The sequence below is a fragment of the Euprymna scolopes genome, chromosome 24, assembly GCF_053919585.1.
Source record: "Euprymna scolopes isolate OS-2025 chromosome 24, ASM5391958v1, whole genome shotgun sequence".
Lineage (NCBI taxonomy): Eukaryota > Metazoa > Mollusca > Cephalopoda > Sepiida > Sepiolidae > Euprymna > Euprymna scolopes.
Genome location: NC_136505.1, coordinates 61,225,108 through 61,297,196, shown reverse-complemented (window position 1 = coordinate 61,297,196; position 72,089 = coordinate 61,225,108). Strand labels below are relative to the sequence as shown.

General features: G+C 35.1%; 1 protein-coding gene across 1 annotated transcript; it reads left to right on the top strand.

The window, feature by feature from the left end:
* Positions 1 to 32,947: 32,947 nt before the first annotated feature.
* Positions 32,948 to 34,498, top strand: LOC145246742 (uncharacterized). The gene has a single exon (XM_080108501.1). It carries the CDS (start codon positions 33,763 to 33,765, stop codon positions 34,474 to 34,476), a length of 714 nt encoding a protein of 237 aa, XP_079964627.1. The 5' UTR covers positions 32,948 to 33,762; the 3' UTR covers positions 34,477 to 34,498.
* Positions 34,499 to 72,089: the final 37,591 nt, after the last annotated feature.

Genomic DNA, 72,089 nt, shown 5'->3' with positions numbered 1-72,089 from the left:
AAGAAAAATAGGAAGAAAAACAACTACATGGAAGATTCATTAGGATGACAAAAGATAAAAATAAGGAAAACACATGGGCATGGATGTGAAAAGGACACATAAGCCGAGCAACTGAATCCCTAATAATCGCAGCATAAAATGACTCGATAAGAACCAACCACGTCGAAGCAAAGATCGACAAAACACAAGAAAACAGCAAATGCAGACTAGACGAAGAGGAAAAACGATAAACCATATAATAAGTGAATGCAGCAAACTGACCCAAAAGGAATACAATAAGAGACACGACCAAGTGGGAAAGGCATTGGGAATTATGCAAACACTTGCATCTCGAACGTACAGAAAAGTAGTACAAACATAAGCCGGCAACAATATTTGGAAATGAGAATCAGAAAATCCTATGGGACATGGACATACAAACTGATAAATCCATACAAGCAAGACGACCTGATGTCGAAATAATTAAAAAGAAAGAAAAATCCTGTCAAATAGTAGACTTGGCTGTTCCAGCTGACCTCAGAATGAATATAAAAGAAAAGGAGAAACGGAGCAAATACCCAGAGATAGCCAGAGAGCTGAAAGCAATATGAAAGATGAAAAACAAAATAATAACTATAACAGTCGGAGCACTGGGAACAGTACCGAAAAACTTTGAAAACAGAATGGGGAAAATTGAAATCAGAGGAATGACTGGGAAAATACAACGGACAGCAATAAAGAAAAGAGCTGAAATATTAAGGAAAATCCTTGAATGCGGAAACTAACGCACATGAGCAACAAGCGCGGATCAAACAAACTGCCACAGAAGCAAAACTGGAAAACGGCACATTGAACCAAGAACATTGAACCGCAATCTCCATCCCCATTCTCCTATTAGCACATCGCTGCCTCTCCCTAAAAACGTGAGACCAAACAGCCAAGTAGAGTCAAGAAGGAAAAAAAAGACCGAGGAAAGAGCACTGGCCAGATCTCCGCTGGATAAGTGCGAAGAGAACTACGTCCTTGGGGGAAGCTTATTGCTACTCAATTTTCAGTTAAGACCAATAGCCGCTGACAATGGGAAATCAATTGCAAGCAACTGTTGCGATAATGCAAATTTATTTGCAAATGCTATCGAAAGAGATTGAGAATACTGGAAATCTGGGGAGATTTGCTGTCACTTTACTTCCAGGGAACACCGCGGGCTGTTTTCAAGAGGAGATCTTTGATGGCCTCTGTGAAAGCTCCTCGTGAGCCGCCGCCGCCGCCGCCGCCGACAACAACGACGACGACGACGACGACCGACGACGACGACGACGACGACGACGACGACAACAACAACAACAACAACAATAATAATAATAATAATAATAATAATAATAATAATAATGTGAGAAAGCACTAGCCAGACCTCCGATGGTTGAGTGAAAAAAGAACTAGCACTTTGGAGACGCTTATTGTCACTCAAATTCCAGTGAAGACCAATGGTCGTTGCCAACGAGAAATCAATGGCAAGAAGTTAATGTCAATAAGGCAAATTTTTTGCAAAAGGTTATTGAAAATCTTAAAAGACTTGTTGACACTCAGGCTCTAGAGAACACCACAAGTTGTTCTAAATAAGCAATCTTTGATGATGGGTTGTGAGAATAAGTAAATAATAACAAATATTTTCAGTATTTACTTCGGCAGTGCTCCATACGTAAGCAGAGCTAAGTAGTAAATGTATATATATATATATATATATATATATATGTATGTATATTCAGTGTGTTATGGTATATAATTAATCCTACAATCAGTGTTAGCCTGTGTTAATTAATGGACTTTCTTGTATGTGACCTACTGGTCTCCGTGGGGGAGAACTCTTTTAATATGCAAGTGGCTTGTGTTTTTAATCCTGAATTCGGATATTGATGATCTCGAAGAAAGGCGAAACTGGTGGCGATGACTTCCAGTCTGGGGTTTTTATGGTTTGTGTTGGCTGCTTCATTGTCTGATTGTAGGATTATATATATATATATATATATATATATATATATATATATATATATATATATATATATATTACAATATAAAAATGCGAGCATGACAATAAATATGGTTAAGCCTAAATATGGAAAAGAAAAGGGCAAGATATTCTATTAAACACTATAATAACTTTATAACTCAAGTTATTGCAGCATTAAGAATTGGTTATATAATGTTAAATTGAATTTTCTATTTTCATGCTTAACCATATTTCTTTTCATGCTCGCACTTTTCTATTGCAATCAATGAATTTTTTAGGCTTCCATTAAATTAACTTCTTCTTTGTTTAATTTCAGTCTTAGTTTTTGCCCCCCATATATATAATATACACATATATAATAACAATGTACGGCACTCGTCTGCTTTAAATAAAATCCCCCCAGTTATCTCCCTTTCATGCTTTCATTCTCTCTGTTTCACTTATTACTTCTCTTTTCGCAGAAGCGGTGAATTACTAGCAACACTAATCGCTGAATACAGTGTTAGTATAGAAAGCACTACTTGAAGAAGATGCACTACTCCTTGTATATGTTAGTCATACCGAAGATATATTATTTGGGCCACAAATACTATGTGATTTAGAATATTTAGGGTATAGTTTTAGTGAAAAGTATTCTCATGCTAAGTTGTCTTGACAAACAATGTACAGAAAGACCTTAAACACTACGGGGCAGTGTCTAGTAGACATTCAAGTTCTCTCCAGTATGCATTGAAGTTCTCTTTAGTCGGTATTTAAGTTCTCTCCGGTAAGCAGTCGGGTTCTTTCCGTTTGGCATTCAAATTTTCTCCAGTAGGCATTCAAGATCTAAACACTCAAGTTGTCTCCTAATAAGTATTCAAGTTCTCTCCAGTAAGCATTCAAGTTCTTCAGTTGTGTTTTTGTATGTATCCTTTAACACTCATGCGTATATATCTCTTAGCAGTCGTTTGTGTATTTCTGTGTATTTGTGTGCATATACTTTGGCAATTTTGTCAGCTAATATATGTGCATCACTTAGGAGCCATGTTTTATGTGTCCCTTGGCAGATGTGTGTACGAATTTATGAATATCAGTATCAGAAGCACGCGTGTCCTTTAGCAAACTGTTCTACGTATCATTGTGGGATCGCGCGTCTTCCTCATGAATTGTATTTATATGCGTCTCTTGGGAGTCATGAGTGTTTGTATAACATATGTGCATGCGTGTGTGTATGTGTCCATATACCTGTCTGTGCGTCTTAATTTTAAATTGAAAATAGCGTGTGTGTGTCGCTTTAAGCAAAATATAAACAAAACCATTTCGCTTTTTCTCTCGTTCGTGTGATGAAAACCCATGGCTAACAACCGAAACAGAAAATAAGAGAAAGGGAGATAAGTCAGTCAGTCTTCTAGATTACGCCGACAACTGATAATAAAAATGAGCAAGAGCAAAGAAAAGAAAGAATTGCAACTCAGATACGAGCATTATGTGTTCAACAGGTACGAGGTTTCCCAGATCATTCGCACAATTACAAACATATTCTATTATTCTATATGATTAAATATATTTTGGAATTTTTTGGATTCTTCGAACTACTGTTCTTACCTTGAATGTTATTTTCACAACGTTTCGGTTGATGTACTCTTTGGCGAATACCGTTTTGTGCAAAGAAAATAATCCGTCGTTCGTTTCCTTCCCACTGACGCGTACAAAAAATAACTCCGAGTTAGCAAAGCAATCTTCTCTTCTCTTCCCTTTTCTTCCCTTCTATTCTCCTTCTCCTTCACAATATCACAATTACGTCCCGTCGCTCTCGCCAAAAAAGAAAAAAGAACAAAACAAAAACAAAACAAAAACTAACCCCCCCCAACCCCCCCCCAAAAAAAAAAACAAAACAAAAGCAAAACAAAAAGCAAAACAAAACAAAAATAACAAAACAAAAAACAAAAAAGCAAAACAAAACAAATAAAAAAAACAAACGAAAAAACAAAAGACAAAACAAAAAAAAAACGTCCTTATATGCAGACTTTTAATCGTGATAATACCACAATTTGAATATCTTTCTCTGTGTTTAACAGATTCCGGGTTCGAATGACGGTGGTCCTCGTGCACATCCTATTTTGTTACCTCAGTAGAACTAACGGAGTGTTGTTCAAGTATATCTTGTCGAACAAGATTCAAGTATATCTTGTCGAATTCGGGATTCTTTCTATCGAATGGGAATCTTTCTGCTGAACTTTGGAATCTTTACGGAACTTCGAACTGAAAGAATTTATTTAATCAATGGTGGTAGATGTTCTCGTTCACTCAGCCATGACGGACTTAAATCCTAAATAATTAGCAATTGCATTATGAGTGTCGTCCTCACTGCTGATTTGGATCTTTAACCACTAGAAGAGAGTATATTTATAACTTAATTTTATCAGGTATTGTATACATTATACAACAGATCTTTGATGATGTATTTTATTTTGAAGACAAATTTCAAAATGTATTAGGTAAACAATACAAAAGATAACATGTTATACATGTACTCCTACTTTTCAGAGACGTTTCCTTTGTCGGTCGCTTGGTCTGTCATAAGCAAGATATTAATATTATAAAAAAAAACTACACATTTTTTAATCTTAGTTCTACACAGCCCGTGAGTCAGCGTCAATTTTTTTTTTTTTACACAGTGATCACCATTTATCAAGGCCCGGAAGCCACTCAGGGATAAGGGTTATTGCAAGTACATTACGTTAGTGTGGAGATTTGATGAAGTGTTTACTTAAGGGGGCGGTTCATTAGGAATTTGTTAACATTGGACTTGAAGATATCCAAGTTGTAGTCCGGAGGAAAGCAGGCAGACGGAACAGAGTTCCACAGGCGTGCAGTTCTAAGAAAGAAGCTTTGTTCATGGAATCCGCGTTTTGATTTAGGCACAGATAAAGAGTGGGGGAAATTTTTCACAGTGGATTCAGCTAGACGGGTGTTTTCGTGAAAGATTGTCGAGGGGGGACCAGAGATTGGAGTTCAGACGAGCACCTGCCATGGAAATAACGATAAAACAAGGATAGGCTCGCAACGTCTCTTCTGTGGGAGAGAGGTTGCAGGGTAGAGAAAAGGGCATCCCCCACTAAGCCACGAAGTCTATTTTGTACTCTGTCAAGGCAGGATAGGCTGTTTTTAGCAGCTCCTGCCCAGATATGGCAATGGCAGCAGTATTCCATCCTTGGACGTACTTGACTTTTATATAGATAGAGAATTGCATCAGTAGTGAGATATCTTCTGGAGCGGTAGAAGGATCCCACCATCTTTCCAGCGACCTTGGTAACAGACTTGATGTACGTGTTCCATTTCAGATCAGGAGTAAAGGTCAAATCCAGAAGCTTGTCAAAACACGGGGCCTCACCCAGACGAGAGCCATCCATCACAATTGATGCCAATTATATAGCCGTGGCTTTAATCCCATACTTATTATATGCAGTTGTCTAGAAATTATGTATCGTTATTAGCATGTAAATTAGTCTCTTAATTCTACTTCACACATTAGAAACAGTACTACTTAAGCAAACAGACTAGTATTTTATACTAATTAGTCACGACTTATCAGGAGTCAAATGACACTCGAGGATAACATTGATAGTTTGTCAGACGATTAACATCTTGAGAGGATTGGAAACTATAAATAAAATAGGCAGAGTATTATTATTTATATGGATTACCCAACACGAATTTGGCAACATTAGTCTCCAAAACAACCATGCTTATTCAGTTGAGAAGTGGGGATGTTGTATTGTGTTTTATAAGCTGGACGTTTGTAGGGAAACACTTGTTTAGAGAAGTTTGGTTTTAAGGATATACAGAGAGAAAAGGGTATTATTTACGGTAAGTGTATCTTTAAGTGAAAAAAGAATGTTCTGGCGAGACTTTTACTTTTTACATCAAATGATGTATTTTCAAATAAGTTTTCCTTATAATACCTTAACTTTATATATTATTTTAAAAAGTATTTTTCGCTTTATCTAATCGTTTAAATTACAATCGTTCTAAACAATTATGTATTCTTTTCCGAACGGTTAATACAAGATGGGAAAAAAAAACAAATTCGCACAATTTTCTTATTTCAATTCGAGCCAGGCCGAAAAGCTGTCGAAACAATTCGCGATATCAACGAAGCGTTTAGCCCAGAAACCACTACTGAATGAACAGCACAATGGTGGTTTAAGAAATTTTGTGGCAACGAAGAGACTCTTGAAGATAATGAGCGTAGTGCTCGGCCATCGGATGTTGACAACGATCAATTAAGAGCCTTAATCGAAGTCAATCAACGCACAACTGTTCTGTAACGTGTTTTTAACCAGAAAGGCAATTTGCTGGTAACATAAATAAAAGTTCAAATTCAACGGTCTTTCGCCCCTTTCTCGGACAATATTTTGCCATCAGATGTGGTTGGGTCACAAAAGCAATTTCTGGAGCTATAGAATAATCTAATCATTAACGTCTCCAAACTACTTTACGCATGATGGACCTAGTATTAATTGCGAAATAGACATTTTAGCACCAAAGAAGTGTACCGGTGTATCATAGCTCGGATTCTGTCCACCCTGATATAATTATCTTCTAAACAACTATTAAAAGATAAAAAACTGAGGAAACCTGACATCGTATCATTTATACTAGATCTTAGGTTATGATTCCAAATCCGCCGTCAGTTCGACTTTTATATTAACCGTTTAACTGTGATACCGCGACACTCGTAATAGATATTATATTTATAGTTTACTAGCATGGGTGCCCGGCGTTGCCCGGGTATTTAGAGATGTATGTTGAGCAATAAATTTAATTTTTTAACTTTGACCCCTATTATGACCCTTTAAAATTTATTGTTTTGGGCTCAACACAAGTTAATAAGTTAGTTCCATGTCCAAGCAACCTATATCTAAAAAGTCAAGTGCTTATAAACCCAAAATTGTCGGAGGAGTTTGGTAGAGTTCTCAAAGGTCAAAGCGTTGAACTTTGACCCCTTAATAGCAAGATTTCTGCTCGAAAACCGATCACATCGATTTTCCCAAATCTCAGTACCCTGTATATCAAATTTTGAGTCTGTAGACTAAAAATTGACAGAGTTATTGCGTAGGGAAATGTACACACACAGACACATAGATACACAGATACACAGATACACAGATACACACACAGAGACAGACAGACACTTTCACTTTTATAGATATATAGACTTTCTGTTTCATCACTGAAAAACTCACAGGTTTATACATAAAACCACAACTAAATCTGGACCTAATTGTTATCGTATTTCTATATTATTTTTAATTAATTGTAATCCTTCTAAATTGCATCACTGGGATTTTACTTTGAGGCTATATAGACATATCACTTGAACTTAAATTTTGATTTATGACTTTTTAAATTAAAAAAAAGTCATTGACAGCTCTAAGTATAAAAGTAGTAGAAAATCATATTAACATTATTTTATTTTACTTTATCCTATATATATATATATATATATATATATATATATATATATATATATATATATATATATATAGTCTGATACTGGTTAAACGGCTCCACATGTAAGGTTATCCCCGTCGCAGATCACCACATGTGACCCGTGCTCGTCCTTCGCAGGGAATCCTTTGCAAGGTATGTCAAGTGTAACAGGATCCGTCAATCGATTTGGTTGATATTAATTTCACGATCGGGTTGATATGCCGCTGCTTCGTCGATCTGTCGTGCTGGAAGGAAATCAATCTCATGCATACAAAAGAAAGACAAACTCCAATATCTATTCTACTGGTTAATTAAAGATAAGCTGTACAATATATATACTTATATACAATTGTCCGTATTTTTCCAGACTCCACTGAACCAAAAAATAACAATAGATTGGTTTCTCTCTTTCGAGATGGCGGTGGAAGGATGCAAGAAGAGAGCGGGGTCACGGCCCTTCGATTGTATTTGATTCCCTCAAAATCTCAGCTCAATGTACGGTTATTAGAGTGTAAGAGTGGTGGTTTTGTGTGTGTTTGGAAGAGAGATTTGCGGTAGTTTTATTTGCTTTTGGTAAAACTAAGTATGTTTATTGTCTAGGAGAGGAGTGGATGCGTGGACATACAGAGACCTTACACATTACCTTATGCTAATTGTGCTTATGTTCAACAAATGTTGAAGATGGAGGAAGGGTTGTTAAATGTTAGAAAGAATAAATTATAGATTTAACGTGTTTAACATTTTGGCTGTAACTTTTTTTCTGACTCTGTGACAATTTTAAGTTTTAAGTGTATTTTAGAGTGCTGAGATCATTCGTTGGTTGATCTCCTAGCAAAAAAGTAAACTACGGTTGTTGTTGGTGACCACTGCCGTCCCTACAAAAATGCGGGCACTGGCGGCCGTGGCCGAAATGAAGTATTCTGGCTTTCACTGGCGAGTAGTGATGTTTTGGGTAGATAACATGCAGGTACTTTTTAATGTAAAAATAGCAATTGAGGGAATGCGTATATCAGTATGAATTAATAAAAGTACAAGAAATGGTCCATTAGGATAATGATGGAAAGTATAGACAGAAGTTTTAGAGGTTAGGGATTCTCACTGTATATGACCTGTTTATAGTGATCGAAATCAGTGGTAGGAGTCCTAGTTGTTTTCGTTTATTGTTTGAGTCTTCCTCTTCTTTTCAACTCTTCCACCAATAGTAGTTAATTTAATTCAAGTTTTATGTCTTTTTTTAACGTTTAAAACAAAACTATTTCGATGTTTTTCACTGCACGTCTTTGAATATTGCCATTTTAGAAACGGCGTTTGAAAAATACATCCCAAACTCCCCATGTTAAGAACGGCTTGCGGAATAGGCACCACTAACCTCTTCATCTTAAGACCGGCGTTTGGAATAGACACCTCCAACATTTCCATGTAAAGAATGGTATTCAGCGTAGACAACCCCCTTTTTGTGGGGGGATAATTCCCCCAAATGTAACCGTGATAATCGTTGCCAGCATAGCAACCTGCAAATGCAAAAAAAAAAAAAAATGTGGGGGTGACAGTATCGATAGGAGAAAAATTGATGTGTTTATCACGCATGCATACAAACCCTGCAGCTACTGAATTATAGTACATGATACAGAGTCATGTATTTATAAGTTCTTGTCTCTGCAAATTTTGAATGAGATTTTCGTAATCAGCATTGTGGAGAACCTGTAAAAGGCGTTGTTTTAAGAAAATTGTGGAGTTGGACCTAATGTACAAATTTACCTCCCACCATAAAAATGTTAACGTGTGCGCAATTTCGAGAATCAGTCCATAAAATAACTAAAGCTCAAATACTCAACCAAATTCGGTTCCCTGGTTAATGAAATTTACGTTCAAACTGTAGGGTAGGTGATTGGGCGATAAAATCAAACACGCCTGTAGGTCTGTCAATTGAGGTACGTAAGCACAAATTGGAAAATATGGACATATTAGCAAAGAAAATGCGATAAAAAAATAATCAATGGATGCAAACAGATTACGTATTTTTATATCTTTGTATTATAAGGGTGGTGCAAAAAAGTAGATAATAACTTCAAGAAAATAGTTATCTGCCGAGAGATACGATAAAAATAAGAAAATTCATGGTTGCAAAAAGGTAAATTATTTTTATATCTTTCTTTTCTAAGGGTGGTGCAAAAAGTTAACATACCTGATATAATTATATAAAATTACTTATCTGCAAAGATATGCGAGAAAAAACTAAAAAATCTATAGATGGAAAAGATTACATATATTTATAATTTTTTATTATAAGTGTGTTGCAAAACAGTAAAAATAAAATGTAATTAACTATAAAAACAGTTTTAAAACGTAGATATTTCACACATATATAAAATAAAACAAGAATCAAGTGCGTTTGAAAGCAAAATTACAACGAAATTTTACGAAAATAAACATTTTACTTGCTTTAAATTTATAATTTAAACATATTTTGAAGTCAAACACCATCCTCAGTATTCTGTTTCTTTCTTTTTCTTTTTTTCTTGCCATTTTGTAAAATTGGAGAAATAAAAGTCAGTAATAAAGATCCGCGCATTGTCTCTCGGCGGTTGCATTTTGAAGTGTCAAGAACGGTGCGTTGGCGAGGCAAGATTAACGTAAGGGATGTGAGTTCCGTTATGGAAGTGCAAAACCGTAAAACCCAATGTGATATGTGTACATTTTTGTGTGTACATATTTTTGTGTACATATTTTGTGTATATATTTTTATGTATATATTTTGTGTACATATTTTTATGTACACATTTTTGTGTACATATTTTTGTGTACATATTTTGTATACATATTTTTGTGTACATATTTTTGTGTATATATTTTTGTGTACATATTTGTGTACATATTTTTGTGTACACATTTTTTGTACAGATTTTTGTGTACATATTTTTGCGTACATATTTTGTGTACATATTTGTGTACATATTTTTGTGTACATATTTTTGTGTAAACATTCTTTGTACAGATTTTTGTGTACATATTTGTGTACATATTTTGTGTACATATTTTTGTGTACATATCTTTGTGTACATATTTTTGTGTATATATTGATGTACATATTTTTGTGTACATATTTTTGTGTATATATTTGTGTACATATTTTGTGTACATATTTTTGTGTACATATTTTTGTGTCTATATTAGGGTACATATTTTTGTGTACACATTTTGTGTATATATTTGTGTACATATTTTTGTGTATATATTTTTGTGTATATATTGATGTACATATTTTTGTGTACCTATTTTTGTGTACATATTTTTGTGTACATATTTTTGCCAATGCAAGGCGAGGATGTGATTTATACATTTTCGTTTTATTTTAAAATCAATTCATCATTTTATGATTAGTACCAATAATTGAAAATTTCGTTTGAAGCCAAAACAAACAAGCAAAAACAGTTAATCGTTTTTGGCATCCGAAAATAATCATAATTTTTCTGAATTTGATATTGATTCTGATGCTCCAAGAAGGTTACTTTTCTTCATTCCCGATTCTGATTAACTGTCACAAAACTAGTCTAGACTTTAAGTTTTGATACTGATAATCTACTTTTAATCCTCTTTCATATTGAACTTGCACGTTCTTATTATGGTTTCAAATAATTTTTTTTCTATCGCTTTTACATTATATTATCTGAATGATTCAAGATACTATTCACATCTTAAATGCAATTCACAAAATGTTTCGGTCAGTCTAACCTTTGACATACTTCAAGTGAGTCTTGCACAACCGAAGAATCTGTACGGTATTTCGAACGGAACGTTTTAATCCGGAATGGAACACTACTCTCGTTCCGTCAGCCATGATCGGATAAAAATCCCTTAAGTAATTAGTAGGGCTATAACAACAGAATTGTCTTATAATAGTTTTGACTCTCTAATATATATTTGACACAGTTATACACAGTTAACCAACCGAGAACCACATCACTCTATATAACAGCATATAAGATATCAAAGGATACACACTCGAGAGTCCAAACAATGAAAATATGATGTTGTCCTACCCCTAGGTATTAGTAATTATATTCTTAGTATCGAATGTACTGAAGATTGATTTGTCAATCCGATAGCAATTGTCATTTACTGAATAAAAATTTATTCGCGCGCCATAAGTTTATGATAAGAACACTAGTATATAAATAATACATCTAATAAAATTATCAATTCTCATTTGTCTTTTGAAAGAAATCAATATATGATGTCGGAAAAGAATTATTAATGTAAAAATATTTTCTAAACTCTTCCTCTCATCAGATAAAATCTTTATCTTGCCTTGCTGATTAATACAAATGAAAGTTTAGACGATAATAATAAAATTATCTAAGTATATTTCTACTATTTCTATGGAAAGATTAGATAATAACGAATTGTATTAGATACCAACCAATACATTAATTACCATGTTAGTTCGTTGATGATTATAATTAGCAGCATAACAGTTCATTTATTCATTACTTTCATGTACATTAATCGTATATTCAAATAAGTAATTCACTAATAATTAAATACCGATTGGATATTATGCATTTGGCATAAGTACCATCTAATGATGTTTATTATCTAATACAAAAGAGCAATCTACGGCCCGCAGGCCGGATCCGGCACGCGAGGCATTTTTATCGGCCTGCAAGCCTGATTACCAATGAATACGTTTTGACATGAGAGACGAGGCTTTTAATTAAAAAATCTTGCTGTTATTGTATAGTATTCAAATTCGTATAGTATCCAAATTCAGAAGATCTACCCAACCGAATTTGGATACTAAGACCATAAAAAGGACCAAGTTCAACCACATCCATTTTTGCGTAAATAAATAAAAATAAAAAATAAACATTATACAAAAACCGATTGAGAGCCGATTTGACTGATCAACCAAGGACATATATTAGGTGAGGACAGTTTCAAAAGGACAATGTTCTCTCAGTCGGCTTTCTATTTCATTTCATCAACAACGATCCCCCCCCCATCGCTTACCTTTACCATTTACCCAATATAAGTTGCTGGCACCTCTTAATCACCCATGTTTTCATTTTTTAATAAGACATTTTAAACACATACAACATAATTTCCTCCATTTCGCATTGGTTATTTTTTTCATTTTGAAGTATTTTGACCTTCCTTACGGAAACTAAGTTTTTAGGTGCTTTTTTATTTAATTTTTTTTTTTTTGTTTTTCTGATTCCTCAATGTTTATTTTCAATATAGTTTTAAATGGTTAGGTAAACAGGCGTCTACATATGTAATTTTTCTTGGTTACTTATTAATGGTCTCGATCTGGTCTGCGACTCTTTATTAAAAGGCGATCCGGGCCGGGAGATAAAATAAGTTGCCAGCCCCTGACCTAACCTATAAATATCTGGGGAGGAGTTTGAAGTTTGAGCTGAAGGGCATTTACGCTGACATAACAAACTTGGATTCTAATTAGCCAGTTTCATTTCGTATTATTTTCGTATCGTAACATATATAACTACATATTTCGTTAATTAATGCAGTAGTCCAAATTTAGAAAACCGGGGTCAAAAAGTTAAATTCATCAAAGACATCGAAATATATTTTATTTGTATTTTGAGGCGACATTGTTTTTACATAGAATTGTCAGATCTTTCAGTTGTTGTGAGCAAGAAAATATCCGGGTTCATCCCTAATTTTTGGGCTGTTATAATTTGAAAGATTTTCAGATTGTCTCATTTCGAGCAAAAGTAATCTAGACCATTGTTTCCCAAAGTGGGTTCCACGGATCCGCGAGTGAGGCTTAGGGGATTCGGAAACCCTTTCTTAAAGAGTGCCAAATGCTTTATATGGAAAAAATTTAATGGCTTCAGACATTTAATTATTGCTCTTTTTTACTGGAAGATATATTATACATAACTACAGGTGTAAAGAGTCCCAGGACACCAATATCTGTTATTGGACCCTAATTGATCAATCATTTAATTAATTAATTAGTTAATGGAATCCAATAACATATTATCTACTCCCAATCTATCTTACCAAAGCTCCACTGTACCATGATTTAATTACCATAATTATCTGATAATTTCTTAGACAATTATTTCTCCCCCCATAATATATACAACCTATAAAAAGATCCTATAATGGACCAATTGCTAGAGGTCGCATCCATATCTTGTTATCTAACACATCCACCGCTTTCATAACCCCTACACACTCTATTGTATTCTCTTATTTTGATATTGATCATTAAATCTATATGCACCAGTATATATTTTTCTATTATCAATATACTTTCCTCATATATATATATATATATATATATATATATATATATATATATATATATATATATATATATATATATATATATATAGCTAGTTTTCGTTATACATATTGTTACTTCCCAGTTCATAAAGATTTCATGTTTTCCCAATAATCTATCATCAATTTTTGAGCTCAAAGGACATATTTTTTGTTTATTGTTATACTGTCGGCCTTCTTGTTTTATATTTACTTCCTGTTTCTTTTTTGCGCATGCGCTTAGCGTATATCTGGATCATCTGGGTAAAAGGTAACGACTTCTGCACTCCCAGCCATAGTCTCATTGCAATAATAACACAAAACAAGAACAAGAAACATAAACGTAATGCAGGAAAACCGTCCTAATATTCATCGATTTGCCATTATTCCTTGCTTCGACATATACTTGGGTCACATTCTTTTATTTTTAACTGACGCTTTTTTGCATCGATATAATGGACGTTCTAGGATGAATGACAATAATATCCGACGCGAAACTTATTGCATCGCAGTGCGGCTACAACGAGGGAATAGAATTGGATTTGTATGTCTAATGGATTCGTTAGGAACAAAGCTGCTTAGATCGAAACATGTTTGATAAAGAACTAAACAGCATTCATCGCAATGTATATATTTTATATGAATCAGATAAAATACGGGTAATAATACAACCACAAACCATTCATATTTTTATATAGAAAAACAGTTGAGACACGTTTTGTATTATCTCTATTTTGTTATGTTTTAGAACTTTTTCCCCTACACTTTCGACTATCTTTATTATTGATATTCATTTACTAAATGGACTTTGATAATATAGATTGATGAAAAAAACGTAAATTAAGGTTAGAGCTTTTACTATAATATCACCACTTATCAAGATCCGGAAGTAACTCAAGGAAAAGGATTTTAAGTTGTCTGAAAGGTAAGGTGAAACAACATAAAATAATGATGATTGAGTAGAAATTAGATATTTATAAAGGCGGCTCAACTAGAACTTGTTTACATTAGACTTGCAAACGACCATGTTGTGAAGCAGTTCTAAGGTATTGTATTCCAATAATTCTGGGCAAAAAGCTTTGCTCCTAGAATTTTCATTTCGTTTTAGACACAGATAGAAGATAAAGGGGAATTGCTGATATTGCTTCCGGCCAAGCAAGTGTTTTCCGTGAATGTTTTAGTCGAGCACAAATCATTGAGAAGTAAAACTCAAGGTCACTGGAAAGATGGTGGGGCCCTTCTACCGCTCCAGAAGATATCTCACTACTGATGCAATTCTCTATCTATATAAAAGCCAAGTACGTCCAAGGATGGAATACTGCTGCCATATCTGGACAGGAGCTGCTAAAAATAGCCTATCCTGCCTTGACAGAGTACAAAATAGACTTCGTGGCTTAGTGGGGGATGCCCTTTTCTCTACCTTTCAACCTCTCTCCCACAGAAGAGACGTTGTGAGCCTATCCTTGTTTTATCGTTATTTCCATGGCAGGTGCTCATCTGAACTCTAATCTCTGGTCCCCCCCCTCGCTAATCTTTCACCAAAAACACCCGTCTAGCTGAATCCACTGTGAAAAATTTCCCCCACTCTTTATCTGTGCCTAAATCAAAACGTGGATTCTTAGAACTGCGCGCCTGTGGAACTCTGTTCCGTCTGCCTGCTTCCCACCTGACTACAACTTGGATGTGTTCAAGTCCAACGTTAACAAATTCTTAATGAACCGCCCCCTTAAGTAAACACTTCATCAAATCTCCACACTAACGTAATGTACCTGCAATGACCCTTATCCCTGAGTGGCTTCCGGTCCTTGATAAGTGGTGACCACCGTTGAAAAAAAAAACAAAAAAACTAATGTATTCGCATATTCAAAAGTTTGTCAGAAGTTTTGCAACAAATTCATATGAACGGTTGTAATGTGTAATCCCCGTGTGAATCAGTTCAAGGTGGTTTTTAATGATGTTGCATTTTGTGCATTGCTTTTTGAATTGAAGGATACAGCAAGAAATGTAGAACATAATCCGATTACGGAACTTACGGTTTCGAATCATGCTATTTCACCGAGGAAGCACTTAAAAAACATATTTTGGGCGAAAAGAAAAAGCGCAATGTAGTAACGAGATACTTCAAACAATATTTCTCGAACTTCAAGAGCTTCGTAAATGAGGTAGGTAAAACATGGTTAGTTTTGAGACCGTGTAAAAAGCCATCGTTTAGGTATCATACATAAAAAGCAGGATCCAAGGTGTAAAAATTAGATACCTTAGAAGACTTATTGGCATCTCGTACAGCTACGATGTCACCAACAATGAAGCCCGACGAAAGATCAAAACAAGTGCGTTACTATAAAGACCTACTGACGATGGCGAAAAAGAGGACGTATAGTATGGACACCTAACATGTTCAGAAGATCTTACAAAGACTATCCTGTAAAGAGCAGCCTGGAAGCAAGCATAATAAGAAGTAGGCCGACAACATCTTTGATTGGTCACAGAAAATAGTTACACAGACACTCGTCCACAACCGAAGGAAGTAGAGTCAGCTGGTCAACTGTTAATCCACCATGCACCGCCCCTTCGACTCTGGAGGTTTACCAGACCATTAGTAGTAACAGGTAGAAGTCAAAGAAAATTATTCGGCTTGTGTCAAGATAATTTTTTTGTACTTCAAATTTTTGCGCCCAGAGAGGAAAACAGTGACAGGATGTAGTTTCTTTTCCATGATTATCTCCCTTTCAGACAACGTAAACCCCTTTCCCCATGCTTAAACTAGCTTTTTATTTCGTTTGATGTGTGCATTTATCAAGAAAACCGGAAGTCTAAATGAGCAGACAATACTGAGTCTCACCATACGTCAGTGTTGCTTACTTTCACGATCCTAGCAAAATATGTCAAATCGTTTTACTCCGATTCCGTCGACTGAGTACACATCTGTACTGAGGTAAGACCTTCATCCCCGCAATGGTTCTCATATTAGGCCTACATGGCGATCCGTATGCCTGAAAACAGAACAATAGTAGTTAAATTCTTCATATTTTGCTAGCCTAAATGGTTACGGTATATAATTTTGCGCCTATCGTGCAAAATCTGGATCAGTGATAATTCCCCAAACGTGGAAATGAACAGCAATTATCCTGATTCTAAAACCGGAAAAGATGATACCGACTCACAGAATTATAGAAAAATTTTGCTAATGAAATGTCTTGGCATAAATATTGGTTGGAGGATAACTATGAAGATAACCTGCTTTAGGTGAGGAATGATTACAAAGTAACAATAAGACTGAAAGCAATGTCAGAAAGTGCCCGATCATAGATGGGATCATTTAACGCAACTAAGGCTAACCCTCTTTCCTTTAACAACTATCATGAAAACTTCTAAATCACCGTTTGCCGTAAAAGATAATACCCTACCTGTAGAACTAGAACCTCCTTCACTCGCCCCAATTCACTGCGTAACCGTCTCTCTTGTAACATCACCTGTTAAGCGTCTGAACAGCAAAAGCTCTCCAAACACACCTCCAAGCGACCTGCTTTATATTAATTTCATCCACGTGAATCTCGCGAGATTACATGAGACCGTTTCTGTTAAATATCACAGACGCCATCTTGCTTTTTCTTTTTCCTGTTCAACGCGCATGACAAGCAGACACGTGGACGTTTTACAGGGAGGTCATGTGTATGTCCGGTTCTATTTTCCCCACACTACCTTATATCCTTTCTTACAAACTCCTCGGTTTTACATTTACAGGCAATATGAATTGAAGCTAATATATTGAGGACAGACTGCTGCAAAAAATGTGGGATCTTTCTACCTCCATAGAAAATGACTCAAACCAGAGTCTATTCTATATCTTTACACAACCACAATTCAGGGTCTATAAGTGTAAGCCATGTTTAGTTTCAGAACGATTTCCGATGGTTAGTTGTTCTACACAAGTCCTGGAGGTGACTGGTTCTCAGTAGACAGTTCCCGAGTTAGAATCCACAGAGCAAAAAATTCTTCCCCTGTTGACGAAGAAAACATAAGCCAAGTTTCTACAAATAGGTTTAATATTTATAGAACAATTCTGATTTCTGATTGATTGGTAGCAGAACGTGAATTAATTCGATTCGTTAGTTCCTAACAGCATCGTTTATAAAAAGAACCTCCTCATTGTGCGGGACGATACCCCATTATAAGACAAAAATATTGCAACACAGAGCCCCATAAAATCTCAAACTTAATAAGTCCCTAACTATCAGACAACCTCAGACATCTGTCTCATCACTGGAGTGTTGCATCCCTGTTGCTGTTTTTCAAGTGCTTTAATTGAATGTGCTTTGATTAACTCATGACACCTGTGCACACTAGACGTGTATACTACTGACTAACAAGCAATAAAATATTAGATTTTCACTAACGAGATCCGTAAATATCGGGAAGCATTCTACTCTAATAGCTTCTTACCTTGGACTATTAGATTTTGTACCTACGTTATGTTTTCTGCCCCCTTGACTGTACTAACCCGCAGAAATTTAAATGTAATGTGAACAGACATCTCGTTTCTCAACTCCCCACAATCTATTAGACACGATTCCAAATAGTAGTCTCTTACGTAGCAAGTGACAGTATGCCTTGTTTTAGGTGAAAATAAGAGTAGTAGACCATCTAATAACATAGAAATCTTAATAGTAATCCACTATTAAAAAAAGAACATCCAACAGCCGTCTTTTTTATCCCTGAGACGCTAGTCAGAAACACAGTATTATGAAAGATCTTGGGAACCTGGTCTTGGAGACCGATCGGTAGTCTTTATTTAAACATGTTTTACAAATATGTTTCCAATCCATCAACCTCTGAAAGAGGACTAAGTAGCGTACAATATCCAACACCAATATGGGGCACAGAACGACCCTCGCCTATTGAGGAATTATTAGTATTAAGAACAAAAAGTATGCATATAATCTTGCATACACACATACACACACGCGCACCCCCACACACATATACATATATATATATGTATATATATATATATATATATATATACATATAAAGATTGTTAGATAGTTGATAGATAGATAGATAGATAGATAGATATACCACTTTTGTGGCAATTTTATAAGTTCGAAATCTGAGTAATTATTAATCAAAATTTAACAAATGAAAGCTCGTTGGAAAGGTAATGCCATTACTTGTGTAGTGGGCTATGTGACATTTGCTCTTAAGATTGCACATTAAGGGAATTACCCATAATACATAGATTAATTTTAGCACTTTTTACAACCATAAAATGTGTCAATCATAGTTATTTTTCCCTCGATGTGCATATGAATTACAAAATATTTGATATTTCCCCAAAACGCCTGGCTTTTATAGAACAGAGCATAAACCTTTCTGCTATGCTTTCAAATGATCTGAAATAACGGAACGGGGATACTTGATTCAACATATTTCGTATATGTAATATCTTCCCTTGTTGGTTTTCATGCATAAAGTAAATATCACAGTGTATAAAAATTATTTGATTCTGGAGATATTAATAATCGTACCCTATTTCCAAAAGAAGGGAGATATAATATTTTAAGAATACTTGGAATCAAGTCTCACTTGCTGTTATTTCCGATCATTTGAAACCAAAGCAGCAAGTTTTAATCTCCCCCCCCCGTGTATAAAATTCTGTAAAAAGTTTTGCTGCCCTTGCTTGCTTGCTTAAATCTTGTCATCTTTTAAAACGTGGATGACAAGTGAATATATGTAATATATCTATAATATAAAGCTGAATGTCTGTGTGTGTATATGTGTGTATGTGTATGTGTGTGTGTGTGGTCACGAATAGGCTCCTATAGGGTTGACTATTTAAAAAAAACTGATTACATATAATGATGGAAGATGTATCAAGACACAGGAATGGGTATGTTTGATCTGGCAGAACAGTGGTTCATTAAAATTGTGGGGTGTGCGTTCGCGCCTGGTCCACAAAATATTGAAATAAAAATTTAAAAATTAAAAAAAAAAACGTTTACAAGTGTTTTTGATATAGATGTACATAAGAATACTTTGATAAGTATGTTCTAACTTAAATAGGGATGGTATAATAAAATTGTGGGGTCTGCGTTCGCGCCTGGCCTCAATAGAATGGAAATAGGCACACACTTTAATAAAGACTTTTCACATCTATCTGTGTAAGTATACTTTGATAATTATGTTTCAGTTTGAAGAAATATGGTATAATAAAATTATGAGATGTTCGTTGGCACCTGACCTCCATAGAATATGTCACAAGGTTTTTTAATATAGATCCACAGACTATTGTGATAAGTGTTTCAGTGTGAACAGGTATAGTATAATAAATTATCTTTAAAAATATGACAAGTAGATTTACACACACACACACACAAACATATATATATATATATATATATATATATATATATATATATATATATACATATTCACTTGTCAATCACTTTTTAAAAGAGGACAAAATTTAAGCCAGCAAGCAAGGACAGCAAAACGATTTACAGAATGTTATAATTATATAGATTGTTTAGTCTCGCAGTGTTTGTTCTGTCAAAGAGAATTCACATTTTATGAATAAAATTTTAAAAATAAAATTTGTTTTACTTTGCTGATAGTTATTTAATTATTTATTAATATTTTCAACATTTCCATAAAAATGTATACGCGAAAACAGTTCAGGTGTACAGAAAAAGTGGCATTCAAATTTAATAACTTCAGGCCAGCTTCTTTTAATTAATTTTTCATATGAAAAAGTAGATATCTATCTGCGAAAAAAGTAGATATCTATCTGCGAAGTAGATATCTTCGTTAGAACTGCACGCCCGTCCCGTTGAACTGTCTTCCTTTTGCCCGCTTTCCAGCTGACTACAATGTAGTTGTCTTCAAGTCCAACGCAAACAAGTTATTGATGCACCGTTTCGTTGAAGTTAACAGATTTACCGAATTTCTATTACTAACGATTACTATATAATCCAATTGACTACTGTACACTCTTTAACCCTTATCCTCGCGTGGCCTCTGAACCTTGAGAAGTGGTAATGCCTATGTAAAAAAAGAGCTATATAGTATTGGCAACAGTATTCGAATTATAATCTAGTAAGTTTCTATACTGAACGAGTGTTACTAATCAGAGTTGGTAATTCTTAGCGTGAACGAACCAATCATGAAACAATGACTTATCTTAACAATTTCTGTTTTATTCTTGTAAAAAATGTTTTTAAGTGAAAAAAAATAATCAAGTTTTTTTTCCAACCAAGTTTTTTGGTAAAAAAAAGAAATCGAAGAAAACTAATGAGAAAACCATTGTTTGTTTTTTCCTATTTTGTTTTAAGAAAGGTTTAAAATAAAACAAACATTTAATGTTTTACATTTATTATTATTTTTTTCATTATTTTTTTTAACTTATGTAAAGTAGACATTTTTATTTCTTTATTTTCGTTTCCTGATTTTTTTGTCTGTGGGGTAGGTCTTTGCAAGCGATGTGTTAAAATTAAATTAAATTAAGGCAGCCGGGATATTCCCTTAGGATTAGGTAGTTTTTTTACGGTCGCATCTGACGATGTTAAAGTGGGGCTGAGAAGATAGCGGACGTGGAAGAAACTTTGCCAACCGAACCGGGTAGTATTACGATATATAGTTCCAGGGCTCTAATGTAGGAGACATCTCCCTGAACTACCTGCTCTTTTCTCGCTTAAAGGTCTCTATTCCGAATTCGTAGCAATAGGCCGATATTAGGGAACTTTTTCTACTGAAACGGTCATCAAGAATTTCTTTATGTTGAACATATTTTAAACTCATATAACAATAAAAATAATTGAATTAAAACAAAAATCATTTTACTTATTTTGAATTATTTAATCAAGTAAAAATTTTCATTGATTACAAAATTGAAAAAGTTATTCCAACAAAATACTTAACAATTTAATAAACAAAATATCGTAACAACTGAAAATACTATGAAAAAATAGCATTCTACATTTCAACTGCAATGTTTTTTCTTGATTACTGATTCTAAAAAGTTATTTTTTCATAGTATTTCCAAGTTAAATTCAGTTTTCACGATTTTTTGTGTATTTAAATTTTAATTAATTTGCTATAATAAATTTTTAAATACAGTAATCAGGTAAAAAATATTTTAGTTAATTCGAAATAAGAAAAATATTTTTGTTTTAATTTTTTTTTTATTATATAATAATTTTTATCTGTTTGAAATACGTTAAAAATGAAAACAAAAAAAAACAAACAAAAAAACAACATTGTTAATGACCGTTTTAATAGAAAAAAGTTCCCGGTATCGACCCGCTGCTACGAATTCGGAATAGGGGCATGTTAGCTAGAAAAAAGCGGAATTCAGGGAGACATCTAAGGTTTAAGATGAAGTCAGAAGGATTATTACCAAATCTCTGTTTACACATAAACTCGAAAGCATAACTTTCGAAAAACTCCCGGCTGATTCCGTTGAATTTTTTCTTCAATATTTTTCCCAAAGATCGTCGGCTCCTTTGCCACACATTAATCAACGTCTTACGTCAGATTACTGGCAAACCCAAAGCGCATGACGTCATGTTCCGAGCAAAGCCGAGCGGACGAGTAGTTACATCTGGTTAAAATTTTTCATGCGTACCAAAAAATATATAAAAGAAAAAATTGTTACATAATAAAACTAATAAATATATATTTTATAAAAAAAATATTTTACTATCAGCAAAATTGCACAAATATAAAAATAATATATAACACAAAACAACAAAACAAAAAAGAAACAATGTAAAAACTAAAACAATATAAAACTAAACCAAATCGCTTATAAAGAAAAACAACATCTAAATAAATATGAAATAATTTACTTCTTTAGATATCTCACTCCCAACACGATCCTCTACCTGTATAAGAACCAAATACGTTATAAGATTTAGTTATGTTTCCAGATATGGTAAGGAGTTGCTCGGAACACCTTTTTCTTCTCTTTGCATAATTAAAAATCGGCTTCAAAATCTTGTAGGTCATGTCCTGTTTTCTTCATTACAACATCTTTCACACAAAAGGTACGTTGCGAGTCTACCTCTACTCTATCGTTATTTTCATGGAAAATACTCACTCTGTAAAACATTCACAGAAAACACGCATCTCGCTACAACCACCATAAACAATTACCCCATCTCTCTATCTGCGCTAAAAAACAAAATGCAAATTTTATGAACAAAGTTTCTTTCCCAGAACTGCCCGCATGTGGAACATTATACCGCGGAGCTGCTTTTCAGCTGACCACAATATGATTTTTTTTCAAATCTAATTTAACAAGTTCTTGTTGAGCCGTTTTCTTCATCAAATTCTACCCAATTTCCTCTACAAAACATCATAACGGTGCTGTCTAACCGACCTCCTAAAACTCATCCACCCGCGTACATTTGAGTTACTTTCGGGCATTAATTATTTGTGACTTCCGTGTAAAAAAGCTAAAATATATTTTTGCTTGAAAATGGGTTGCAATACAATAATGACATATTGATGATTTTCGTCCATCGCTTGCGAAGATGACCGTGATCATGTAATTGTTCTGTGGATTCAGAGATAGCTTGTTAGATCGATTCCAGCTCTGACGTATATCCCGTATGTTGGGCACCTGTGGGATAATTTTGTAGCAGAGGTGCTGACTGCTATGTCTTTCCCTCTTCCGTTTTTCGATGCGTACGGATTCAGTAATTGTAGCCTCTTTGTGAGTTGCGGCACACCATGAACATCTGTTTTGGGTTAGTTAGTTTTTTTTTTAACTATTTGCAAGAGATCTTCAGATTATCTTTGAATCGTTTCTGCTGTATTTCTGCGGGTCTTTTTCCTTTGGACAGTTCATTATAAAGGAGCTGTTTTGCGAGCCTTGAATCAGGCATGTGGCATATATTTAGGAAGAGGAGACAATTGTTTTACATTCCTAATAAAGTATAACAAGGAACAAGGCTCTAGAAGTGTAAGCCTTGTTTGGTTTCAGAACAGTTTCAGATGGTTCGTTGTTCTAAACAACTCTTGAGAGGTGACTGGTTTGCAGTAGACAGAACAGTTTCCGATGGTTCGTTATTACACACAAGTCCTGAGAGGTGACTTTTTGCAGCAGACAGTCCCACAGAGCAAAATATTCTTACCGTGCCGAGACGGAAAAAACATGTGAAATTGGTACAGTAAAGGTTTAATATTTATGGAGCAATTCTGTTTTCTGATTGGTTGTTAGCAGAACGTGAATTAATTCGATTCGTCAGTTCCTAGCAGCATCGTTTATAAATAGAATAGCCCGACTGTGTGATGAGATGTGTCTCCTAGCGGCCTCGGCTGCAGGGAGGGCGGGTTGTACATGTCAAGGATTCGTCACTTGACACTCAGCCCAACAGATGTGGGTCCGGGAACCGGCCCAGCACCTGTTGGACTGAGGTACACCGCCTGGGTAATACCTAGGTGGTCCACCCTCCCAGGCCTTGCCACCGGGCTTTCCGGTGGGGCAAGTTTATTGCTTGCTGCCTGAGGCGCCCCAACCGGGGAATGCCGACGGGGTTACTCAGGCAATTTTTAAAATTGCAGGAGTGCCCTTCCTTTAGGGGAGCCTGCGGGGTTCCCACTTTCCAGGCCTTGTGCCAAATATTGCCGATGTGGGCGGTAATTAAATAACTACCCCATTACTCTCTTGGGATGATGGGATGTGTCTCCTAGCGGCCTCGGCCTCAGGGAGACAGGGTAGTACCAGTCAAGGATTCGTCACTTGACACTCAGCCCAACAGGCGAGGGGCCGGGAACCGGCCCAGCACATGTTGGACTGAGGTACACCGCCTGGGTAATACTTAGGAGGTCCACCCTCCCAGGCCTTGCCACCGGGCTTTCCGGTGGGGCAAGTTTATTGCTTGCTGTCTGAGGCGCCCCAACCGGGGAATGCCGACGGGCTTACTCAGGCAATTTTTAAAATTGCAGTAGTTCCCATCCTTTAGGGGAGCCTGCGGGGTTCCCACCTTCCGGCCTTGTGCCAAATAATGCTGAGGTGGGCAGCATTTAAATAACTACCCCATTATCCACCTGGATGATGGGATATGTCTCCTAGCGGCCTCGGCTGCAGGGAGACAGGGTAGTACCAGTCAAAGATTCGTCACTTGACACTCAGCCCAAAAGGTTGAGGGGCCAGGAACCGGCCCAGCACCTGTTGGACTGAGGTACACCGCCTGGGTAATACCTAGGAGGTCTACCCTCCCAGGCCTTGCCACCGGGCTTTCCGGTGGGGCAAGTTTATTGCTTGCTGCCTGAGGCGCCCCGACCGGGGAATGCCGACGGGTTTTTTTCTCAGGCAATTTTTAAAATTGCAGTAGTTCCCATCATTTAGGGGAGCCTGCGGCGTTCCCACTTTCCAGGCCTTGTGCCAAATAATGCTGATGTGGGCAGCATTTAAATAACTACCCCATTATACTTCCAAAATATTGCAACAAAGGCACAAAAGAAACACAGACTTCCTTTTAAACAATAACAATGAAGAGTATTTTATTGGTAGCAGGAACTGGCAAGTTAGGCTGCTAAAAGGGAAGAAGGGAAAGAAAGTTTTTTTAAGGTCGTCGTCGGCCAATCAGTACCGTGTCGTCCCCGGCTGGATTACAGTTGTCTCAAATCGAGACCCTCAATGTTATAGCGAGATTTCCGGTGGACAGGAGACGAAAAAGGATACACGTTGTTACGCTGGCGGTCCAGCTCTGACTGGTGACGTTCCCTCCAGACTTTTAGAGGGCAGATGAATCAATGCGCACTGTTAGCTGATAGGTCAGCCTGTGGCCTGAGAACTCCGAGGGGGGGCATTGGTTCACAAGAGAGAATAGTTCTCTGTGACTGCTATAAATATTATCTGTACAACCTACTGTTGTAACATGGTGACTATTGACGGAATGGTCCGGTATCTTGTCTTGCTACTTGATTTTTTTAACAATCTACAGAGGCAAGCCATTTTGAACTCTTACTTTATGACGTCATATATTTTGAAGCATATACTTTTTTGAAGAAATATCGACAAACCAATGTTAATAAAATTAATAAAAGATAATAATTAGGGCTGTGACAACAGCATACTCTTTTCATTGTTTTAACTCTTGAGTTTATATCCGTTAATATCTTATATGTTTTTATATAGACGGATGTGGTTCTCCGTTTATTAAATGCGTCTAACTTTGTCGGATATATACTAGAGAGTCCAAAAATGAAAAGAATATTCTATTGTCACAATCCTAGTAATGCTATATTTAAGATCGTGTAAGGATGTATTTATGCTTTAGAGCAGGAGAAACATTATGTAGTAAACAACACCAAAATAATAGAATAATAAGAATGAAAAACACATGCATGAATATATATTATAAACTAGTTTCTTATGCGGATAGTAAACACAGATTGCCTGTTCAGAGTTCAGAATCCAAAAATGCTTGTTCAATGTCCCGGGAAAACAAAAGGGATTTATTAAGTCTACCTTTTATCGACAAATTAAATGCTAGAAAATATTCTCAGTTTTTGGAGATGAAGATTGATTATTCTTATTTTTTTGAATCTTTTGACTCATGTTTGTATCTTGAGTGTTATTTTTCAAAACGTTTTGGTGGATGTAACAGACGACCTTCTTCAGGTGTACCGTGCCAACATCGGTAGTCTTCTGTTCGAACTAGGGAAATTGTGCGGAATTTCGAACGGAACCCTTCATCTTATCCACAAGAGTAGCATGCTCTCGTTCCGTCAGCCATTAATGGGAAGAAGTCCCTAGTAATTCACAATTGAGTACTTCTGCATTTACCGACCCGCAATTTCCACAAAGTTTCTCGGCCGCTGAGGGAAGTGGCCGACCGCAAATGCTAAACCATTACAAGAAAATTATGATAAACAGGAAAAATATGGGAATACAATAAATATAATCACAAATATATATCTAATCTAACCCTAACACTAACTCTAAACACTAACCCTAACACGCGCGATAAAAACTATTTTATTTTTTATTTCTTCCAATTTATATATAAAAATAGCTTTTATAGACTCCTATTATATATAAACAGAGAAAGAAAAATGGGAAAGGCTCAAGCAACCATTTCCAGTTATATCGGTCAGCTGCCGAATGAGCCCTAGCCAACTTCGTAACAATCGCAGATCAATAAATGCACAAGTACCGACAATAGTATTTTAAGTGTCGCCTGCATTGCGGACTGAAACTTTTACCTTCAGAAAAGTGCAACTGACAACAGAATTTTATAAAGTATTTTATCCACTACGACACGGGTCATTGCGGAAAGACTCGTGAGTTCTCGAAGGTATGCCTGAAAACGGTCGAAGGTTATATCGATGGGAACATTGTGTAAATAGCACGCAAGATAAGAATAGTAACCCAAAGAATTTAAATAATCGCGTCACAGGTTCGATCCTGCCTGCACACATCAACTTTTTTTTTTGCTCAACACCCCCTCCAAAACCCGGGAAACCCCAGACAGCCACGGGCAATCTTGGGCACTTGTGCACTTGGGCTAGTCTATAATATACATATCACCTGTCTGTTTATATGTATGTATGTATGCATGTTTGTATGTCTGCCTAAAACTTTCGAGAGATACGACTGATTTTCACGAGATCAGTATCATTTTAAAGCTCCACCCTTCGGACGACAAATATCGAAAAATTGGCCATAAACATCAATTCCTCCACCTTCAATTTGGCACTTTTCTACAGGAAGGGGTCGAGTTTTTCGCCAACATTTTCGAAAGCCATCACCTCTTTTCGATTGAATAGCCTTAATTTAAACCTACGTCACTTCCGGTTTGGCGATGGGCGCAACTGCAAAGACGTCATTTTTTTCACGTTGTTTTCCTCCTTCGTGGTACAGGTTCGAGCCTGCCTGCCTACTACCACTTTTTTGCGCTCTTAGTAAGAAATAAATCAGGCAAGAAAAAGTGTAACCAAAACAACAAACTACGTTTTAAAATACAAAAATACATGTTAGTTTATGAGAGTAAATGCTCATTTGATAAGAACAGTTTTCACATTAGAAAGTTAAGCATAAGAAATGTTATGAGTGTTAAAAGTGAATTTCTGTAAACGTTTGTTTTTAGTCACTGTTTGTCTACATGCAACGTTTAGCAGCCTGTGTATGCGTATGTATAAGTATATGCTTTCGATGAAAATCGAGCCCCCTCCCCGTTAACCCTACGCCCGGGAGGACTATTGCCATTCAAATAGGGTTTTAGAGCCATCTATATTTTTTATGTTGGAAGTAAAACAAAAATTGTTTCAATACGTTAAAAAATATACAGGTCGGTACATAATTAAAACACGTTGCTTTATATGTGAGTTATTTGTAGTATTTTGTTTACGATTTATTAATTGATTTTCTTCTGCACTATTATCGTAGGGAAGAAATAAGGTATAGAATATTCTTACGAAATAAGGCATAAGAAAATATGGCATAATCACGTTTGACACACCGGTTCCCGTCAGATCACAGAACTAAAGCAACAATGAGCCTAGCCAGTACCAGTTGGGTGACCATTTGTGGCTTCCAGGTACTGTATGTACTCTCCGCTTATCTCAGCATTGTTTCCAGTTGTCCTGGAATTCTCGTTGCTACTGGACTCAAACAGTGCTGATTCAGGAGAGGTGTGGTTAGAGATTGCGCAACCCTTGCCACACAATTACACGCGCAGATGCCTCTACAGGGTATCCTTTGTCTTTCGAGACTGAACGGATGCATCGAATCGAATCTTACGATAAAAAAAGCATCTTCAATACAGTTCAAACGCGAGGTGGTGTTCAACAAAGTGTATTTTTTATCACTTATCTAATTATACCAATTGTACTGACCGACTTTTTATCGTCATCGCTCCCCGTTTTGGAAATGAATCCCGAATTACTACTTAACCAATGTGTGTTGTTAGTTTTCCATTTCATTTGAAACAATGTTTTCCAATTCTCTTTCGAATGGGACTGATGGTGCGATGTGTAATCATATCCTTTCCGCTCGTAATGGTAAAGTATCATCATTTCTCAGATCAGTTCTTCTTAATTCACCATCTACTAAAACATTCGCATGTAACGAAGAGAAATACATTCATTCAAAATCATTTTCATTTGGGCTTTTCTTTACGTCTATTTTCCGGATTAGACAGCGGAAAATCGTGAATTGAACATGTGTAAATTGTATTTACACTTTAAAATGGTGCAAAGATATGTCCGATTGTTTTATGCGTTGAAATTGACAACAAATGATTGTTTGGGAAACGGTCCTTATTTGTAAAATGCTGACAATATCCTAAGTTTATAAACCAAGCAGTAATAACTCAGAATTATATTGGGGATGGGTAACAGCTGCAAAGTAGTTAACGCTACATACTGTTCTAAGTTCGAATCCAAGTTATTCCACAGAAACAGTTGAACCAGCATCCACACCCAACCTTTTATCTATCCCCCCTCTAGAGCGAAGGTAAATACACAAAAAAAATTCATGGCTGATAGAATGAGAACAATATACCATTCTGGATGACAAATATTTCAGTCCAAAATTTGTATTTAGTCCGCGATTTGGATATGAACACTCTGCATTTTAAAAAGATGATACGATTCGACGTTGTACATGTAAAAATTAACATACGAGTAGTAGTCTGACGAAAAATATCGCTTAGGAACACATGGAAGTAAACATTACTTGGGAAACTACTATTGATTTTTCAACCATAGTAATCCGTTTAGTCAGTACTAGCAGGAGGAGGCACCCGGCTTTGCCCGGTCATAAAATACGATTAAATATAATATTTTAATTTGTCCAGATTGTGCATATATTATTATAGTCATGATTTCAAAAGTAAAAATAAAGTATTTGGGTGCCATCAGCTAGAATCGAAACTGAAAGCAAAACTGTAGGATTTAAACCTGGCGACGTTACCTCTGTACCAGCACACGAATTGATTAAAAATAAACCAACACGAATGTACAAAATATATAACGATTTACAAACTGACAGATAAACATATAGCTTTTTATATATCACTAACGGGGGGTGGGCTCAGCCTGTTTGCACGGTCATGAAATACGCTTAAATGTGATATTTTAATTTGTCCAGATTTCGTAATTTTAAAAGCAAAAAAAGTATTTGGATGCCATCATCTAGAATCGAAACCGAAAAAAAAACTGTAGCATTCAAAGCTAGTGATGTTATCACTGTAGCAACGTGATATGCACATGAACTGGTTAAGAATTTAAAAAATAAATAAAGAGGAATATAAAAAATGTAAAGCGACTTTTTCATTTTTTGACCCCTTAAAAAGTATTTTAACCGGCTAAAGACTCATAAAAGAATGGTCCGTAAAAAAATACAATAATTTGAGGCCCTTAGCGCCGGTCTGCGATTTTTAGATTCGGAGAGATAGAGTTTGAAAATAGTGAGACAGACAAAAACAGACAGACATTATAGCCTTTCATATAATAGATTTTGGAGAAATTCTTTTGAAAAAAGGCGATGTAAAGATGAATTTTTTTTAGCGGAAATTGATTTTATGTTAATATTTTTACATGAGAGAGCAAGAAAAATGTAAATTCATGAACGCAAGTTAAACAATAAGTTTAAAAGTGCAAATAAAAAAGATTTTATCGTTCCATATAAAGTTGAGTTTTTTTGTCGCTCTAACATTGAAGCCTACGTTTTCGATTTAAAAATTATTAAAACGAGTTTCATTATATACTAGCGGTGGTACCCGGCGTTGCCCGGGTGTTTGTAGGTGTGTGTGGTGTTAAATAAAAAAGAACCCGGGGGGGGGGGCGGGGATAGGATCAAACCCGAAGCCCTGAGGCGAAGTTTGAAAATAAAATCGGCCAGCCAGAATGAGTTAGTGAAAAATTTTTGAATTTATTTAAGTAAGAACCAAATTGACAGGTGCGCGCCCGGAAGTCGTCAAGCGTTACGACGACGACGACAACGACGACGACAGAATTCCCAACCTATCTTCCTGGCATACTTCCCTTTGGGTGCAGAGTGCAACCTCCTATGATCAATATCAGCGGTTTTATCCATCACCGTTATGCCGTAACAGAGGTGCTAATTTACCTCTTTACCAGCTCTACGACTCTTCGTCCAATGGGGCCTGACCTTTTCTTTCTATTAATTAGAGCTTTGTCTCATTTTCTACAAATTTTGCCTATTTTAAGACACACAGCAAAGCCCATTTAGTTAAACATCCAGTGTAGCAGCAAGTCCTGGGAACATCAACCTGAAAAAACAGTTGGAAATGATTTATATACCATACATTACGACCATGTAATCCCTACAGCCACCTACCTTTAAAATGCTGCTGTGAAACCTGACATAGTTATATGGAATAAGTCAGAGAGAGTTGCAACCTTGATTGAAGTGAGTGTTCCTAATGATGGCGGTCTTAACAGAGCTGAAAGAGAGAAACAGACCAAATACCAAGGTCTCATGTATGATATGAAAAGAAACCGGAACCTAAAGGGGATATCGATCATACCAGTTATCATAGGTGCCACAGGGCTTATGAAGAAGAATCTGAAGTCCTACCTATCTAATATTCCTGGTGAACTAAGTGCAAGAGAGATCCAGACAAGGGAACGGCGAGAATACAAAAAAGACCTATTGGTTGGTTTCAATAAAAAGCGGGGCAATGTTGGCAGCTGGTTTGGCTGCCCCTTACCCAGCATTACAATCTTCAAAGGAAGAAAATAAAAAAAAATCTTACAAAGAGAGTGCATTGCTTCGTTACAATTTGATTAGATATTGTAAATAAGAGTAAGTGTTTACATGATTAAGTTTATGCATTTGTTTTGGTGAAACGGTTAATGTGTGTAAATTAGTGTCAGTGGGCGTATGCTTATTACTCTGTGGATGCATGCGCGGAAAAAGATATACGAAGCTCGGCGGAGTGGCAAGGAGACTGGGCAAAATAATTGTTAGGTGTGTCATCATTTTGGCTCAACTGGTTATTTACGAAAAATCTGGTCTTTTTATGCATTCAGAGTGAATCAAAAATGGCAATTTTTACAAACTTTAAGAAAGGCATCTGATTGGCTTAGAAGGTTTTTGTTTCTAATTAATTCAGGCATGCGTATGAGCAGAGATCATCATCATCATCATCATCATCATCATCATCATCATCATCATCATGAAATCCGTCAATCTTGACGATGACTAGTGGGGGCCTCAGTGCGTTATCCCACTCCATCACCACAGGACTTTCCACCTTGGCTCCAAACTTGCTTGCGCAGTTTAGATGCAGTATCTGTTGCGTATCAAATAGACACCCTCTGAACTTCCAATGTTCATGTCCAGTGAAGCAAACCCACTACGACTGGGAGCAGAGGATGCCGCAGCTTCTGGCCGAAAGTAATCTCAATGAGGTAAACAGTCGCCCTGTCGTGTCCGTTACTACGCCCGTTTTTTCTGGATGAGGTTCCATAGCCTTTTAAGGGAAACTGCAAGGCAGCAGTAGGATTTGAAGTCAGAGTTCTTATCTCTTAGCCTTTTGCTGTGATAAGGCCCACAAGGCAGCTGTGTTTGACTTTGGAGTTGGGTCCTCTAGTCTTCGCTCAACAAAGGGTACCGACAAGACAGTGGGGTACGGGTTGGTAGTGTGTCAGGCCATGTCCACACATCGGTGGGTAATAACGCACTACCTCTGGGGGTCCCCTTCTACTCCGAGATCTCCTACAAGTTTAGCCTGGGGCCACAAGGAACCAGTTACCATGTGTGACCAACGTGGAGGCACTGTAGGAGTCTTGATGATGGCGAGGCTATGTACTGTCAGGGAAGACTTATGCATAGCTGCTCCCTTTTCACCATGAGGTTAGCCAGCGGTGTTAGCTGGAAGCAAGAAGGCATGCGAGCATGAACTTGACACTAACACACTAGACGCATACCCCCCTCCCCTGCCGGATTAAGAATCCAAACGAACACATATGAGCAGAGATTCATACACATAATGTGTATGAGCATGTTTATGTGTATGAGCAGAGATACATACACATAAGGCCGATAAGTAAACAATGTTAGCTGTAACACCATTCGAAGATTGTTATACACGTTGAAATTGTCAGATATCATCGAACATGGAATACATCTAAAAACCGGCAGAACGTTGATGTTACAACGCGTGACGTCATCTTAATAATATAGATAAAAGGAATATTGCGTCACGAATGTAAATGATCAGTTTCTATTCAATGAGACACCAGTGCAGCAGCAAGGCAAATATTACCCAAAGTAAAAGTAGACTATGCGAAAACATGGGAACCGAATGGACGTTTTCGTCATTAAAAATTATACTTCTGGACCGATACTGTAGGAATTCTGTTTCAGTCTCGACGAAGAGTAATGTTTTCTTTTTCTCTCAAACATTGAAATTTTGGATCATATAATTATTGTACGCATTGTTTTTGTCATTTCATCGTTCTACACACGTCTAGAAAACTTTTCCCTCTTGCAAACATTGCGTATGTCTATAAAGTCTGTATTCGCCAACGTATGGTGTATTTTAGCAACATCTAGACTGGTGCACCAAATACTGTTTTCTATTTATTGGACAGTGTGCAAAAAAGACGTCTCTAAACTAATAGGTCCCGTATTGTCGACCAAGCTCCATCCCCTGTCCAATCGCCACAATTTTGGATCTTAATGCTTGTTTTAAAAGCAATTCCACGAATTTTGCTTCAATGAACTAGCTTCACTTATATCCACGAAACGTTAATACTCAGCTTTACTGTAGAGATTCCGAGATATCGAACAACCTTATACTCCAATAACGTTTTCCTCGAACCGTTTAGTTTTGGAGTTTTTTTTCCATATTGTTTCCATGACTGCATAATTATGCATAAAATTTAAAAGCAATGTGAACCAACATTTGGAGGGTTGACCCACAACTACACCGGACCATACTTTACACCAAAAGAGAACTTGTTATACAAACATGTCTAAGACTCTATCGGCTTAATTTGTATGGTAATTTTAAAAAGACTTAAATATGATAATCCGACAAGTGGTAACTCGAAAAAGAACCATTCGCCGGAAGCAGAACGCGTATAAATGTTCCGATATTATTTTTGGAAGCACGAAATTGAAACGTTGTCACTTGCAACTTGAGTCTTCGAGAAAGGGATCAATTCGTCGGCCGCCGTCAAGTGTATCGTACCAGCAGATCGAAGAGTCGTTGGCAAAAATATCGAGAAGAATCGATCTAATATCGGGCGATGGTAACTGTTTATTTCGAGCTTTGAGCAAGGAAGCTTTTGGTTTCGAGAGATTTCATAGTTGGCTGCGGAATCGTATTGTTGACCTTGTTGCTGAACATGCATTATTTTTTGACAAAATTCGTGTGAATAACGACGAGACGATGGAGAATTACCTGACCCGTATGCGAATGGATGGCACTTGGGGCACGAGCCTTGAGATAATCGCCGCTGCTACACTATTGGATAAGAAGATTTACATATTCACACCAGCCATGAAACGGGTTCGCTACCAGTGGTATCATTTCTGTCCTCTCAACCAGCGTAAAAGGTGTCATTCATACGTAGCGATTTGTCATACGAGAGGCGAGCATTTCGATAGGATAGTTCCGATAAATCAGTTCGACAACATGAATTATCGACCACCAATATCGCGAGGAAACTTGAATTTGATTATCTCTGGGAATCCATCTTCTACAGGTTTCGAAAGGAATAAAACATCCTTCTAATGATATTAATATAGAGAGAACCAGCAATAAATTTTCCGTTACCATTTTTATTATTTTCATAATATATATTGGCGTTAATTATTTTCCTCATGCTGCGTGAGAATGTGACACAAGGTAGCGGAAATGGTATTTCAAAAACCAGCGCCTTCGAGATGAACAAAAAACACCTGAGTTGTTCTGTCTCTATTTCCCCGCAAATTCCATGACCGATGTTTCTGACAAAGAATTGATGCTTTGTGAGTCAGAATCATTCTAACACTTATTGTTGATTAGTTTTTGGCCACATATTAATATTTTTAGCTACTTACATCAAGTGGCTTCATACCTTATCTGGACCGATTTTCACAAAGTAGAAAAAGAAGCCCTTATGGTAATCAGACAATAACTCAACGCTTTGTCAAAAGGGGTTAAAGTATTGTCTGGGACGATGGACCTCATTGAATTGCTCAGAGCCATACTTCAAGCCGACACAGAATAAGGGCACTCCAGAATGCCGAATAATTTGCCAGTCTGGATCGGGTATGAAATAGTCATGAGGGGGTTTGGCTGATTTATAATAAACATTGATCTTTATGGATTTTCAGTGTGAATGCATAACTCACTATAACTGTATAAATCTTGCTTAATATATATATATACATATATATATATATATACATATATATATATACATAACTGTAAAATCTAACGTTATATATATATATATATATATATATATATATATATATATATATATATACTAGCAGTATTACCCGGTCTTTCTCGGGGGTTGATTTTTTTTTTTTTACACAATGATCACCACTTATCAAGGCCCGGAAGCCACTCAGGGATAAGGGTTATTGCAAGTACATTAAGTTAGTGAGGAGATTTGCTGAAGTGTTTACTTAAGGGGGCGGTTCATTAGAAATTTGTTTACATTGGACTTGAAGACATCCAAGTTATAGTCCGGAGGGAAGCAGGCAGACGGAACAGAGTTCCACAGGCGTGCAGTTCTAAGAAAGAAGCTTTGTTCATGGAATCCGCGTTTTGATTTAGGCACAGATATAGAGTGGGGGAAAATTTTCACAGTGGATTCAGCTAGACGGGTGTTTTTCGTGAAAGATTGGCGAGGGGGGACCAGAGATTGGAGTTCAGACGAGCATCTGCCATGGAAATAACGATAAAACAAGGACAGGCTCGCAACGTCTCTTCTGTGGGAGAGAGGTTGCAGGGTAGAGAAAAGATTTGATGCCTTTTTATGTTTATTTTGATTTGTATCTTTGGTAATTCCAATATTTTTTTTTCTTTTTGTAATTCTAAAATTATTTCAGTAAATTTTAGTTATATTGACACCTTACTGATCAACGTAGCCCCCACTTAGTGGATGCAACGTGCCAGCAACAATCCAATTTATCTGATTAGCAGCTATTCTTCCAGCTCAAAACCAACTACTTTGGCGAGTTTTTGAGGGCCATGACTTCTTGAACTGTATGGCAAAGAAACCACAGATCAACATCGACTATCTATCTGTTTTAAGAATTTATGTGGTCGTCGCTATAAAGTTCTACAATTAGTCAACTGTGTCGAAAAATTCCTTATCTTATGTTTCCGGGCATACTACTTGTGCTTGGTTGTTAGGGCTTATGTTTTGTTAATCGACATATAAGAAACTTCTGAATCACATTTTCACTAAATATGTGAGTAGACTGCTTTGCATTTTCTTCAGGATCAGCTGCTTGCCAATTATAAAGTTTAACTAAAGTACCGTAATATTCCAGTTTTATATTGCGAAATAACAGATATTTTTAAAATATATACACACACATGTAAATTTTCCAATCTTATAAATAAACTTCTTTCCACTTAACAACAACAACAACAAAAAAAACAAAAACATTAAGACATTAACGTACGGAGTTTGAAAGTACAGACCACGTCATGCAAAAAAAAAAAAAAAAAAAAAAAAGAACACGTAAATTTTCAAGACTTATAACATTCATTGCAGTTAATTAAAAACATTAAGAAATTTACGTGCGGAGTTTGAACCTAGAGACCATTTCATGCAAAACAAAAAAAGAAAGAAAAAAAAAGCGCTATCAACTTCTCCACAGTGAATTTTTTACGGCCCGTTATTCTATCATTGTTGCTAAGCGACAACATCGAAAAAATGGCTTTACCGATGATAGATGAATAAATACAACGATTTCGATTATTAATTATCGGTAATTACAGAGGGTATTCTGAGACAAAACTTAACTAAGATCACTCCCAGACTTATAAAGTAAAGTTCTGTATATTTTAAAGAAAATCTTTTCAGCCGTTTCTGAGTCTATATATACACACAGACAAGGTGGCATTTATACAATTGTAAAAAATACTTGTAAATACCAGCCAATCGATCTATCTATCTATCTATCTATCTATCTATCTATCTATATCTATATCTTTATCTATCTATCTATCTATCTATCTATATCTATATATATATATATACATACATATATATATATATATATATCATAATTTGTGATTTTAAAAAGTCAGATTTCAAAACTAGAATTTTTATTGTTTGCAAGACAAATAATACAGTATAGTAAAATATATTTCCATAACCCATGAGTTTTCGATGTTTATACATCTCTCCGTAGAAAAAAAATATTAGCAAATATTATAAAAGGTTTGCACCTAATTTGTTAAAGGTAATAAACATAGAAAATTAAATTAAATGTTTTTAAAGTTTTTAAATCATTTTAACTACATAGAATAAGAGAAATTAGATATTGATGCAGCAAAAAAAAGGGATATTGAACTGTAAATCGAAAGTGTATGCTAAATCCTGTAATGGAAGTTCTTGGTATTCGGCAGAAATAAATGTTTTATTAATCATATGACTTGTAAGCAAATTAGCGAAACACGTCTAAGACAAAATCAAATATTATGAAAGAAAAATATAAATATATTTTACTTTTGAATGTAAACTACTAATATATATATATATATATATATATATATATATATATCGAAATCATATGTGTATATTTTTAATTTTAGCTAATAAATAGACAAGTTGTTAAGGGCGCAACTCTAATATTAAAACATTTCGGTTCTCTTTTCTTCTTTCTGTCTTTCTTTTTCCGTTTCTGGAGAAGAACATACGCGCGGCATGTCTGACCTTTTAATTCATCTAATATGGGAGGTCAGATGAAATGAATGAAAATTGGATTTCCTGTTTATGTCATACAAATATATTAAAGGGAGTGAATGGGAAAATACGTTTTGATTGTTTTCAGTTTGCTGAAGGTTACTTTTGCTAATAACTTTTAAAAATCGTACTTTTTATTTTATTCTATATTTTAGTCATTTATTTAGTATATTAGATATTTATTTAATATTTTAAGTCAGTGTTGAACCCATGACGAGACGAGAATCATCGTCTAAACGTTGATTGATCGCCGTAGGTCATATATATATATATATATATATATATATATATATATATATATATATATATATGGTACGTAGAATTCAGTGAAAGAAAAACAGATATGGCCATGTTTATTAAATTTGACTTTCGTTATCTTTGTAAATATCTGATTATTATCAGTGTGTTTTAAAGATTAACGCCGAGAGTTAATCTCTAAATGAAGAAAATGTAGTTTTACGCATGAAAACAAAAATGTTATAATAAAATCTGTTTTCACGTCGGCTGCAAAACCTCGAAAATTCATCTAAATTTCAGATTTAAGTAAATTAATTGTAAAAGTCCTTAGAAAAATAAATTATAATCTTCTGGAACTATTTCCAAGATAATTAGTAAAAGTTACTCTAAATATACTGGATTAAAAGCGCCTTCTTTTTACTAAAACAATTGCTTAATTATCCCAATAAATCAACAGTTTAGTAACAGAATCCAAGTTTTACTCCATCATAACAAACTATAATCGAAGTGCAAATTTTGTATGGAGGCTAAAAAGTGTCAAAAAGTATATATTTTTTAAAAGTATTACAGAGATATATAAACTTTATTATATCTAAAGTTTTTGGATTTTTGAAGATTATAAAACTATTCATTAATTTAAATAATCCTCTTTTGGTTGTAATAAAAATGCAGGGCTTATTAAATAAAAATACTTTTCAATGTATACAATTGAGACTGTTTTATATATAAATACTAGCTGTACCCTGCCACGCGTTGCAGTGGCTCAATTTGGTGTAATGGAAAAATTTAATAAAAAGAGAAAATGCATGTTTCTTATATTAGTACAGCAATCCACTGCAAAAAGTGAAAAAGAAGGCGAAAATGAAAAAAAATTGTACTCTTGCAGAATTTGATCTGGATCCTCGGGAGTTTCTGTCAATCGTTCATGGTTTGGACTTGACCAACAATCAGTTGATGAAGCCGAACGTAGCAAAAATGTTGAAACGCTAAATGTTTTTTTTTTTTTTTTTTTTTTACAAAAATGTGAGTTAGTAATTAATATTTGGTTGATGGTGGGCGGAGGGAGGTTACTATACACAGATTCGAAAAAGTTGTCCAAAAACAAATAAATGAAAGCAAAGGTAAGTTACGTTTCTACTTAATTGGATAATTGTTTAGTGTTTTTATGTAATGTAAAATGTTTAATCGGCTCCAAAAACAGAAATGGTCGCGGACTCTGTTGAATACGTTAAGTTTGGGAAAGTAAGTTGAAAACTAAAAACTATACAAAACTGTGTCTGAAACTCACCGAATATATGTTAGCATGACATAGGCTGGCATAATCGGTGGGTTTCTGATAGTATTTTGTATAGTTTTTTTTAGTTTTAACTCACTTTCTCTAACTTAAAGTAATCAACAGTGTCCACCACCATTTTTAGCTTTCAAATACCCCAATAAACACTGTTTTTCGAGCCGACTAAACGTTACATTAAATGAAAAGGGGTTCTATTACTAAACACAGACACAAAGAAGTTGTCAAAAAATAAATATATATAAATAAATGTTATCAAAGGCAAGAAAAGTAAATGTTCTACCTAACTGGATAAGATTTTAGAGTTTTTTATGTAATGTATAATCGGTTCAAAAACATTCAATGTTTATCGGTATATCTGAAAAATACAAATGGCGGCAGACTGTATCGAACACATTAAGTTTGGGGAAATTTTGGGGAAATGAGTTTATACTAAAAAACTATACAAAATACTGTTAGGAACTCACTCAATATATGTTACCATGACGTAGGCTGGCATATAATCGGTGGTTTTAAACTTTTGCTCGATACAGGTGACGACTTTTAAAAGTCCCTTTTAGTGATTACCTGGTTTGAGGATATTTGTACAACTAAACGGCAAATCTGCTCCAAAAAATTCGGTATTTTTTTACTTTAAGGCCCGTTTCACGTATAACGAAATATTTTATTGTAAATTTCGGTGTGCTAAGAACGAATCTGCAAACCGTTTCCGTAGCAAAAAGAAAGTTTTCATATTCATGAAATTACTTTTTCGAAAAGTGGGTGATCACTTTTCAATGTAAATTTAACTTAGAATGAGCACCTACTTTCTGGCCACCTGAGAGAGGAGCATTTTTCTGTGTTTCTTGGCTAAAAAGTTTTTTGTTTGATTTCTTCTGCATGGTAATAACCCCTGAAGTCTGGGACTATTTTCCATTTCACAGCCGTAGCCTTCGTTTACGCTATGCGTGAGCATAAACGAAAGCTGTTTAGCCAATAAACATGGGAAAAAATCCCCCCTCTCTCAGGTGGCTAGAAAGTGGGTGCTCATTTTAAGTTAAATTTACATGGAAAAGTGATCGCCACTTTTTCGAAAAAGTAATTTCTTCATATCATAAAAACTATTTTTTGCGACGGAAACGGTTTGCAGATTCGTTTTTAGCACACCAAAATCTACAAAATATTTTTTGTTATTTACGAACGTGAAACGCACGGCCCTTAATGGAAAATTATATCAAAAATCCGGGGGAAAATAGTTTTCAATAAAAACAGCAAATGAATTCAATAGAAAAAAATGGATGCTATTTTTTTTTCTTTTTTCTGTGTGTTATTTGGCTAAAAAGTTTTTTGTTTGATTTCTTTTGCATGGTATTAACCCCTGAACTCTGGGACTATTTTCCATTTCACAGACGTAGCCTTTGTTTATGCTATGCGTGAGCATAAACGGAAAATGTTAGATATGCATTCGCGTACCAAACTGACTTGTCAAAAAACCTTTAAGCCAATAAACACGAAAATAAATGCCCCTTCCTCAGGTGGTCAGAAAGTGGGTGCTCATTTTAAGTTAAATTTACATGGAAAAGTGATCGCCCACTTTTCGAAAAAAATTTCTTCAGATCATGAAAACTATTTTGGTACTCCTTGGGCGTTGAGTTCCATGGCGACCTGCAGAATTATTTAACGGTCGTTCCCTTAGTACCCCCCTAGTCAAGGCTAACGCATGCGCACGTAACATTTTTTATTTATTTACTTACGTGGTGGAGTTTCTATACTGATAGGTTTTTTGAAATTTTTTCACTGGATTATTATTGATTGAACACTAACCAGATTATGAAAAAAAATTGAAAAAAAAAATCATTTCAACATTTGAAAGGGGTACTCACTTTTTAATTACCACGTTCTGGTAAATCGGTCACTCATTTTTTTTTTCTAAATACGGAAGTGTCTTCGGGAGATATAAAATGGCCGCATGTTGACGAAGCAATGTATCGGGAGGCGTACGGGATGAAAAATTATTGGTAAATTTTTAGATTAGGTCCACCTCCTCAATTTTCTTTTAAATGACAACTTGAAATGGTTTTCGACTATGCTGAATACGAAAATCGCATTGAAATTTTGCAGAAATAAGTAGTTATCAAGATATAAAAAGTTGTATTATGCATTGTAATCTTTGGCGGCCATCTTTTTTACGTGCGTGTATTTGTTTATGGCGCGTGTGCACGTAAAAAGATGGCCGCCGAAGAATACAATGCATAATACAACTATTTATTTCCGCAAAATTTCAATGCGATTTGCGTGTTCAGCATACTCAGAAACCTATAAATGTCGTCATTGAAAGGAAAATTGTGGAGGTGGACCTAATCTAAAAAAATAACAAGTTATTAAACATTTCTCCAGCATGTTAGTGAAATTTAAAAAAAAAAAAACGTTTTGAAAAAAAAAAACTCACCTTTCATAAAAACAATTAAAAAAAAACACCCACAAACTGACTTTTAACTAAATAAGTTAAAAATTTTTTTTTTAAAAACTCGAAACTTTATTTTCATAAAAACAATAAAAAAAATCATGTTCAATCTATTTTTTTTTCTTTGAGAAACAAATATATTTCTGACTTACAAATGCGGTAAAGGCACATATTATTTTTACTTTCTATGGTTTTGATATACCGCGTTTTTATTGCTTACAAAATGGGTGACTGATTTATCAGAACGTTGTAACTAAAAAGTAAGCACCACTTTCAAATGTCGAAATAATGATTATAGAAATTAAACACGGGAGTGATGGTTGTAAAACGTCGCCTTTCGCACTTTTACAAACATTATTTACGTTAACTCATTTCATAAATAATTTTAAAAAAAGTAACTAAACCATTTATTGATAATTTGTCACGTGTACAAACATTTATTTATTTACATAGGCTTAACTCTTTTCATGAATAAGAAAAGTTTTACTCTTTAAGAACAATAAAAGGAAAAAGTTACTGAACATTTATAAAATATACTTCTTTTCATGAAGGCTAGAGGAATAGTTGACTGAAAAGTCGTGAAACAACAACTAATAAAGATGAGAATAATAGTCCGCAATAAATAAAAATGGTGCTAATGCAGAGAGCGATCCGCGCTATTTTTTAAATCATATTTCCACGTTTAATTAACGTTTTACGATATGTTTTTTTTATTCAATTGTAAAGTTAAAGTACAGAATAGGTACAGAACATCCTCCCCTCCCCATGTTAAGAATGACTTTTTAAATAATAACATTATTTCAGCACGGATCGTTCTCTGCATGAGTATCATAAAAATTAATACAAATAATACTTATCTCAGTAAGTGAAAGGCTAATTTCTACCGGAAATAAAATGGCGATAATCTCGCAGTTACGAAAAATATTTTTTATTTAATTTAATATTTTTATAATTCGCAATGTTAAATTATTTTAATAACATAAAAACATTCCTTGACTTTAAAAATAGAATTTTTGAAAATTTCAATTAAATTGGTAACGTAGAAATATGGTTTTATTCACTTTTAACGAACCAAAATTACATTTATATATATATATATATATATAGATTGATATTTATCTTTGTATTAGTTATAAATTCATGGTCGTTTTGTACGATATTCAGGGGTATTAATAGTTAAAAAATCCCAAATCTTCTAGTAGTCTGAAACTATTGATGACGCATGTTAATCATTTAAAATTTGAAATAAAAATTTTGTAAAATGCTTCAAATGAGAAATAAAACCTTTGTAAAATGCTTACAGCGTAAGTTTTATTTATTTATTTATTTTATTTTATTCATTTATTTTTTATATGATGACGCGATTTGTTCTTATTTGTTTTGCTGTGACCATATATTAAAATTATATTATTTTAAATAAAAGTAAAATTGCACAGTTAAGGTGGAAAAGAAAATTAAATTCACTAAGTACACTGATAATTTATTAACTGAGATATTATAAGCGAAAAGAGTTATTTATTACTATTTACATAAAATCCGGTAGGATGCAGATCGTGTCTTGTTTGCTTTTTTCACAATGTTGTCCATCTATACTTCTACAATTAATCATCAGTAGAGATAATTCTAATTTTTAAATTATTTTTCCTTATTCTTAATTATCTCAATATTTTTATTTTCCAGATTATAAAAGATTCTTACTCTGAAATTTACACGTTCATGTGTACAAGAAAAATTACACTTTCGTATTTGAAATTCTCGTGAGAATTGTTATCATTACAATCATATGAAATAGTTTCATAATCATACTATTTTTGTGAAAATATTGAATAACCAATGTTTGATTAAATGATAATATCGTTAGGTCGAGAAGTTAATCTTGCTTCAAGTTATATTGATTTCATTAGCATGGACTTGGGTTTTTTTGTAATGTTCCATAAATATTTCTTAAACAATTATAATTGTTCACATCTACGATAGTTTATTTTCATAAAAGAACAATATAAATGAATACTTTTTAGTATTTAAAACTATAATTTTAGTAATAATTTTAGTTTAGTAAAGATTTTGTTGAATCTTATAGCTTCCGGGAAGTACTAGGTTACCTATGAAAGCGAGTAAAACAAGATAATTCTATGATATGTTCAATATTGTTGAAATGTAAAATAATGTCAATAGCAAATAAAAATATTTACCAAGTCAAATATCATAAAAAATCAGTTACATATTTATCTAATAAAAATCTTTGAAATTAATTACCATGTACATTAATATTTACATAAACTAAGTAATGATCGAATTTCTTTAACAATAACAAGGTTGGCCTGTGTGCCTTAAGACTAACGTAGGATAAAACAAAGAAACGGTTATAACAGATACAAGTAAAACAAAAGAGGGAGATAGTCAAGCGAGTTACTCAGTCAATTTACCGAGGACTGAAATCGGAATTGATCGATATATTTTTACGTCCGTTGTGACGCATTATATCAGGATGAAGAATCCAAAAACAACGTTCGCAAACTACAAGGGACATGGAAATATAGTTCTATGTAATATATAACCTGGTAGTTAGCGTTTTTTCGGAGGGGCATTTATTTATTACAGAACTTCAAGTCAAAGACAACCGCTGGGAAGTTAAACAATATGAAACGGAGGTTAGTGATCCAGTATTGACCATCCATAGTTAATACGTGTACGCGATCATGAGATTATTAACGTTTACGCTTGTAAACATGTCTTGTGAACTGTGATTTAATGTGTAACATGCATACATGCACACACAAACAACAAACAGAAAAAACGAGCATGTTATACATATATATACGTACATTTCGTATATTTATAAGCTACATACAATCAACATCCAAGTGAATGCTTTGACGATAATTACGGTTTTCAAAAGGTGAACAATTAAAAGATAAATCTGCCTTACTAAAAAATTGCTAGGTTTGTTTATTGTGTCTTTTACATATAAAAAAACCCACCCAATATTTTTGCTAATGAGGAAACTTTGTTTAAAAGAACTATATGTCAAAGTTATTGTCCGTGGTTTAATATCTATCACAATAAAAACATCGTTTCCGAAACGATCGTACAAATTATTGACTTTGTTGTTGTTCCTTCTTATGAAACAGATTTTTAATTTTTAATTCTAATTTGAATTTTTAATTATCACATTACTAAATATTAAAGTAGCTCTAGGATATTTGCCTATCGAGCTTATTATATATCTGAATTACAACGGGCACTGTTCTTTTCTTGTATTTTAATTAAATTAGTAATTTTACTATCACATTAAAATACACTCTTCTCTTTAGACTACTATTCTAACCCCCTTTATATATATATATATATATATATATATATATATATATATATATATATATATATATATATATACACTAGACTACCCGTGACCCGTTGGGTCAGTATGTTATATTAGCTATGGAATTCATGTATGAGCGTGACACCTGTGACGTAAAGAAAATAGTTTGTTTTTGGACATAACAGAAACATTTCTATGAAAGTATATTAAAATGAAAAAAGTATATAGATAGATTTCTATGAGTCGTTCTGTCTATTATAATTGATTATCTTTGAAAAAAAATTACAGTTACTGAATTATAAGTGGTTGGTCATACTTGTAAGTAAATGTGCACTGAACAGATACCATAATACTTATAATAGTTAAATTCAAATTTTGATATATCTGCATTTTTTACATTGTTCATTTCTGTATTACGTTTAAGTTATTTAAAAATAATAATTTCGAAATAATAGCGTTGATATTTCAGCGTCCCAATTACTCTCTTGTTTTTTTGTTCATTTTAACCCCCACTCTTTCCATGTTAAATAATTATTTCAAAATAATAACGTTAATATTTCAGCGTCCCAATTGTTCTTTTTTTTTTTCGCGTTTAAATTATCCAAATAACCAATTGTTAATACTGTCTGGGTTTTTTTTTACAGCATTTATTTCTGTATTACGGTTAAATTATTTTAAACCCCACTCTTCCCATGTTAATAATAATTTCGAAATAATAACGTTAATATTTCAGTGCGCAGGTTATGCGCATGCGCAACTGGATGTCGTAAACCGGAAAGTGGGTTACATACATCGTTACAAGGTCATTTGAGATTTATAATTATATATATATATATATATATATTTATATATCAAAGGGCGAATGAACTCTTTTTCTGGGTCAACGGCCAACTAGCACCGTGTATATTTGTGTGTGTGTATATGTGTATTGGGGTAGAGAGGGCTCCCGTAAGCCGTGGTGAAAGCAACCTTTCTAGGAGAAGCAAATCTCTGATTTAAAAAACCATAAAGCGGAAGACCAGTACCCGCATTAAGCTGGTCTGTAGTTTAACTTGTTGCTGGCTATCTTGCTCTTGCTTGTTGCTGGATCTCAACATTTCGAACCGAGAGAGAGACTTGCTTTGTACGACTTAGCTGTCGTACAAAGCTAAGACTCTGTAACATCATATTTGTATAGATACTCCCTCAGACATTTTGGCTCATGGATTTTAAATGTCTGAGGGAGTGGCACTCGTCTGACAAGACGTTGCAATCATCATCATCATATATATACATATATATATATATATATATATATATATATATATATTAAAAGAGACACGTTTGGTGTCTGTTGGTACGTTTACATGAATACGTTTTGTATATCAACCACTATGTTAACTTTGAATATTACGCGAACTACAGAAGACTGTATATGCCGTAGACGACACGATCCGACGACCACACGAAGTCTCTTGACTCAAACAAAAAATTATTGATCGAAATACATACCATCAGAATCAACGAACTGTTGCCAAGGCAACACGAGTGTATCCATACCAGCAATGTACAACTCTTGCGTTCTGGTTGCGATGAAGTCGTTGGAGGTTTTTGAAGCATTTCTCAGGCAAAAAGTTGTCGAGATGCTTAAAAAAGTAGTAGTCGGTAAGTGACTGGTTGCGAGAGTCTGGCAGATTAGGCAAAGTTTCGTTGTCTAATTCGTTCATCTGCTGCAGGGTCAGTTTAGCAACGTGCGGTCGGGCATTGGTAGAGAATTATACCTTTTCTGTTTTCTTTTTGTTGTTTTTTTGTTGTTGCATATTTATTAAAGTTTTCCGACATCATCAATCACTGCTCGGCTTTTACCGTCGGTTCTCGTCAGCTGTCGGTTGCACACGTAAGAAAATAATGGGTTTAAAAGATGTAGTTTATTACTACATCGCTCCTGCAATTTAGTAACTGTTGACATTTTTAAAGTTGATAACTATCATAGAAATGATATAAATTGAAATGAGACCAGTTCAACTAAAGTAAACCAATATAAGTGTAAAATCTCTACATTAATATGATAGCGCGTGTGTAATTTTGTGTGTCACGCTTACATCTTTATTATTCCGAGTGACTATCGTTTAATTGTTATGACCTTCTATTTCTTGTAATAAATGATTTTACCTAGAATTTTTCATATATTTTGGTTTGTATTGTTACGTGCCCCTGCTGAAGTTAGCTTTGTTATCCGATTGTGATAAATTAATTAAACTTCCTCTACCAAAAAGAGCATTTTAAATGGTGATAACAAATATTTGGTCTTCTCGACTTAAAACACGGACTCTAGGCTTGTGGTTTTATAAAATAGATGTCAGATGAATGGATGGATGTATTGAGCAATCGGCTGTTCTATCGCTGTTAGAAATGATAGGTCAGAGAAATTTCAGCATATATTTTAAATAAAAAAGACAACCGATTCAACATGTATATATATATATATATACATACATATATATGTATATATACATATATATATATATATATTTATATATATATATATATATATATATACTGTATCTTTATTTTATTTTATTTTTTATATATAATGAAGAAAGTCAAAGAACGAATAGGTAATATATACAAATTTCAAAAGATGATTACCTATATTTAGATTCATACGTCTTTTTCTCTTTTTCCTTTCTCTTTTCTTTGTATGTATATATATATATATATATATATATATATATATATATATATATATATATATCGCATACCAAACTCTCAGTAAAAATAGAGAAAGACACATTTACAATAGAAATAATTTATGGAGTTGCGCCCCTTACATCAATATCTCTTTTTTTGTAATAGAACAAGAAAGACTACTTCCGTTGGTTTTTGTTTTTATTCATTTTATTTATGCCTCGAGTTGTCTCTTTTGTTTTATTGTTTGTTTGTTTTTATATTACTCCTTTTATTTTTTTTTCGGGCGATATTTTTTTATCAAACTCTAGCGAGATTTCTGAGTTTTTGACATTTAATAGTTCTCCGATTTATATTTATAACTGACAAATGAAGAGTAAAAGACAGACCGACCTTCATTTACGCTGACTGACGCCAAATATTTTTTGTTGTTTTATCAGCAGAGTTGCTTAGACGTCTTCAATTCTTGGAATCTCTTCTGAAACTGCTTTCGTCTCAATTCTTAACGGTTAACTTTCTCCTGTAGGAACGCTGATTATATCTTTCTGTATGTTTCGTATATCAGCATTTTATTTTTTATTTTTCGTTGGCGCCGTTGTTGTCATGGCGACGGTTCACTTGGTCGTTTTAATTCCTTCGCGTCTCGGAATTTTAACCATTAAATTTATTTATTTTTATTAATACGCTGTTGACATATCTCAATATCGTCACAACCTCACACATTTAAAATAAAAGAAAAATGATTGTTTTTTTCTTTATTCCAGTCTCTGGAGTTCAAAATCTTTCACTCGTTTAATGTTTAGGTTTTGTTGACCACTCCGTTGAATAGATTTTTGTTGATCACTCTTGTTGAATAGATTTTTTGATATTTATCTAATTTCTTGGAGAAATAACTGACGGGTCGCAACTGTCCATTCTGGTCATATTGAGATAAGACCGCGCCTATTTCATGAGTATATCAGCGTTTTTTTTTTCGCTGTCGCCGTCGTTGTCATGGCGACGGTTCACTTGGTCGTTTTAATTCCTTCGTGTCTCGAAATTTTAACCATTAAATTTATTTATTTTTATTAATACGATATTGACATATCTCAATATCGTCACAATATATATATATATATATATATATATATATATATATATATATATATATTCATAAATTTTGGTTTTGGTTTCGATTCAAGCTGATGCACCCAAGTCATATGGATATATTTTTTATTTTTGAAATCACAACTTCATAATATCTAAGTATGGATAAAAAATTGACTCGATATACGAAATCTGCATAAATTAAAATATCGTATTCTACGACCGTTCTACGCCGTAAAAAGCGTTTAAGCGTAAATGGAGACGCTCTGATATTATTGTAGCTCTTTTGTTAAATCTGCAAAAGTATTTATCTAAGGTAGCAGGGGCTGCTACCTTAGATAAATACTTTTGCAGATTTAACAAAAGAGCTACAATAATATCAGAGCGTCTCCATTTACGCTGAACATACACAGGATGCAAACACCAATATATTACACAAAAAAGAGCTCGCTGTGGAATTTTCACAGGTACCGCTAGTAATTATATTATTATAATTACAAATACACTAAAACCCGATTAACAAAAATTATCCACGCACAAAACTGCATTAAACGTAATAAAATCATTTTTCAATTATTTTGTAATATTCTCATATAAATGCAATGTAATAACATAAATTAATATAATCCAAACACGTTTTACTAACTAAGATCAGGAATAAAAGTTAGAGTATGCGATCTACAACGTGATTAAACAATACGATACTATTATTATTTATTCAAATTCATTTAATATTCAAGTCAAATTTAAAGTTTATATTTATTAGATGGGAGATCTAACCTTGCCAGGGATTTTATATTCCACACTTGCAATACTTTTATTGTAACCGAAATCGATGAAATCGACCATTTTTCAATACAATCGATTGATTGTCGGCTCTAGTGGAGAACCTACCTCGGATCACCGGAAGGAAGGTCTATAAGCTTCCCCGCAGGGACTTACCCACAATACATTGTAGTCTACATTGTACTGTAGATAACCTACTGTTTATTTTTTAAAAATTATTATCGTATAATACCGTGAATAAAAGCTTAAAATTCGAAAATCAAGTGGTTCAATTCTACTCCAAAACATAAACATTAATTTCGAACGCGCCTCTGTCTTCTCAAATATGTACTGTTGACTTTATACACCTTGTCATTCTGCTTGTATCATGATCAAACTTTGTAGGTGCAATTGTGATGTTACGCTGGATAACGGTATTAATTTTAATCAAAATCGAACTGTTTCCTCTTTAACCGGATTTTTTCTACTATCGGTTTTCAATACTTATCGGAATCATTCTTATATAAAACATAAAACACTGTCATACCTATAAAGCCTATTTGTGTAATCTTAAAAACAAAACAAAAAAAACCGACCAGCCGTTTTGGAGTTCATAGGGAACGAACTCTCTGAGACACACACACACTCACACATAGAGAAAGTGCCTTATATATATATATAAGTAGATATTTTCTAAAAGTCTACGAAATGTGAAGTGATTGTTCAATTAAATAATTGAAATCAAAACTAAAATTAGAAAATTAGTCTAATTTTTGAGATTCATAAACACATAAATATATTTGCATATATAAATAATATATTTATGTATATAGATAAACATATATATGTATATATAAACGAAATATAAACCGTTATTTATGCACGTTTAAGTTTTGTGTACGAGAGGCGTGCGATAAGTAATTCCTCTGACCCACTTCTAGTTGTCTGATCTAGCTGAAATTTATCATGTGCAATGATTTATATCTCTAGGGGTTATGTGACAAATTACAGCTTTGAACTAATTGTGGTTTCTGTTTTACAGGTGTTTGAACTGAGTCAGGTGTAAAATGGAGCCTGTTGAATGTCGAGCAGTGATCTGGTTTTTGTATTTGAAAGGACGCACACCACAGGAGACTTTTGATGAAATGAAATAAACTTATGGTGATAATGTCCCATCATATGACCTTGTAAAACGCTGGTATTGTGAATTCAAATATGACCGGAAGTCTGTGGAAACAGCTCCCAGACCTGGTCGCCCACATTCTGCTATTGATGAGGCATCTGTCCGTCAATTTGAGGCTGCCATTTTGGAAGATCGGCGCATTACTATTCGCCAAATAGCCCAAGATGTCAAGATTAGTACAGGGTCTGTAGAAACTATAATTCATGACCATTTGCATATGCATAAGGTGTCTGCCAGACGGATTCCCATGTTACTCACACCATTCCAGAAGCGAGAACGCGTCGAGTGCTCGAGGATGAATTTGGAGATGTGCTAAGAAGATGAGTCTAAGTTTTTCAAAAGGCTGATTACATAGAATGAAACCTGGGCTGATCACTATGATCCAGAGACCAAAGCCCAGTCAATGCAGTGGAAGCACTTGGACTCACCACCTCCAAAGAAGGCAAGAGTGCAGCCCTCCGCTGGCAAGGTAATGCTCACAGTCTGCTGGGACCAGAACGGAGTAGTGATGACAGATTTCCTGGCAAAGGGTACCACAATTACAGGAGCCTATTATGCTTCACTTTTGAGGAAATTGAGGGAAGCTATCAAAATCAAGAGGCGGGGCAAGATCAACAAAGGTACCCTCCTCCTGCAGGACAACGCTCCGGTCCACAACTCGCATGTCGCCAGATCAGAAGCACAGGCGTTTGGTTATGAAATCCTTCCCCATCCTCCCTACTCTCCTGACCTTGCACCCTCTGACTTTTACCTCTTCCCAACCATGAAGATGTTTTTGAAAGGAAAGCGTTTCCCAGATGATTCAGCCTTGATTTCTGAAGTCACGTCGTGGTTGGAGGACCAACCTGGGGTGTTCTACAAAAACGGTTTCCAGAGCTGCATCAAACGATGGGAGAAATGCATTACTCTGGATGGTTCCTATGTAGAGAAAGACTAATAATTGTGCCAAGTTTCGTTGCTCTACTACTATGGGAAGTGGGTCAGGGGCATTAGTTATTGCACACCCCTCGTATGTATGCGAAATCCACTCTCCCAGACCTTACCTTTTCTCTTTGAAAAGGTTCCATTTATTGCTCATCGCCTGATGTGCTCTTACCGGGGAATTCCGACGGGGTTTCTCAGGCACTTTTTGCACGTAAGAGTTTCCATTCTCGGGGGCATTGACTTATCAATCCCACTTGCCGACCCTGATTCCCAAGTTCTTGTAGTGGAAGAAAATTAAAACCCTTATGCACACAAACCAAATAACACCTATATATCATCACTTCTTAATTTATTGGATTAGTAAGTAATATGTTTAAAATCTTAAGTTCTATTTGATCATATATAAAGTCTAGATGATTGCAAATTGATAGAAAACATAGTATTTAGATAGCTCAAGATATAGTTCATAAATAAATTAATAATTAATACGATTCAATTCAATATAATTTTACGATTCAAACCACTTCTGAAATCTGTGTGACATCGTACAAACCGACATATTATTATTATTATTATTTTTTTTTTTACATTTTTGTGACAACGTAAAGTCATTTGTCTAAAAAGTTCGGATTGTTAAATTGAAATGAACACACGATCTGAATGAGTTCATGCCTGTTCACGTTCAGCATTGATCAGTGTATTCCCAATTACAGATTCTATCATGGGGTAAAAAAACAACAAACAAGCGAAACTGATATTTAAGGATTTCGGTGTGGACACACAGCAGATTGCATCAGCGTCCCCTTGTATATATTAGCCTGTAATTATGAGATTTTTTTTGTCATCAATGTTTTTTCTGGTTTATCAATACGTTGCAATTTGTTCATTCTTCATCTTTTTAGATGCGGCCTAGTTTTGTCCTTTTAGGTTCATAACTAAATGCACAAATTGAGTAGACTGTCTTATTTTAGATGCATGTGAGTGTAAAAGAAAACTATCCATCGTTAATATTTTTTGTATTATTTCGACTATTATTCTACTCTTGATTGTTTTGTTCACAATGTTTCGGCTGATATAACCATCCAGCCATCTTCAGGTGTATTCACACTGAATTTTATTGGTGAATAGTCAAAAATGATTTTTTTTTTTGCTTTTGTATTGAACATAGGCGTTAGAAATTCAAGACGCAATTATCGCCAAGTCTATTTCGTTTTTTATCTTTTAATAAATCTGGGTCCATTCCGTCTTTTTAATATGATGAATGTATATTTTTGATATGAGATTGAGAAATATTTTTTGAATCACTTGAAAATAGACTTGGAGCTAACTGCGCCTTGGATTTCTAACGGCTATATTCGTTGGGAGGGCAAAAAACCAAAAAAAAAACAAAAAAACAAAACAAAAACATTTAACACTATTTACCAATAACTTCTAGTGTGAATACACCTGAAGATGGTCGAAAGTTACATCGGCCAAAACGTTGTGAAGAAAACAACCAAGATGAGAATAATAGTCCAAATAATACAAAAAAATAATTATAAATCCTCATCTCAAAAATATACATTTATCATATCTATCGTTATGTCATAGTTTATGTCGAAATAACATTTTAAATATTTTGTCACGCTCCAATTTTAAATACTATTTTCTTTCGTCTGAATTAAAAAAAACAAACTGAAATTGCATTTTCTTATGCAAGTATTCATCTCAAGAATATATTTTGTCTTTCTTTTGTAACCTTGTCGCGGACCAACACGCAGTTTCAGTCGCAAACGAAACCAAGACAAAGAATTGAAAATAACTCCGACTAGGTTGTTCTTTTTAACAACATTTATTTCCTTAATGTTACAGGCATAACATTACCTACGTGATCTCCTTCACGCCTTGTACATGATCGCGAACGTTGTCCACATCTCTCATGAGATATCAGTTGTTATCTCGTCTCTCTTGAAATCTTTGTCTTTCTCGTTTTTAAATTCCTTTTCCCCGATCAGTGACGTCATTTCTCATGCATTTATACCTGTGCTATGTCGCTCGTTCAATTTTTGATAATTAAGTTTTAAATGCTATTTATTTTTATCCACCACCCTTGTTTGAAATGGAATGTGTAAATACGTCTGCCTATTTTTATAAGGAGCTCTGTCCTGTCAATAGTTTGTCAATGTGTCTGTCACAATTGTTTGAAATAGAACGTTTAGATGCATCTGCGTATCTATTAAATGTATATTCGTTCCTGGATATGCCCACGTGTCTGTCAACTTTTTAAAAATAGAATGTTAAGATTCGTTCGCAGATCTATTAAAGGCGGTGTCTGTGCGGTGATTGTAGGTATGTTTGCGTATTTCTATAAAAAGGCCCTCTCCTTCGTTGACTTGTGCATGTGTCTGCCACACTTTTGTTTTTAAAAGTAAAATAGATAGATACGTCCGCATATGTTTATATATCGCTCTCTCTATTAGTCTTCAAGTTGACTCTATAGTGCTTTCATTTAAAATAGAATTATCGTCATTAAACGCGCAAAACAAATGGATGCATTAATAGAATTCCTGGTCTTGCGTGCTGTAAACTTGTGTACGTTAACATTGTGTAAGAATTCGTTCATTGCTGAGGTCTTTTATATGCTTTGCTTCTTTTCGTATTTATCCTTATCACCATTATTATGTTTTATTTTTCTTCTCCCAAACCCGTCATTACTTATTACCGTGCATTGGACATAAGTATTCTTTTTAGAATCCAGTGAATCCATATTTTTCCAATAAGCGATGAGAATGTTTTTGTCCAGAATTTATGCGAGTTTCTGGACGGCCTTGGGTGTACGCTCGAACCAAACAAATAAAAAATAATGTACATTTTGCTCACCGAAAATGTGATTACATCCCAATATAGAACGAGTTAAAAGGTAAGGTTTTTACTAGAGGAACACAAGTTTTTTCTGAGTATATGCGTATTTGTAAACGTGTATTTATATGTGTTTATGTGTGTTTATATGTGTACTTGAGCCATCATATGAACCATTTTATAGATGTAAAACATTTTTCTTGATTCCTTTTTTTTTGGGTTCGTGAACGAATCATTATTTTAAAAATAAATTATTTTAAAAATTATATTATTTTAAAAATACAAACATAAAGTATGCCAACACTGCTAAAAGGGCTGCTATAAACACGGTGGTACTCGAACACGGCATGCTAGCACATTATTCCATGGTGCTATAGCTTTTTGTTATTGCAACTCAACTGAAATAACTGAACTAAGATAAAAAAAAAAACTTTATTTACAAATAAATATTGAATTTATTTCCAATTATTCAGCCTAGGTAATTTTGTCTCATTTTATCTTTTTTTCTGGGATATTTCTCCAATGAATGTAATCTAAAAACGCTCGGCATAATCGAATGTAGAATAGAAATAAGCGAAAGTGGTAAAATCACTTCAAAGCGTATTGTGGTTATATGAGAAAATAAAGCTGTGTACGCATAACAAATGTTTCTTTCCTGTTTCTTATGTCATGCATGCGTACATTCGGGGTCATTTCGAGTTAAAAGTTTATTTACTGCATCCATCTGGACTAGAGAAAATCATGATTAAAATGTGGGTGTCTCGTGTAAATAACTAATAAAGAATATGAAATATGGTCAACGTTCAGGTGATGAAAAAGTCAGATCAAGCATACCTGAAAAAGGAAATGAGGCAAAATTTTAAAATATTATAGTAATAATTATATATATATATATATATATATATATATATATATATATATATATATATATATATATAGAGAGAGAGAGAGAGAGAGAGATGGATCAAAGATTAAAAATGACTTGGTTGCCATCAGCTAGAATGGAAACCAAAACATTGAGCGCCCCAGCCTTACCGTTAGACTAATCTGACAGTTAGAAAAATAGATGTAAAATTAAACAAATCTATCTAATGATGGAATTTGCGCATGCGTAAAACTAATAGATATATGTGACCAAGTTGAAATGAACAGTTTGCAGTTCAACTTGCTGACGTATTTCTGTATGCGCTATACATCCATCTACACAAAGATTTTTTTCGTTATACACCATCGTTGATGTATGATTACTATTTCCGGTTAGTTTCAGTGTTATGTGCCTAATGGTTTAAGAGATTATCAGTTAACTATTCACACACACAGACACACGCATAGATACAACTACTGTTTTAAAGAAAAGACAATATCATAGTCAAATTGTCATATGTAAATGTTAATACTTTTATTTGCTACTAGATTTTTTTTAACATGGATTTTGAATACGGATTGACACAAATTATTTGTGTTTTCTGGAGAATTTTTTAGATAAGATCGAACGGTTATTTTACGATATCACAGATACAATGTAGTACCTATTCTGGGGCAATATCGAAATCAGAGAGATGCACGAAGAGCGAAATCGATAAAGAGATAGAGAGAGTAAGAAAAATGAGACAAGAAGACAGAGAAGAGAAAATACTGATATACAGGGTGGCCCACTTAAAAGTAACCTGATTTTTCTAATCCTGTAATCAGTTTTTTTTCAGATTAAGCGGGCACTTAAAAATAGCCCAATCTCTCTAATCGTTCTCTAATCAATTTTTTTTTCAGATTAAGCGGCCCACTTTGAAGTAGTCTGATATCTCTAATCTTTCTCTTACCGACCAACTGACACCACAAGACAAAATGCAATTCTTTTTCCAACAAACTGACGCTACATGCCCTACGTCTCACAGATCACTGACACGAGAGAACAAGGCAAAGGGTTATGGTTACCACGTTTCCCGGACTTCTCATCATGTGATTTTTATGTTTGGGACTTTAAAACAAAAAAGTTTATGCAAATAATCTTCGCAATCTATACTAACTAAAAGAAAACATTACCAACGTTATCGGGAGAATCACCAGAAAGATCTACATGTAGTATCGGCAAACGTTGTTAAACGTGCCCAGAAATGTATAGATTTCGACGGGGAGCACTTCCAGAATTTTTTATAACACTACAGATAATTTATACAATGTTGCTAGCCTGTGTCTGCTTTATCGTCAGTTTTTTTTTCAGATTAAGCGGGCACTTAAAAATAGCCCAATCTCTCTAATCGTTCTCTAATCAATTTTTTTTTCAGATTAAGCGGCCCACTTTGAAGTAGTCTGATATCTCTAATCTTTCTCTTACCGACCAACTGACACCACAAGACAAAATGCAATTCTTTTTCCAACAAACTGACGCTACATGCCCTACGTCTCACAGATCACTGACACGAGAGAACAAGGCAAAGGGTTATGGTTACCACGTTTCCCGGACTTCTCATCATGTGATTTTTATGTTTGGGACTTTAAAACAAAAAAGTTTATGCAAATAATCTTCGCAATCTATACTAACTAAAAGAAAACATTACCAACGTTATCGGGAGAATCACCAGAAAGATCTACATGTAGTATCGGCAAACGTTGTTAAACGTGCCCAGAAATGTATAGATTTCGACGGGGAGCACTTCCAGAATTTTTTATAACACTACAGATAATTTATACAATAAAAAATCTTTTTCTCCTTTCTACTATATTTTTGGGGGCTACTTTTAAATGGACTGCCATTAAAAGTGTTTATTTAAAATATTCATTAAAGGTTTTATTAAAAGAATTTATTAAAAGTGTCAAAGCATTGGACAGCTTAGACTTTATCGTGACTGTGATACAGTGAAACGTATAAGTATTGGTGAAATAAGAAACAGATGTAATTGGATTGTGGTGTAAATTAAACGTAGCTACAAATATTTAGGAATAGCCCATAACTGATCAGAAGAAAGGATACAAGCTGAGAAAAATGTATATTGATACCTCCCCCCTCCCTGAATTACCCAGTACCATATATAAGTATAGTGCCGTGTAAATCTAAGGGGCTTATATATAGAAGATGCTGAAATAAAATGAATGATTAAAAGTGCGGGATACCATCTCCATTGGTTTCTTTGCTGCTCAAATGTCTTATCTACAAAACATTGAGAAACAAGGTCCAGTTGAAAGGAAGGTACAACAGAAATACCGAAGGGTTTGATGTTTATTTTAGTATAGGTATATACATAGCAACGATTTATATCAATATAGACCACACCCTGAGATTTGAGTTTTAATTTTCAAACACAATTTGTTAACTATTGAAGAAATAAAAGTCGCCGCCGTTTTTATTAATATAGAATTGGTAGAACACATCGAATCCTGATACATTGCACCGATGCGAATCAACAAATAGTAATACTGCAAGCTCTCTATTTTAATCGTGCTTCCTATCTTCCCAAATGACTGCCTCCCTGCAGAATATAACATGTTTGTCCTGGAAAAATGGTGGGATCCTTCTATCGATTCAGTAGATATCTACCTGCTGATGCAATTCTCTCTATATTTATATTCTATATAAGAGCCAGGTACGTCCAAATTACTGCTGTCGCATCTGGTCAGGAGCTGCTAGGAAGGACTTATCCTGCTTGACAGAGTTAAGAATAGATTTCGTTGCCTAGTGAGAGATTCCCTTTTCTCTTCCCTGCAACCACTTTCTCACAGAAAAGATGTTGCTAGCCTGTGTCTGCTTTATCGTTATTTTCATGGCAAGTGCTCATCTGACATCCAATCTATGGCCCCCCCCTCGTTAAACATTTATGGGAAACACTCATCTGGCTGAAAACACGATCAATAATTTCCCCCACTCTTTATCTGTGCTGAAACCTAAACATAGATTCCATGAACAAAGCTTCTTTCTTAGAACTGCACAACTGTGGAACTGTCTTGCGTTTGCCTGCTTACCAGCTAATTACAATATGTTCGTCTTCAAGTCCAACGTAAACAAGTTCTTGATGATACGGTCCACTTAAGTAACCCAATTTACCAATGGTCCACAAGTGATATTAACTGAAGCAAAATCGCGAAGCTGAATACTCCACCAGAGTAGATGAATTCTTGTGCTGAAATCCAGTAGAACTAAGAAACCACAAGAAAGATATATTATAAAATATTAAAATAAACAATTTAAGAGAGGTACAAATATTTTCAACATATCTTCTAACTCAGTGTTCGAGAGAAAAAAAAAAACTTTTTATGGAATACTCGAATATATGTCTTCATCTCATATAGAGATCCAATGTAAACCCTAGGAAGGTGACCCCCACCTGATTTTTGAGAACTCCGACTGAAGCAAAATGAAACAAAATGGATGCATGTTCATTTCTAACATTGTTTATACTCGCCATTTTGTCTGATATTTGGAAAGTAATATTTAAAAACATATGGTTAAATCCATATTTATTATATCAAAGTTCAAAATTAACTGCCTTGATAGAGTTCAAAATAGACTTCGTAGCCTCGTAGGGGATGCCCTTTTCTTTTCCCTGCACACTCTTTTTCACAGAAGAGATGTTGCGAGTTTGTCTCTGCTTTATCGTTATTTTCATGGCAAGTGCTCGGCTGAACTCCAATCTATGGTCCTGCCTCGCCAAACTTTCACAAGAAACACCCGTCTAGCAGAAACTCTATCGCTAATCCTCCCCCACTCTTTATTTGTGCCTAAACCTAAATGTACATTCCATGAGCAAACCTTCTTTCTTAGAACTGCACGCCTATGGAATTGTCTTCCGTTTTCCTGCTTTCCAGCTGACTACAATATGGTTGTCTTCAAGTCTAACGTAAAAAAGTTTTTGATGAGCCGTTCCAAGTTAACAAATTTACCGAATTTCCATTGCTAACGATTACTATATTGTCCAATTTCTACTGTACACTCTTTAACCCTTATCCTCGAGTGACCTCTTGGCCTTGATAAGTGGTGATGCCTATTTAAAAAAAAAACTCATAAAAAGCTAGAGTTGTAACAAAAAATAACATTTATCCAATACTTATACGTCTCACTGTATCACAGTCACGATAAAGTCTAAGCTGTCCAATGTTTTGACACTTTTAATAAATCCGTTAATAAAACCTTTAATAAATATTTAAAATAAATACTTTTAATGAATACTTTTATAAATACTTTAAAAAATATTTAAAAAAATACTTTCCACAAATACTTTCATATAAATACTTTAAAAATACTTTTAATAACTATTTTAATAAATACTTTTAATAAACACTTTTAATTGTCTGTATTAGAATAACAACATAGGTTTAACATTAGCAAAAGCCAACTGAGAATTGTGACATATGGCCGAGTGGTCCTAGACGTTGTATCAAAGTTTACAGTTACCTAAAGGTGCTGAGTTCAATCCTGAACGAAGGCAGTAAAAAGTAACATTCAAACCAGAGAATCAGCGACTATGTCCCAGAGCCTAGCTGGAGTCCGAACACGGTACCCCCGTAATAATAATAAAGGGTTGGGTTCTAAACTCCTAACAAATGGTTCCCCAGTTCGATACAAAACACCTGATGAAGGCCAGAGGGCAAAACGGCCGAAAGGTTGTGACGATAACAACCAAGATGAGGAGGTCAGTCCGACAATCTCAATTAACGATAAACACTTTTGATAAAAACTTTTAATAAATATTTTTATAAATGTTTTAATAAATTCTTTAAATAAATACTTTTAATAAATATCTTTAAAATACGTTCAGTAAATACTTTAATAATATTTCTAATAAACACATCTAATAATTACTTTTAATAAACATCTTTAATAAATATTTTTTTTACATATTATAAAATACTCTTTATAAATACTTTTAATAAATACTTTTAATCACACTTTGTTCTTTGACTGTTTCATCATAATAGAAATCACCAGTGTGGAAGATAACTATTCAGCCGGCCACACGATTCGAACCTCCGATCTGTAGTGGAATGGGGACATAAATGGATGGTCACACTCATCTGCGGCTCATTTACAAGCGGACAAATTATATGATGAAGCGGAAAATATTTCCAGTCGCCTTATCAGTGTTGACGCGGACAGGAACTTTGCATTTTAGCTTGCGTTCATTGTAAAACAAGTATAAATAAATGTTAATCATTCTTACGTAATTCGTCTATTCCGCTACTTTTTCCATTAGCTTTTTCTTTAACTCATGAATGCTTTGTGACGTCATATAATATAGGATCACATTTGAAAGAGTATATTCGTTGCTTTGTCAGTAAGTTTGAAGTAGTTTTTTCGCCAGTTCGTTAAACTGATTCCAATAATCTATGCGTCCTGTTGGAATCTCATACTTGAGATTGAAATATCATTCTCTATTTTTTTCAATTATACTATTTACTGGCCTTCCCACAAAGGCAGAGTTAGACGCAAGGTCGGATTTTAATATAAAGAAATCCAACTCCTCAAAAGGGGCACTCTGAATAGAAATAAAAATAAAAATTGTCTTAATCATGAAGGATTTCTCTTTCCCAGACCGAAGATAGAAAAAGTGAAGTGTAGTATCAGAACAGATAATACACTGTGATCTTTCTATTTACTTGTCTCCCCACGAGAGCAGATTTAGACAAAGGGTCGGTTTTTGATGTGTGGAAATCCAGCTCCCTAAAAAGAAAGGCACTCTGGATAGAAACAAAAATTGAAATTGTCTCAGTTATGAAGGATTTCTCTTCCACTGACCAAAGATAGAAAAAGTAAAGTGTAGTATGAGAACAGATACCACACTGTGATCTTGTTTATTGTTGTAGACCCGTGCTAGAGAGGTCACAAATGAAAGAAATCACAAGTAGTGAAAACTATAAATATAATACGTATTTATCATAACGAATACAGTGGTATGAGAGGAACGGGCTCATAGCATGCGGTTAAACATGGTATAAATGTCTCTATCTGGTCTTTGAATCCAGTGGTATTTATAGGACTGGTTCATTTCACTTAGTTTTCAAATAGGGGTGATTTGTACCCCGCAACAACCCTCCCGAGCTTTTCATTATCCTGGAATGATCGTATAGCTCTTTTTCCTGGATTTGATCTCTATCAGGTTGATCATTTTCCCTTTCCTGGAGGACCGGCGTTGTCCAGCTGCTTGTTGTGTTACCAGGTCGAACGTGTCATATATCTGGTCCATTACCTCTTCTTGTTCAGCAGGAGGTTATCGTTCGTCATCTGTGATACGTTTCCGAATTTGCTTCTTGTGAGTAAATCTTGGACCTTCGATGGTATAAACCATCCGCCCCATCATTTTCTGGACCTTTCCTTGTTCCCAAATCGTATTATTTTTGTGTACCTGGAAAAATGCCTTTTCGCAAGGTAAGCACCTCTTTTTAGGAACTGTAGTATTCGGCGGTTTAACCTGTTTTGGCTCAAGTTTCTCGAAGACCGGCCTAATTTTCTTCGCGAACATCATCTCTGATGGCGACATCTTCGATGGAGCGCTTTCATTTGGCATAATTCGGTAAACTTGTAAAAACTGCTGGAGAACCTTTTCTGAGAGCGTTCCTTTAACCTTCTTCAGAGCTCTTTTCAGCGTGTCTGCAAACCTCTCTGCCTGACCGTTCGAGCGGGGATGATAGGTTGGCGTCGTTATGTGGTTAACCTCGAAATCCTCGCAGGCACTGTTTCCCTGCTCCTCCAACTGTACTGACACGCAGAAGTTCAAGTGTAACGGGAACCGATAGCTTGCTGTCCAACTCCCTACACAGTACCCCTGATGCCTATGTACCTGATAGTAGCCCCCTACAACAAAGTTGCAATGTGCCGTGTTTGGGGTGAAAATGTAATCATAAAAAAATATATAATAAAGTAATAAAAAAGGTTTTGGACTTTGTGACAAAATCACTCATTGGCGAGTCCCAACTTTCTTAATCCAATCAGTCCTGAATAAATTTGTGGGCTTTCTTAGAACGAACACTTTTATCTTTTTTGTCGTTCTATTTAGTGACACATTAATATCTACCTCACCCTCGTAATTTATTTTTTCAGTTACCTATCTTGCGACTTTATTCGTCTTTCTCATCGTGGGCTTTCCTATTCTCTTCCACGTGTGAAAATTTATAATCCATAAATCCGACCCTGGATCGAGATGCAGTTTCACTTCTCTATTTCTGATTTTCACCATAACGTATTTCCTTATGTTCTCTGTTGGTGAAGGATCAATTTTTGCAATTGTTACGTAACTCTTTTTTGTTATTTTAGCTCTGCATATGAGGCCTTGTGTTCTGCTCGCTTGCATAGGGCACATATTATTTTCCTTTGGTACTGACATGCATTGTACCCATGAGGTCTTCCACATTTGCTACAAGGGGGCCTAGGATTTTGTCTATCCTGATAATTTTGTGAAGGGTTCTTGGTTGGTAATTGCTGGCGGTCGCTGTCCTTTATTTTTGGAGCGTATCTTTTTAATGTTAGCGATACCTGCTTCCTCTATGTTTCGGGAATCTTGCTTCACTACCACGAACTGCAGACAATCTTCGGCCAGTTTCTGAAGCGTCAAATCAGGTTCCAATTTATTAAGAGCACGGCGTCTTATATCGGCGTCTTTTGTGTCTATCAAACCTTTTGCGAATATTACGCATTTGAAAGTATCCGCAGTTAATAACAAAAATGAAATCGTCACAGTGCTTATAAATTATCGACGCAAAAGTCGTATAGTCCTGACTCTCCTTATGTGTAAGATTAACTCACTTCCATCTTTTATGGGAAAGGCTTGTTTTTGGACAGTATAAATCCATTAACAGCTTGACTGCCTCGTCAAACGACAATTCGTTGGTTTTTCTTGGTAAAATATAGTCCACGAATTTGTTCTGTTCGGATGCATCCAACTTCTGTAGCAATAAACGAACCTTCTTTTGATACGTCCATGACTCGCAATCAATTCTGAAAAGGTCTTCAAATCTCCTGAAATATGTCTCAAACGTAAAGTCATCCTTTGGAGCATAGTGAAATGTATCAATAGCTGACCAGATCACATTTTGGGAAAAAGCCGTGCTGGTTTTCTCTCCGCCGTCCTTATTCATTTAGACTTGCGTTATCAAATCCATTTTTTATCTGATTGGTTTTGTTGCTCTAAATGTAATTTTTTTCAATTCCAATATTTGTTCGTTCATTTCTTTCTTTTTTCTTCTCTGTTTTTCCTCAATGTATCTCATTAAATTTAAATGTTTCTCATCCATCTGTTTTTTTTATTGTCAGTTGCTTCTCGTCGTTTTGTTTCTGTATTTTCAATTGTGCTTCTCGAAAACTTCTGTCAAGTTCTAATTGTTTACTTGTTGGAATTTCATCATTTCCAATATCTGCTTTGCAAAATCGTCCATTTTGTTTTTAGAAAGATTTAGCATTACTTAATATGACAAAATGAGTATTTTTAGAAACAACACAATTCGTTGATTTACTTTTCCTATAGTAACAACTTAAGAGAAAAGAAAACCCATTAAAAAATTCGTTCCTGGTTATTTAACTAATATTTCTTTCATTTATTTATTTCCTCGTGCAGCGTTAATACAGAAAGTAATAGATTGAGTTTGCCTTTTTTCAATTTTCATAACGTGCAGGTACTGGGTTCAATTTCTTGTTGATCCTACACATTTTTTCTTTTTTCCTTAGAAAAAATTAGTTATTTATCTGTGAAAGCGAGTTCATAGTATTTATTTAATATTGGCTTCACTTTTCAATTTCTGTGCGAAGAGAATATCATATTTTCTCGTTGACACTTTATTTGTGTCGTGCTTTTTCTTCTTCTTCGATGTGCAATCCGTCGACCAGAGAAATGTTTATTTTAATCGGATACAAATCCGACGTACTTTTAATTAATCACTTTAGCCAATAAAATAAAATATACTATAATTTACTTGCTGTATTTGCGTGAGTTTTTTCTTTTCCCAATGCTTATGCCTTTAACAATACGAAGTATTAGTGATACATGCTTTTTAGAACGACAATTGTTTTTCAACATTCGTTGTATGTATAGAGATGGAAAAACATTTGTTGTACTTACTAGAAAATTCGTATCGTTGATTCAGTAGTAATAATTCTCAACGCAATTGCTTTATGAGTTCTGTTTTAACTCGTACTTAAACTTGTTGTAGCTTTTTTAACAGCAAAATAAAGCTTTTTATGACATCTTTGTAAAATCCTTTTTCGGCAAAAGGTATATCTTTCTTTTTCGAAGTCTTCTTTAATCCCGTATTTGTTGATTTTTACGATCGAATGTTGTTTTTCCCCAACGTTGACAAGTAGTTTTTCCCGTTTCGAATTTCCCCCGTGTGTAGGAAAAATTTATTTCGAATTTCCGCGTGTTCTTTTTTCTGGAATTATTTGGATGCTCAATGCTGTTTTCGAATTTTTTTAGAGTGAGTCATTACCCGAATATTCGTCATCCAGTTGTTGTAACCAATTGTTGTAGATTGATCCAGGAAGTTCTTGAATCATCCTCGTCAGCCAGTTGGTGTAGACCCGTGCTAGGGGTCAAAAATGAAAGAAACCACAAGTTGTGTAAAGTGTATAAATATAATATGAATTATCATAAAGAACACAGAAGCCACTAAAGTGGTATGAGAGGAACGGTTTCGTAGCATGCGGTTAAACATGGCATAAATATCTGCCCTTGGCCTTTGGAACCAGTGGTATTAATAAGACTGGTTGATTCCACTTAGTTCTCAAATAGAGGTGATTTGTACCCCACAAAATTTATATAGTTTATTACTCGTAAAATAAATTCTCAAAACAAAAAATGAAAAAAATTGCAATCAGAAACTTAAGCATGAAGCTCTATAAGAAATTTGGGCATAGGATCTTTCTAACATATCCATAAAATTTAAAGAATACTCTTGGCAGCATTCACCATAATACCGCATTTATACTGTGGAGTTATGGTATAGCTGGAAATATCTTCTCAATTATTCAATCATTTGTCTCCGATAGGTTTATAAAAGTAGTGGTCGATGGGCAGAAATCAGAAGTTCACAGTATTAATCCTGGAGTGCCTCAGAGGTCCATCCTGGGCCCAACTCTCTTCCTGATCTACATTAATGATCTTCCAAATTATATCCTTTCATAATTCGTAGACATTTATGCTGATGACACTAGCATCTATGGTAGCACATCAAAGACTCTCTCCTCTGATCTTGAACACGTGGTACAAGGGGGGAGTCGCTGGTTACTGTTTATGTATCTAAAACCAAGCTTCTATCTTGACATTATATATGCTCTGATCCCCATATTGCATCAGTTGAGATAAATGGTTCTCGTCTTGGGGAGGCTCCATTTTTTGACAAGCTTCCGGGCTTGACCGTTACTTCTGATCTGAAATGGAAGGCATACATCAAATTCGTTGCCTAAGCCGCTGGAAAAATGACCGGATCCTTCTATGGATCCAGTATATATTTCACTGCTGATGCATTCCCTAACTATATAAGAGCCAGGTGCGTCCAAGGATGGAGTACTGTTGCTGCATCTGGGCAGAAGCTGCTAGAAAGGACTTATCCTGCCTTGATAGAGTTCAAACTAAACTTCGTAGCCTCATAGGAGATGCCATTTACTCTTCCATGATACCTCTTTCTCACGGAAAAGATGTTGCGAGTCTCTCTGATTTACTGTTATTTTCATGGCAAGTGCTTGTCTGAGCTCAAATCGATGGTTCCTCCTTGCCAAACTTTAACGAGAAACACTCGTCTAGCTGAAAATACTATCAACAATTTCTCCCACTCTTTATCTATGCCTGGATCTTAACGTAGATTCCAAAACAAAGCTTCTTTCTTAGAATTGCACGCTTGTATAACTGTCTTCCGTTTGCCTACTTTCCAGTTGACTACAATTTGGTCCTCTTTAAGTCCAACGTAAACAAAATCTTGATTAGCTGTTCCACTTAATTAACAAATTTACCGAATTTCTAATACTAACTATAACTATATTGTCCAAGTGACTTATTAATCCTAATCCTCGAGTGATTTCTGGGCCTTGAGAAGTGGTGATGATATGTAAAAAAATGTTTCTAATAAAATTATGTGCGTTCATGTGAGCGTGCGTGTTTGTATATACAATTTTTTAAAAATATAATTGATGAAAGATGCAAAATGAGAAAAAAGTTCATTAGATAAAATGTCATTAAATTTAATGGTGTAAAAAAGTTAGTGTTGGGGAGTGGGGAAGAGCTAAGAAAACCCCCCAAAAACTAAAGATTGTCCCACATAAAATTACTCCCCAACCCTAATTAAGTATTAAATCGCCCACTGTTTTCCGGGAACCGAAAAAAAGCAGGACAGTCTCTAGTTGGAATTGGAGTGATTTACTAGAGGTTATGGGGATAAAATATTAGGGAGGGAAAGTTTAAGTGGAGGGTGACCTCTGAGTGGGGGACGACCGTGGCAACAAAAGGGTGGATTCTAGTACAAAAAAAGCAAGAACGGGATCTCATTTGTACCACCGACCAAGAGTTTTTTTAAAGGACTATGCTAATCTACGGAATATGTACCGAACAACCCAGAACCGAGGGGATCACGAATTTTGAATGCATAACACTAGTTTATGCATCCGTCAAGGAGCCATTTTTGACGGATGCATAAACTAGTGTTATGTACTCACTTCTAATTGAAATCCACTCGAGGCAACCTCCTCTAATCGCAGCTGATTTTCACTTTAAGCAAATGTTTAAAGTAAACGCTTAGATCCCGATCTGGAACTAATGTCCCCCTCATATGACAGGATAGCCAGTAAAAAACATTCTTTTCTCCCCGGGAAGCGACGAATCTATGTTGTCAATCACGTATGTTGCACCAAGGAAAAGCGAGCGCTTGGCATCGATGTGAGCCGCCACTTCTCTAACATGAGTCCCCGAAGTCGGCTGCAATAAAAAAAGACGTGCTCGGCCGTTTCAATTTCATACTTATTGCAACACAGACACCATGGAGAGATGCTTTCGTCTTCTTTGTGGATTTTGGCAAAGAAGGGCAGTGCGTTTCGGACCAGTCGTCAGGTCAGGAAAAACTTAAAATTATTAATCAGATCTCCTCCTTCGACCATCTACGCCACTCCTTAAAGAGATCTGAAGCGGTACCCAGTAATAATGCCCGATAAAATTTCTTCTTTGGCTTCGACAGGACACTGGTTCTCAGCACAGCTCTAAGCCCAGCTCAGTATTCGGCGAAGAACTTTGATTCCCCCTTCTGTCTATGACAGCCTTCGACCGAGAGTTGGATTTAAGGTTGGGAAAAGCGCTTTCAATCGCTGGGACCCATGGAACTTCCTCTTCTAACGAACGACCTAGGAAAGCCAACTTCTATGCATGTCTATGACATCTGAGATGGGGCGCTCCCAGACCTCCCTCGCTCAGATTTTGAGCGCAGACCTCCATGCGAAGATAATGCTTTCTCTTCTCTCCTAAAAGCGAGGATATGGGCTCTGTGAAAGCTTGGAGGCGTTTCACAGGAAGGGGCACTACAGACAACCGGTAATGGATAAGCGGGAAGACATAAGCAGCGCACGCCTAAGCTTGACCATCCAAGGATAGTCTCTTTCGAATTCAAGTCTCCACCGACGATTCCACCTGTCTGTACTTCCGACCAGTTTTTATCCAGTTGTAGACCCGGTCTAAACAAGACTGAGAATGTGGACTGTGCCATTGGCCTAGTTGAATATGCCCGGAAACGCAGATTCGCCACTCCAGGCGCCCAACCATACAGACTTGCTGCAGTTGAAGACGACCTCTGTTACTTCTCGTATCATGCGAGCGCCTTGGTCACCACTTCGATGTCTGTGCTGCTCGACACGTACATGGCGACGTCATCGGCGAACGTGGAAATCCTGGTTCGCATACCACCAGAGCGAGCTATTCTACGCAGGGCTGGTGTAACCGCCTCGTCTCTTTACTTGTGAAGGAGGGATTCCAACGCCAGGACGTATTAGCAGAGGCGACAGCTGGCAGGCCTGACGCACCGATCGAGAGACGGCGAAAGACCCTGAAATCGTAGCGTTGATCTGTACCACAACAGTCGGCCTGTGGTACAGAACGGAGACCCACTTGCGGAAGCTCAGATAAAAAACCGGCGGCCTCTAAACTAGATTCCAGGAAACGATGGACGTACATATCAGAAGCCTTGGACTGATCTAAATTGATCAGCGCATCTTTGGTGTCATCTTCTATTCCCTCTACGATCGTGCGGATCAAATGCAGATTATCTTGAATCGATCTCCTCTTCACAGCATAACTCTGGTCCGGTTCAATCAAGTCAGTGATGAAAACCTGCAAGGGGTTCGCAAGAATCGTTGCCAAAATCTTCAACTCTGTGTGTAGCAGAGTCAAAGGCCTGTAATCATTAAAATTTTCTCTTCCCACCATACCGTTAATCTTTCCTAAGCAATGTGATTACTCCCTTGTTCACCTAACCGGGAATGGAGCCTAAAGCAAACCAAATGGTTGAACATATCCTTTAGAATAGGGAAGACCATCAAGTCCTGGAGACTTGTAATAGCCAACCTGCTTCAACGCAGTAATGATCTAATGTTCCGTGAGCAGACCATCGTAACTAGCTGCTTGAAGCGAGGCAAATCAGCCAAAGAGCTGCCAAACTTGTATTGAGGGAATATTTCTAGCCGCTTCGGCTGCTGAATTTCCTTTCTTGAACTCATAAAGCATTATATGCCTAAAATGATTCTTAGGAACTGCCATGTTGGTAAAGTTGCAATCTAGCAAACTTAAATGTTATTCTGTAAAATAAATGTAATCAATTTCAAAACAGAGGTAAAAATTCGGATAGAACTTATGAGATGACCTGATAATTCACCTAGTTTAAAATGATAAAGTTTGAAACTTAGATAACCAACGATTCCTATGGTAATATGCGTCCGTTTGAACTGTCTATATTTAGGCGTTAGTTTTGTTGAAATATTGACGGACAAAGACAATGCGTAGACGCGCGTCAATTGAATCTTAAAACAGATAGGAGCACGGCACGAAACCGACCACCAAAACACTATAGAATTCTCTCTCTTTCTCTCTTTCTTGCTATAGTACTTATTAGATCCTTTGATATATGCTGTATCTTGTGTATAATAATCCCATGTCTGGAAATGGAAACAGCCTTGATGATGAGAAACAGTTTTAGACCTGTAAATAGTGTAAACGATGGCAAGTCTCTTTTTTTCTAGCATGTAAAACAATCGCTTTATTCCCAGCGGCGAAACATTAAAGACTTCTATTACAGGTTCCGTATGAACGCTGCAAGTGTGCGCTACCCAGAGATTGGATAACACAATCGCTTCTGAAGGAAAAATCAGAAAAAAATCATCGATAAACAATAAATGAAATCAGCCAAATTAAAAAAAAAAACGAGGAAAAATATAAATCGATAAGAAATAATCAAGTAATAAAAAGTAAAACAAAAGAAAACGGTTGAAAACCCTCACAGATCAATAAAGACAAGGATAAAAATGTAATTTATCGCCATCTCTGTTATAGTTTTAGTGAATAGCATTATTTGTAGTTAACTTTCATAGTTCCTTACAACGAAATATTAAATGATTTAGGAACGCGCGTAGGATAAAAAACAAATATTAAATTGTTACGAAGGCCGTTCCACAAGTAAAGCCTCTTATTTTATTTAACTAAAAAATGTTAAAGAGCTACAAAGTAAAAAGTGGTACCATTAAAACGAACATTCCTTTGTGCTCAAGAATTTAACTTTCTACATCATCTCCAACAACTTTTACTTTTGCCAACGATAAAGCAGAGCTGTTTATATGCTTCCGGAGCGCGCTTTTTATACGAGGGTCGTTTTAAAAGTAAAGCCTTCCTTTCAACTTAAAAAGTCGAAGAGCTACGAATACCTGTGTGATATTATTAAAAGAAGCGATATTTTGTTCTCCGAATTTATTTTTCTACATAGTCGCCATCATTCTCAATGCAGTTTTTCCAGGAATTCAATGGAATGTCTCTTTTCGGAATGAAAAAACAAAAACAAAAACAAAACAAAACAAAAACCAAAAACAAACATATACATGAACTCATCGCTCTGCACTAGAAGGAAGCTTCACATGCCTCTACGCAGTGTCTTAGTGCACAATAATATGTAGTCTGTATTGCACTGTAAAGAACCTATTGTTAATTTTATGTAATTATTTTCTATTTACTTGAAATAAAGTTCAATATGCACAAATCAAGTATCATGGTTTAATTATGGTCTAAATAGCAACACTCATTCTAAACGCGCCTTTCTCTTATTAAAGAACCTGCTATTTATTTTATACGCCTCGCCATTTTGCTGGTGCAGTGATAAAACTTCTTAAATGACTCAAGTGTCGACTTGTATTTACCTGTTTTTTATATTAAGACAAAACACCGAATTCTCCCCCTTTTTTGTTCTTTTTGTTCTTTTTTTCTGGAAGCGGAACTGAAACCTAGCATTTATGCGTCTTCCAAAAGTCAGCTACAAGTGTTTAAAATGTGAAGAATTCCAGATCTTCCAAAAAGACACTTATTTTTGGCTACATCGGTATTTTCGTAAAAAATAATCAAACGAGCTTCAATCTTCGCTTCCTATTTGTAAGACATATACAGCAAGAACTCTTTTTTCTACAATGACGAACTTTTTTCTTTATCTTCCAAAGGTTGTCAGACGGAATTTCCATGAACAAAAATTATTTGCTAGGGCATGTAGATCACATTACCAGTGTATTTGCTTCCCTGCATATTATAACAAGGCCGTCCTCAAATGCAATGAAAACTTATACTTCCTATAAACCGTCTCCATTAAATTATTTTTAATCATCTCATATTATTCTTCATCTTTCAACTGATAATTATTCTATATCATTAAGCTTTATTTCTATCCTTAAGTGCTTTTTCGTCTTAATAAGTATTGACTCATTAATAAAACACACGATTCTGCTAATATATTTCTTTGATTCAGTAACCTTCATCCTTCAAAATCATATTCTAAAACCATTCATTGATATCTCTAAATGAAACTCAACTGCCTATGGGAACACTTCGGAGAGCATTAGTAATCAAGTTTTTCTTTTGTTCATTTTTTTCTGATTCCTGTAATGCAATTAACACCTCTAAAACTGAGTTCTTACCTGTTCCTCGCCAAGATTTTGTTACCAATCCTGGTCTAATGAGGATAAGTGACCCTCTCCCTAAAAAACGATTTCTACTACTTCATTTTCTCGCACATAAACTCAGACTTTACACAAATACATATTGACTTTGATATTGTCACATTTTTAAATACTTTTGAGATAAAAGCAGTGGTGTGCACGCTTTAGATATCTAAGGAGTTTCAGGATTTGAAATAGAAGAATCCTACACATGAGAAACGCTGTTGACATTGATTAAATTGATTATGTATCAAAACGTGCGACATCCCAATGGAATATTGTTCTCTGAAAAATACTGATAAAAATAGCAAGTCACGTATTTTCATAGCGACCATCTTGTCCGACTGGATGCAGGAAATATATCTCTTTCTTACACAACGTCTTTATATTCTGTAAGACGAACCGTTTGGTTCTCACAGCTGATTATCCTTGGTAGAAAATATGAGATAATACTAATGTTTAACAGGCATTTTATAGTGTTTTCTTTTTTTATTTTTTGTTGCAGGTGAAAGTTGTGCCTTTACACGATATCGGGCTATGAT

Excerpts from the sequence above, each read along its gene's own strand:
- LOC145246742 (XM_080108501.1), top strand. The coding sequence starts at position 33,763 with ATGATAATCCGACAAGTGGTAACTCGAAAAAGAACCATTCGCCGGAAG.